The sequence below is a fragment of the Rhinatrema bivittatum genome, chromosome 2, assembly GCF_901001135.1.
Source record: "Rhinatrema bivittatum chromosome 2, aRhiBiv1.1, whole genome shotgun sequence".
NCBI lineage: Eukaryota > Metazoa > Chordata > Amphibia > Gymnophiona > Rhinatrematidae > Rhinatrema > Rhinatrema bivittatum.
The window spans coordinates 28,874,867-28,946,546 of record NC_042616.1 but is presented as its reverse complement, the minus strand read 5'-3'; the positions used below and the strand labels follow the sequence as shown (position 1 = coordinate 28,946,546).

The window sequence follows — 71,680 nt, the reverse complement described above, 5'->3', positions numbered from 1 at the left end:
AGCCCTGGCTCCCTCCCTGCACGGTCCCTGGGGTAGAGGGATGGGATCAGTCTCAGGCTGCATCCCCTGCCCGTCTCTTACCTGCTGAGCAGAAGACCCTGCAGCCATTCTCCTGCCCCTTCTCCCTCCCTGCACGGTCCCTGGGGTGGGGGATGGGATCAGTCTCAGGCTGCATCCCCTGCCCGTCTCTTACCTGCTGAGCAGAAGACCCTGCAGCCATTCTCCCGCCCCCTTCTCCCCAGCAGGATTTCCAGCCCCGGCTCCCACCCTGCGCGGTCCCTGGGGTAGGGGGATGGGGTGAGCAGTCCCAGGCTGCATCCCCTGCCCGTCTCTTACCTGCTGAGCAGAAGACCCTGCAGCCATTCTCCTGCCCCTTCTCCCTCCCTGCACGGTCCCTGGGGTGGGGGATGGGATCAGTCTCAGGCTGCATCCCCTGCCCGTCTCTTACCTGCTGAGCAGAAGACCCTGCAGCCATTCTCCCGCCCCCTTCTCCCCAGCAGGATTTCCAGCCCCGGCTCCCACCCTGCGCGGTCCCTCCAGGCAGGGTGGGGAGCGCAGCTTCGGGCTGCGCTGGGTGCACCGGATGGGTTTCTCTCCCAGTCCTATAATGGCAGCAGAGGGAACAGAAGGGAGGAGAGAGTTTGGGACAGAGAAGGGCGAGAGGCTGTGGAAGCGCCGCCTCTGACTGCCGCCACCTCCTGCCCCCGCCCAGCACTGACAGCAGAGGGGCTGATCCTGCTCACGGCTGCCCATGCACGTTTAGAAAGTCATTTTTCTGTGCATCGAGGTTGATCAGGCGGATGGATGCCCGTGTTGAGGCGCCTGGCCAAAGAGGGACCCGGTCTGAATGCACAGATGCAGCTCCAAGAAGCTGGACATTTAAGCGCTGTAAAAGCTGAAAAGATATTCCCCCCTACAGACACAGAAGTGTGGCAATCCCTAAATGCCAAGCCCTTACAGTACCTAGGCACTCATGGCTTCCCGTGCATGCTAAACCAGGAGACAGGATGAAACGGAAGCACAACCGCGCTGTCACATTTAAATCAGCTTTCAGCAGGCACACACGGGATAGCGCGCTAATACTTTCCTCCCCGTGCCAGCTTAGTCCCGAAATTTTAACGCCTGCCCCAGAATCAGCTGGTAACTCTTTTTTGTTTTTTTCCAGCATGCACGCTGCCTCGCTCAGGGCATGAGGCGCCCTAGGCAAACCTTACAAGCCTTGCCCTCCCCTCCAGGGTTTTGTCCTTTTTTTTTTCCTTCTTCAGCCGCCAGCAGATGGGCTCTGCCGCCAGGCCTCTCCCCTCTCTTCTTCAGCCACCAGAGGCTCTCACTGGCAAGTTTGATGCCTCCCCCCCCCCGTGGTTGGTGCCCTAGGCCAGCGTTTCCCAACCGCTGTGCCCTGGCCGAAGTCTCATTTCCTGTTTCCCTTTAGGCTTGCAGGGAGTCCTCCCGCCAGCAGGGGGCGTGGGGGAGTAGGGGGGTAGAGGAGCTCCAGAGGCTTGTGGGACCCGCTGGCCCCCTGCAGTTCAGATTGCAGAGGGAGGCTGGCAAAGGAGGAAGAAGCTGCGCCCCTTCTCAGACTTCTGCTGTTCAGGGATTGGGGGTGGAGTGGGGAAAGGGACAGATTAATGTGCCCGGGGGGGGGGGGGGGGGAAGGAGAGGGAATGTGATAACGATGCTAAGGAGTGAGGGAAGGTGATGCCAGGGAGTGGAGGGAATTGGGAAGAGAAGGTGGTGCCAGGGGGTGGGGGAGGAGGAGTGGAGAAGGAAGGAAGGTAATGATGCAAGAAAGTGAGGGAAGAGGGCAAGTGATGCCAGAGGGAGAAGAGAAAGGGAAGATAAGGGAAGATAACAACAAAAAATCCTCCCACATCACACCCACTCTCAAAGAACTCCACTGGCTACCCATTACACAAAGAATCCAGCATAAAACCCTCACACACAAAAAAACAAACAACAACAATATGAACTGGCTAAACAACGGAATACATCCTTACCCCACACAAAGAACTCTCAGATCCACCAACACTGGCCTCCTAACCGTCCCCAATCTCAAATCTGCACACCTCAACGTCACCCGCAAACGAGCCATAACAATAGCGGGTCCCACCTTATGGAACTCCCTCCCCGCCTGCCTCAGAAATGAACCTTCATTGCAAGTCTTCAAAAAACACCTCAAAACATGGCTGTTCTTAAAAGCTTTCCCACCTGACACGTAACCTGCCCAAATGCAACACACCACGCCCCCTACACAAACATCTCGCGGCACCATCTTCCCTCCCTTGCACTACCTTCCTCCCACCTATCCCCCCCCCTCCTTCCCCCTTTCAACCCTCCCTGCTATCCTTAACCATAAATTATCCTCATCAACAAGTCATTTATGTACATATGTTATATACTATAATCAAATGTTCCATGTAATCCTGTTATTACTGTTATAATTCGTTATATTTATTACAATGTTATAATTTATTATATTTATTACAATGTTATTATGTAAAATAGGGCTGTTACTACCCTATTCTTTTAGTTATCTGGAAACCGATGTGATATCTCGATCGAACGTCGGTATATAAAAGAAATAAATAAATAAGGTGATTGGCATGGGGAGTGGAGGGAGAGGGAAGAGAAAGCCAGGGGATGGAAAGAGAGGGACTTTGAGGATTCCAGAGGGAGAGGGGTGGAGGAAGAGGTAAGGAGATGGATGCTAGGGGGGAGAGGGAAGGTGATGAAGATGTGAGGGGGTGAGGAAGAGATGGTGGAAGGTGGTGATGATGCCTGGGGATGGGAGGGGGAGAGGGAAGGTGATGATGAGGCAAGGGGGTGATGCCAGTGGGTGGGGGAGAGAAAGATAGAAGGAAAGGTGGTGATGATTGTTCCAGGGGTGAGGAGGTGGAGCCAGAAGGTGATGTTGATGCCAGGAAGCGAGGGAGGGGGAAGAGATGGTTGGGAGAGGGAAGAAGATGATACCAGGGGAGGGATAGGGAAGAGGAAGATGATACCAGGGGAGAGGTATGATAATGATGCTGGGGGAAGAGAGAAGAGAACGTAATGATGGGGGAAGTGGATGGTGTGCCCCGAAACAAAAAAGGCTGGGAACCACTGCTCTTAAGCCACCGCCTAAATTCACCTAACGGAAGCTGGGGCCCCTGGCCTTGCTGAATCCGCCCTTTGCTAGGTGGCGGGAGGGTCACAAATCAGTCGGGACCGCGCAGAACATGCGGGCAAACTGCATGTGGGCGCTTTAACCCCAGCCCCCTGTCTCAGGCGGGTGATAAAAGGCAGCACCTCTGCCGTTAAGTGGTCCAGTTCCTTTCCCAGGTGCGTGAGGAAACAGGTTGGGCTGGGAGGGCCCAGTGTTTCTGTTTATAATTCCTAGCGTCGCTGTAAACCCACTTTCCCTACAAACCATTTGTGTTATTTCACCCTAGGGGTGTCTGAAGACGTTTCTGAGTGTCCCCCTCCTCTCTCTCTCTCTCTGACTCCATCACGCTGACTCATTCTTCCCTTCCCAGGAAGCCGCTGCCTCCTCCTCCTCTTCCAGACCCACGTGGCCATGAGACTCCTCCTGTCTCCCCCCATCCAGTTCCCACCTCTGCTGCTTGGGCTGTGAAAGCAGGCCCAGGAACGAGGACACTCCTCTTTCTTTTTCTGGCACGCTAGCAGACACCACCACCACCACCTTCCTTCCTTCCTTCCCCGTGAACGCCCCAGGAGGCCACAAGATTTCCTCTTCTGCTGCCCACAAGGGCACTTCACTGCTGCAAGCCAGGTTTTCCTACGCGTGGCCCCCTGATTGCTCCTTAAGAGGGTTACTTTTAAAACGAGAGAGCGCCCGCACGCCCACCTATGCGCATATCTGCGTCCAGTCGTGCACACACGCTGCATCCACACAATGCGCGCACGCATAAGAGAAAGTACGCCTAACGCGCGTTCCTAAATTTTAAGTAGTTATGCAAGGAAATGTCATTCGCGTATCTTTCCTTAGAACTCGTCGGCTTTTTTTACACGCACAAGTGAGCGTATTTTAAAACATGCGCGCGTGAAGGAAATAACCAGTTTCAGCACCTAGGCCACCAGTTTGCCCAGCCTATCTCAAGGTCGACAGGACCCCTCTAGGCTGTTCAGCCTGCTCTCCTCCCCCTCCCCCTCCCCCCCAGGTTTACCCAGACCCCTCACCTACAGGCCGATACAGTACAGTGCGCTCCGGCAGAGTGCACGATTAACGCGCGTTTGACGCGCTAGCTTTACCCCTTATTCAGTAAGGGGTAATAGCGCGTCAAAAACGCGCGTCCAACCCCCCTGAAACTAATAACACCCGCAACATGCAAATACACGTTGATGGCCCTATTAGTTATTCCCGTGCAATACAGAAAGTAAAACGTGCAGCCAAGCCGCACATTTTACTTTCAAAAATTCCTTCTATGTTAATGTTCTTAGCGATTTTACTTCACTTTGTTCCTTCTAAACCGATCTGATATGATCGAGATCATGAAGGTCGGTATAGAAAACAGTTAAATAAATAAAATAAATAAATTAGCGCCTACCCAAAGGTAGGTGTTAATTTCTGCCAGCACCGGGAAAGTGCACAGAAAAGCAGTAAAAACTGCTTTTCTGTTCACCCTCCAACTTAATATCATGGCGATATTAAGTCGGAGGTCCCAAAAGTTAAAAATAATTAAAAAAAAAAAAAATTAAATCGGCTCGCGAGTTGAAAACCGGATGCTCAATTTTGCCGGCGTCCGGTTTCTGAACCTGTGGCTGTCAGCGGGTTTGAGAACCGACGCCGGCAAAATTGAGCATCGGCTGTCAAACTCGCTGACAGCTGCAGCTCCTGTCAAAAAAGAGGCGCTAGGGATGCGCTAGTGTCCCTAGCGCCTCTTTTTACCGCGGGCCGTAATTTGAATAATTTTTTTTTCTGGCTCGCCCGCTCTCACGCGATTTTTACTGTATCGGCCTGATAGGTTTTGGCTATAACGAGTTTTATTCAGACTTACTACCTGAGAAAGAGCAGAAGTAAGTATACGCGGGTAACAACCCGACGCGTGCTGCGTGCGCCGGTTTTAAAATTGGGATCTACGTGCGTAAATATTGGCCCCTCTGTGGATGCTCCGATCTGCCCCTAACATTCCCCTTTTGTGTGTGCATTCTGTTGCTTGCGCATACTCACATACCTTGCCACTTTTAAAATAAGAGCTGCTTACGCTCAACCCCTGTGCTCACGTATATGGGACGTTTTACATGGGCACCTCGTTTCAGATGTACCCCTAAGCGTGCCAGAGTGATATCAACGCATATGTTAATAATATGAAGATTTTTTCAAGCCTGGAAGGTTCACAAGGAGTTTTAAAGGGTGGATGTATTTGCTAACTCGGAGATTCTTCCAGCGGTGGAGGGTTCACTAATAGTTGAGAAGTGGCATGGAGGGTTTTCCGGCAAAGGAGATTCAGAGGAAGTTCAAGGGATGTATATGTAATTTAACAGAATGACAGGGTGGTTCTTCCCCTTAGAGGATGGACGAATACAGGGGGGGTAAAATATGCCCCCCACAAGGCACCGCAGATCTGCAAGGTGTTCTGTCAAGAGTTTGGTGTTGATCTGAGCTGCGTGAAGTCTACATAGTAACATAGTAATGATGGCAGAAAAAGACTAAATGATCCATCCAGTCTGCCCAGTAAGTGGTTTATGGTAATAACTACCGCTCGGTGCAGGTTACCCCCATGCATTCTGTTAGGGGCAGTAACTTTTGCTCCGTGAGGGTTACCCCCATGCATTCTGTTAGGGGCAGTAACTTTTGCTCCGTGAGGGTTACCCCCATGCATTCTGTTAGGGGCAGTAACTTTTGCTCCGTGAAGGTTACCCCCATGCATTCTGTTAGGGGTAGTAACTTTTGCTCCGTGAAGGTTACCCCCATGCATTCTGTTAGGGGTAGTAACTTTTGCTCCGTGAAGGTTACCCCCATGCATTCTGTTAGGGGTAGTAACTTTTGCTCCGTGAAGGTTACCCCCATGCATTCTGTTAGGGTTAGTAACTTTTGCTCCGTGAAGGTTACCCCATGCATTCTGTTAAGGGCAGTAACTGCTGCTTCATGCAGCTTAGCCCTATGCCTATGGGATCTTCTTAGTGTTTGGGTACTTGCCAGGTTCTTGTGGCCTGGTTTGGTCTCTTTTGGAAACAGGATGCTGGGCTTGATGGACCCTTGGTCTGACCCAGCATGGCATGTTCTTATGTTCTTCTGTTAAGGGTAGTAACTGCTTCTCCGTGCAAGTTACCTCCATGTATTGTGTTAAGGGTAGTAACTTCCGCTCTATGCAAGTTACCCCCATGCTTTCTGTTATGGGTAGTAACTGTTGCTCCATTCACATTACCTCCATGCTTTCTGTAACTGTTGTTTTGTGCTGGTTACCGCCATGCCTTCTGTTAAGGATAGTAACTGCCTCTCTGTGCAGGTTACCCCCATGCTGTTATGGATAATAACTGTTGCACCGGGCAAATTACCCCCATGCTATTTGGGGTAGTAATTGCTGCTCTGTGCCGGTTACCCCCATGTTTCTGCTAAGGGTAGTAACTGCCGCTCCGTGCAGATTATCCTCATGTTTCTGTTAAGGATAGTTAGCTGCCGCTCCGTGCAGATTATCCTCATGTTTCTGTTAAGGATAGTTAGCTGCCGCTCCGTGCAGATTATCCTCATGTTTCTGTTAAGGATAGTTAGCTGCCGCTCCGTGCAGATTGCCCCCATGTTTCTGTTAAGGATAGTAGCTGCCGCTCCGTGCAGATTACCCCCATGTTTCTGTTAAGAGTAATAACTGCTGCTCCGTGCAGATTATCCCCAGGTTTCTGTTAAGGGTAATAACTGCCGCTCCGTGCAGGTTACCCCCATGATTCTCTTAAGGGTAGTAACTGCCGCTCCATGCAGGTTACCTCCATGTTTCTGTAAGGGTAATAACTGCCGCTCCATGCAGGTTATCCCCATGTTTCTGTAAGGGTAGTAACTGCCGCTCCATGCAGGTTACCTCCATGTTTCTCTTAAGGGTAGTAACTGCTGCTCTGTGCAGGTTACCTCCATGTTTCTGTTAAGGGTAGTAACTGCCACTCCATACAGGTTACCTCCATGTTTCTGTAAGGGTAATAACTGCCACTCCGTGCAGGTTACCCCCAGGTTTCTCTTAAGGGCAGTAACTGCCGCTCCGTGCAGGTTACCCCCATGTTTCTCTTAAGGGTAGTAACTGCCGCTCCGTGCAGGTTACCCCCAGGTTTCTCTTAAGGGTAGTAACTGCCGCTCCGTGCAGGTTACCCCCAGGTTTCTCTTAAGGGTAGTAACTGCCGCTCCGTGCAGGTTACCCCCAGGTTTCTCTTAAGGGTAGTAACTGCCGCTCCGTGTAGGTTACCCCCAGGTTTCTCTTAAGGGCAGTAACTGCCGCTCCATGCAGGTTACCCCCAGGTTTCTATTAAGGGTAGTAACTGCCGCTCCGTGTAGGTTACCCCCAGGTTTCTCTTAAGGGCAGTAACTGCCGCTCCATGCAGGTTACCCCCAGGTTTCTCTTAAAGGTAGAAACTGCCGCTTCGTGCAGGTTACCTCCATGTTTCTGTAAGGGTAATAACTGCCGCTCCATGCAGGTTATCCCCAGGTTTCTCTTAAGGGCAGTAACTGCCGCTCCGTGCAGGTTATCCCCAAGTTTCTCTTAAAGGTAATAACTGCCGCTCTGTGCAGGTTACCCCCTTGCTTTCTGGAACTGGGAGAAAGGGGGGGAGGGGGGGGGGGAAAGATCAAAAGAAGCATTTCTGGCCTGCTTCTCCAGTCCTTTGGAGAGTTTCTGGAAAGGGCTAGAACCTTTTCCTTGGGATATTCTGGAAGTAAGAGCTGGAGCATCTGTCCACCAGAGACAAGGGGAGGATTCTGCTGGGCCAGCTAAGTCTTAGTACTGGGAGCAAGAACTAGAGAGAACAACATACTTTGGACGGTGTAATTTTTGGGACTGGAATTCCTACCGTTTTGCTCCGTACTCTTATTTCTTGCCTACTTGTGAACTGGTTCTTTTTTCAACATCAGCTCCTCACCAACCTCTATGTGGTCTGTGTATTTTTTTTTTTTTATTGGAGGTGACCTCTGCCTAGTTCAGCCTCACAGGAGAGCCTTCCCCCAGTTCAGGGAACCCAGAGACTCCCCCCCCCCCACCTGTGGTCTTCAGGGCTGGAAAAGGGGGGGGGGGGGGGGTTAACACGTGTTTGCCTGGAGATCTGGCAAAGCCCTTAAGAATTCCGTGGGACCCTGAATGCAAAACGTAGGCAGAAATAAAAGTAAAACTTAGCAGCCACCTTTTTGGTTGCCGGCCCGTTCGCTGCTGTGGCAAACTGGATAAAGCCTTCCCTGCAAGTAGGTTACCTTTCTGCTAACAAGAATGCGGGATGTGTTGACGATGTTTATAAAGGGTAGGATCCCTATTTTGTTTTGTTTTTTGGCTCAGTAGTATCCTCCCCTCCTCATCCTCCCCTCTTTCCTTCCGCCCCCCTCCCCCCCGGATTCTCTCTCTTCTTTTGAATCTTGGCTATCAAATACAGCCGTCTTTATTTTAGGCTTGTCTGTTATCTTATAAACAGGCCAATAAGGTAAAAATCGCGGGAGAGCGGGCGAGCTCTCCTGTGCGGGCGATTCAGTAACAATTTATTTAAATTAGGGCCGGAGGTAAAAAGAGGCACTAGGGACACTAGCGCGTCCCTATCGCCTCCTTTTGGACCGGAGCGGCGGCTGTCAGCAGGTTTGACAGCCGACACTCAATTTTGACGGCATCGGTTCTCAAGCCTGCTGACAGCCACGGGTTTGGAAACCGGACGCCGGCAAAATTGAGTATCCAGTTTTCAAGCCGCGGGCCGACCTCAATTTTTTTTTTTTTTACTTAATTTTCGGGACCTCCGACTTAATAATGCCATGATATTAAGTTGGAGGGTGCACATTAAAGCAGTTTTTACTGCTTTTCTGTGCACTTTTCCGGTGTCCGGAGAAATTAAGGGCAGGCGCTAACTTCTGAAAGTAAAATGTGCGGCTTGGCTGCACATTTTACTTTCTGTATCGCGCGGGAATGACTAATAGAGCCATCAACATGCATTTGCATGTTGCGGGCACTATTAGGTTCGGGGGGGTTGGACGCACGTTTTCAAAGCGCTATTACCCCTTACTGAATAAGGGATAAAGCTAGCGTGTCCAAAACGCGCGTCCAATCGCGGGTTAACAGCGCGCTCCACTGGAGCGCACTGTACTATATCAGCCTGAAAGTGACGATGTGGAGTGTTAGGAGAGAAAAACATATTCTGTAAAACGACGATCTGACCACCCCCCCCCCCCCCCCAAAAAAAAAAAGGTTGCAAGAGGCTTCTGAAACAGCCTGGAATATGGAAAAGTGAAGGGATAGAGGGCAACACAGCCTGGCTCCCAAGATTTTCTGTGGGAGAAAAAGGAAAAAAAACATTTCACATGGGAAGATATTTTATTTAGACATTTTATATACCGTTGTTCTGTGTACAGATCACAACGGTTTACAAAGGTAACATTCATAGCTATAAATCAACAAATAATGACAGGTTACAGAGGTAGTGTTCATAAACAGGCGTTTACATCTACCAAAATGAGCTAACTAAGGATCTAAAACATGGGCAAGAAGTTCAGAGAATAAAATAAAACACATGGAGAAATTACTTACCTGATGATTTTGTTTTTCTTGGTGTAGACAGATGGACTCAGCACCAGTGGGTTTATGCTCTCCTGCCAGCAGATGGAGACAGAGTAAGCTGACGTCACAGTTTATATAACCCTGCAGTGACCCAGGGGCAGATTGACCTATCGGGGGATCGGGCATCCCCCGGTGGGCCGATCGCTCCAGTCATGTGTCTGCTGTGCGCGGCTGTGACAGATCCACGCTCGACAGACCACGTGATGTGTCCTGGGCCGGCCAATACCCGGGCCTGTCCGACATCGTGAATCCATCGCTGCAGTGACCCCAGCCTGCCAGTATTCTCTTCAAAAGCAACTGTGGATAGACCAGCAAAAAACTTAATTATAAACAGATAACCATTACTGTTCTCAACCAAACAAACACTGAACTCATGTAAGATTCTAGGTACTCCAAGCTAGGGACTGGATGAACACTTACCAGTAATCCCTTGGGACCCGTAGCCTCACAGGAGGACTGCTGACACAAGCATTCAGCAGCCGAGGGCGGGAAGCTGAGTCCATCTGTCTACACTAAGGAAAACAAAATTATCAGTTAAGTAATTTCTCCATTTCCTAACGTGTAGACAGATGGTCTCAGGACCAGTGGGATGTACCAAAACTACTCCCCAACAGGGTGGCAGGCTGCCCACACATGCAAAAGCTGTATTTTCCCAGGCCTGCACATCCAGACGATAAAACCTGGAAAAAGTGTGTAAGGAGGATCATGACACAGCTCAGCGGATATCGACGGGCGGCAATAGACTAATCTCCGCCCATGACACCGCCTGAGCCCTAGTGGAATGAGCCCTAAGCTGAGTAGGCTACAGCTTTCCAGCATCCACAGATGTGGCCGTGACCACCTCCTTAATTCAATAAGCTATGGTAGCCTGGTTGTTGGAAACAAACAGGAGATCCGTCTTTCAAAAAGACTCAAGAATCCTCCAAATACCACACGACAAGACGCTTAACATCCAAGGAGCGCAAAAGGCGAAACTCCTCCGCATTCCTGACCTTATCCAGGGATGGCAAGGAGATGGACTGATTCAAATGAAAGTCCGAGACTACCTTGGGCAAGAAGGATGGAACAGAGCGCAGCTGTAACGCCCCCCAGAGTCACCTGAAGGAACGGATCCTGGCAAGACAAGGCCTGCAGCTCAGAAATCCGACGTGCAAAACATATAACCACCAGGAACACAGTCTTCAAAGTCAACATCCGTAAGGAAGGCTACGCAGTGGTCAGAACGTAGGGTGCAGCACCAAATTAAGACTCCACAATGGAACCGGTAACCTCAAGGGAGGCCTAAGGTGCTTTACTTCCTCAAAAAGTGGGCCACATCAGGATGAAACGACAAAGAAACACCATTCACCAGACCTCTGAAACAAGCAAAAGCCACAACCCGCACCTTCAAGGAATTAAGGGCCAAGCCTTTATTCAATCCATCCTGCAAAAAATCTAGAATGAGAGGAATCTTAACTGAACGAGGAAGAACATCCCGCTCCTCACACCAGGCCTCAGAAACTCTCCAAACCCACACTTAACCCAAGGAAGTGGAGAACTCGCGAGCGCAGAGTAAAGAGGCAATCACTGCAGAGGAATAACCACGCTTAAACAGGCAAGCCCTCTCAAGGGCCAATCCATAAGACAGAATAGAATCTGATCCTCGTGAAGAGCCAGTCCCTGCTGAAGCAGATCCATGTGCAGTGGAAGATGAAGGGGAGGCCTCCACCAGGAGTAGTCACAAATCCACATCTCACGGATACCTGGGCCAGTGGTCGCCACCAGGAGTACTAGCTCCCTGTAGCTTTCAATCTTGCGAATTATGCTGTCCAGCAATGGCCATGGAGGAAAAGCATAAAGCAATCTGTATTCCGGCCAGATCTGTACAAGAGCATCTATTCCCAGGGACCTCGGATCTCTCCTGTGACTGTAGAAGTGAGGAACCTTCACATTTTGAGAAGTCGCCAGCAGGTCTAGGAACGGAAGGCCCCAGCGATCCTCAATCGGCTGAAATGCCTCAGCTGACAACACCCACTCTCCCGAGTCCAGACTCTCTCTACTGAGAAAGTTCGCTCTTATGTTGTCTTTTCCTACAATGTGAAAGGCCAAAATCATCTGCAGATGACCTTCCGCCTTCCATCAGTTGGTCTATTTCCTGCGACACTTGCTGGCTCTTGGTTCCTTCCCTGGCGATTGATATAGGTCACCGTCATGTTGTCAGATAGCACACGAACCGCTTGATTCTGCAGCCTGTGTCTGATCTGCAAGCATGCCAGCCGTACCGCCTAGGCCTCCAGGCGATTGATTTTCCAGCGGGACTCATCAGCATTCCAGCGCACCTGGCCATTAATGCCAGTGAGTCCTCAAACCATGGAGACTAGCATCTGTCATGAGTACCAACCAGGCTGGAGAGGACAAAGGAACTCCCTTTCTCAGATGATCCTCCTGCAACCAACACTGGATGTGGGAGCAGATTTCAATCAGCAAGTGGAGCTGAACTGCATAATCCTAAGACTGTGAGTTCCAACGAGATAGCAGAAAGTGCTGAAGAGGACACATATGCGCCCTTACCCACTGCACCACTTCCAGGGTAGCTGCCATCAAGCCGAGTACCTGTAGGTAGGACCACACCGTCGGCATATGGTGTTCATCAACTGACGCACTTGCGACATCAATCTCTGGATCTGAACTTCCGGTAGGAAAACTCTGTCTTGTCCCATGTCAAACCAGACCCCCAGATACTCTGACGACTAGGATGGCTGAAGATTGCTCTTGGTCAGGTTCACCATCCAACCAAGCCCCTGCAATATGGAGATCACCTTATGTGTCACCAGGCGGCTGTCTTCCTGAGACTTGGCTTGAATCAGCCAGTCGTCCAAATTACAGTGCACAAGGATCCCTATTTTTCACAAGGCCGCCGCTACCACCACCATGATTTTGGAAAATGTTCTGGGAGCGGTGGCTAGACCAAAAGGCAGCGTACGAAACTCATAATGGTGCCCCAACACCGCAAAGCATAGTAAGTTTTGGTGTTCCAATTGGATGGGAATATGAAGGTAATTCTCTGACAAATCCAAGGAGGTCAGAAATTCTCCCAACTACACCGCCATTATTACAGAGCGTAAGATTTCCATTTGAAAATGAGTCAGCTTCAACTAACGGTTGACCGTCTTGAGATCCAAGATGGGACGAAAGGAGCCTTCCTTCTTGGAAACAACAAAATAAATGGAATATCGCCACATACATTCTTGAGACGTGGGCACCAGAACCACAGCCCTCAGTCTGAGGAGCCTTTGAAGCTTGAACTCCACTGCCTGCTTCTTCTGCGGGGAGTGGCAAGGGTACACCATAAACATGTTCCAAGGAATACTGCGAAATTCCAGTGCACACCCTTCATGTTTCACCTCCAGGACCCACTGGTCCGATGTGATCTTCACCCACCTTCGATAAATGAGATAGAGAAGTCCTCCTATTTCCTGTTCTGGAAGGTGGGTCGGCAAAACTTCATTGGGAAGCTCAGGAAGGTCCAGCACACCCAAGCCTGCTCCTCTCTTGGGCTGCCGGGGATAAATGGACTGAGACCTACTAAAAGGCTGAATCCACTGAAAGGTCGTTCCTCTGTAGGGACGAAAACCTTGGAACCCCGGAAACGAACCCTCATATCAAAAGGGCGTTGTAACTGTTTGTTATCCTCCAACAACCAAGGCATCGTAGACTCGCCCCACTTACTGGCCAGTTTCTCCAACTCACTTCCAAACAAGAGTGAGCCTTTAAAAGGCATCTTGGTAAGACTGGCTTTGGAAGCTGTGTCAACTGGCCAATTTCGCAACCAGAGTTGATGTCTGGCCACTGTCACTGAAGCCACTCCTCTGGCTGAGGTCTGGACCAAATCACAGTCTGCTCTGGAATTCCCTCCAGACTCAGTCTCCTGAGAGAGAAGCAGACAAGATCTTGCCACTAGGGCGCAACAGGAGGCAATCTGTAAATTCATTGCCACCCTCTCAAAGGCTTGCTTAAGAACAGCCTCAGTCCTATCATGTACATCCTTCAAGGCCACTCCTCCCTCTACAGGAATAGTCATCCACTTAGACATGGCACATACCAGGGCATTCACTTTGGGAAAACGCAAACGCTCTCTCACAGCTGGATTCAGGGGATACAGGCCTTCCAATGTCCAACCCCCTTTAAAATTTGCCTCTGGGGTGTCCCATTCCAGATCAATCAATTCCTGAATGGCATCCATCACCAGGAAAAAAACAAGAGGCTTTATGTAAGGAAACCAAAACGGGATTCTTCCTCTGCTCTGACACAGCATCCGAACCAGGGACACCCAGCTGTTTCAAGGTCTGGGAAATCAGGGCCAGCAGTTCATCTCTATGAAAGACCCGCAACATGGTTCAATACGGTTCCAGCCCTGGAGGAATTTCCTCATCTTCCAGGGAATCGGGATCAACCTCATCATCAGTGCCATCCGGATTCCTGTCGGGAACACCCGCAGGGAGCAGAGGCGAGCCCTGGTGCTTAAGCATAGGACTGGAAGAGGGAGGAAATGGAGGAAGCGGAGGACTGGACAGAGATCACGAACAACTATGCCTCTACTGCCAATCCCTGTTTCCTGCCAAAAACCCTGAAGAAAGGCTTGTAAGCCTTGAAAAAATTCCACCCAAGAAAAAGCAGCCGGGTCCAGACCAAGCCCAGAAGGAACTGGAGCTGGTCCCACAGAACTGCCTTCGCCTGCAGAGGAGCAAATCAAGGGAGAACCAAGATCTGGGGTCCCTCCAGTCAAGGCCGTGACCAACCCATCATCAGAACGTGAGGATCCAGGCTTAGCAAAATTCGAGGAAGACAACTTTCCCTGAGCGTCTGAGCAGCGCTGACACAGGTTAGAAGCCAAGTCAGGCTGAGAAGCCCTAATATGAGGCAACACAAATAGGAAGATGGTTAGGCTTCTTGCTTACCGGGCCATTGCTGCGGTAAACATGTGTCGGAACGGCTCTCGCTCAAAAATGAAATGCACCCAAGAAAAATGCTCCCAAAAAATGAAGCGCCTAGAATGTGAGTATGCCTTGCTGTGCTATCTGTGCGCCAAGTTAAGCACGTAAAATGTTTGAATGTAAAAAGCGCGCCCAAAATCCTAGCGCACAACGCGTGTGCAGAGCCGACACACTGCGCACACGACAACCTATAGAGTGCAGCAGAACACACACAAGAGTGCGAAAACGGCCACCACGGCGTGCAAGAAAAAAAAGCCCAAGTGCGGGGCCTATCCTACCGGTGGCTGCTCAACCCACCAGGCTGCTCAGTTCCCCAACCCCAACGGGAGCGGGAATGAACGTGGGAGCAGGAACGAACGTCGGCACGGTGCACCAAGAACGGAGACCGGAGGAAGTCCTGAAACCCCTCTAACTGTCTCTGATTTAGGTAAGACTTTTTTTTTTTAAACCCTACCTGAGCTTAGCGCTTACCGGCAGAGTACAGAGACGGTGTCTGGCTGTGAGGGAAGAGGGCATCTGCTGTCAACTCCGCACTCGGCCTCCTGCACCCACTGCCTTTCAGCTGAATTAGCAGCTAAGTCCATGCTAGGAAACTCAGCTACCGGACCAAGGCACAGCTCTCTGAGGGACCATGGAAATCACCTCAGGAATTCTCAACTGAGGGAGGGACCTTTAGGTATCACTCAGGAGAGCAGGGCTTTCTTTTCCTTAATTTACATAAGAAAATGCCATACTGGGTCAGACCAAGGGTCCATCAAGCCCAGCATCCTGTTTCCAACAGTGGCCAATCCAGGCCATAAGAACCTGGCAAGTACCCAAAAACTAAGTCTATTCCATGTTACTGTTGCTAGTAATAGCGGTGGTTATTATCTAAGTCAACTTAATTAATAGCAGGTAATGGACTTCTCCTCCAAGAACTTATCCAATCCTTATTTAAACACAGCTACACTAACTGCTCTAACCACATCCTCTGGCAACAAATTCCAGAGTTTAATTGTGCGTTGAGTGAAAAAGAATTTTCTCAGATTAGTTTTAAATGTGCCACATGCTAACTTCATGGAGTGCCCCCTAGTCTTTCTATTATCCGAAAGAGTAAAAAACCGATTCACATCTACCCGTTCTGGACCTCTCATGATTTTAAACACCTCTCTCATATCCTCCCTCAGCTGTCTCTTTTCCAAGCTGAAAAGTCCTAACCTCTTTAGTCTTTCCTCATAGGAGAATTTCTACTCTCTGTTTCTCCTTTCAAAAAGCTGAAAGCAATCCCCATAGGGAGATGCAAGTCCACGATCTGCTGGAGACAGAGAATTCTGGCAGGCTGGGGTCACTGCAGGGTTATGTATACTGTGATGTCAGCTTGCTCAGTCTCTATCTGCTGGCAGGGGAGCATAAACCCACTGGTCCTGAGTCCATCTCTCTACACGCTAGGAAATTTCACATTTTAGTTAATACGTTGTATTGATTCTTACATTCTCTTGTTAAATGTATTCTTCACACTTCAATTAGTATCTCTTGTCCTTCTTGTTATTGTAGCTCTAATGGGAGCTACACAACAATTAGGGAGCTCCAATAAGTTACTCCTGCTCCAAGCTGGAGTAAATGCCTTCGGGATCGAGGACTCTGGGAGATGAATAAACCCTGCCTATATGTGAGGGTTAAAAACCCCTGAAGAGTGGAGTGTGTTAATCGAAAAGCCTAATCAGCAGCGGTGCGACTGCATCTTTTTTCCCAAGAAGGCTGGGTTGACTTGTATGAAAGGGTCAGGATTAAAAACCAAACTTGAATGGGCATGGGGAAGGTGGACTTTTGTTTTACAGCTTCATTAACCTTGGAGGCTTGTGGGGCCTATTACAACGCTTGATAGTAAGACATAGAACGGGGCCTGGGTGTTGAATTAAATACCGGCCTTGTAAGAAGCAATGCTGAAGATGGCAAGGCCTGAAATGGCCAACTACCGGAGGTGGTGAAGGGCATTACTCTAATGGGTTTGAGAATGCTTGGAATGAATAGGGAGGGCAGCAACAGCAGAAAGTTTGAGAGAGCAGATAAAAACAAAACAGGGGCGTAACTGCAGGATGCTGGAGTCAGGATGGCACCCTCAGATTAGCTTCAGGGATGGTACGGTAAAGGAGTTCTCAGTGGGGGAAATGAAGGTCTGAGGGCAAAACAAGGAATCACGATGGGTGGGGGGCAAAACAAGGAATCACGATGGGTGGGGGCACACGGATCCTGATTCTTGACCCAGTGGTGGCATATTCAAAGCGCGCTCAGTGCTCATTAGTTATCTAGGGGGGGGGGGGGGCCACTGAATATGCGGATATATTCAGCGGCCACTAGATAACCGAATAAGTGACTTATCTGCTACCTTTTAGCCGCATAAAAAGTGGATGGGCAGTGGGCGGATCACGGCAGCGCTATTTATCCGGTTAACTTAACCGGATAAGTAGCGATATTGGCTCTTATCCAGTCAAGTTAATCGGATAAGTTAGAGCTGGTCTGACTTAGCTGGATATGACTTATCCGGCTCAGTAGCTATTTGTGCGCAGATATTCAGCAGCATAACCGTGCCGCTGAATATCCCTGGCAACTTAGCCGGATACGGCTGAAGAAGGGGCCCGAGGTTCGTAGTGCACAAGAAGTGAACCTGTTTCCAGGGAGAGAGAGAGTTCTAGAATGAGGTGACTTGATATTATGCACCAAGGCGCCTCGTCAGGAAGCGTGGTTTCATGGCAAAGGGGAGGTGGATGAGTGGAACGCCCTCCTGGGATAGATGGTGGAAAGTGAAAACAATAAATGGAGTTTAATAGGGTCTGGAATAAGCACAGAGGGATCCCTGGCTGCTGAATGTGAAGGGATTACAGAAAGCACAACCTAGGGGCACACGTCTACATGTTTATAACACCTTGTTTGCCTGATTCAGCAGGCAGGCCTGGGGATGCCAGCAGGAATGTGCACAGCGGATGAACCCTATGGCTACATTTGTCCTGCAGGCTACAAGCTTTTTTTGTTGTTGTTGTTGTTTAATAATGAGAAGTCACATAGCCAGGTCTGCCTGCCAGACTTTGAAGGGGACCTAGTAGGCTGGGTGGTGGTTGGGGCAATGAGCACGCTAATACTGTTGGCCATTTAGATTTTTAGAGCTTCGCGATTAGAGAGAAGAATGGTGGGTGCTGGAGAAACTTAAGATGGGAATCTTTTACGCTCATCTTTCCACGACAGTGGCGAACCCAGGTAGAAGACAAAAGGACCGTCATCGATAAGCAACAATCTTGCCCTCTATGGACCCACTCTATGGCTGGCAGCAGGGATGGACAGAATAACTCAGCAGCCTGCATGTTTTCCTGCCGGTCATCTGCTCTTCCGATGCACTGGGTTGCATATGGGAATTTATATGCATGCCTAGCCAAAGAAAATGAATTACAGCTGGGCCAATATGGTCATTTACTGTGTTGCTATGAAAATATGCTAAGGTGGCTGCACCTTCCCGTGTGCTCCGAATATCTTTTTCCAAATCCACGTTGAATTGTGCAACCTATCCTGCATATCCCCTGCATAAACCCTTTCGTGACTATTAATATTCAACAAGCTCAATATTTGCTACTGTTTGCCACCTGTCAAATGTGACCAATGTGAGCCCATCATGAAAAGTCAGAAAGAGCTTTGGTTCATTTAATAAAATCTGTCGAATCTCCAGTAAAAGATGACATGTCACTGGCAAAAGGATGGAGAAAAAAAATTAACATTTTGATAAGAGGTGTGAGCAAAGGGTCATTGTTGAAAGCAGTGGGATATCTTTGATGGGTTCGTTAAAACCCGGTGAACCTTAGGAAAAGGAGAGAGAGAACAGGGACAATCGCACGCCCCGTGTATGAAAAATTAATTCTCTGGGATATATCCTGAGGCCAGCACCTCAAATGGACAGAACCTCACTCTGCGTTCAAGCTCGTCTGTAAGACGTTCTGTCATTGAGTTGACGTTTCGTGGATGACGCAGATGCCCCCCCCTTGCCTTATGGTTTAGTTATAGTGACCTTGGGCGGATGTTTCTCACTTGCTAGTGGCTTGGCCTCTAGAAAGGTTTTGAAATGGGAGGGGGGGGGGGGGTGCTGTTTCTGGAATGGGCCCCCGTTAGGGAGCAGACGATATGGAGTAGTGGCGTGAATTCATTTTTAAATGAAATGAAAAGGGTAACAACAACAACAACAAAAAAAATACCCCTGAAATTTTTTTCTTCAATTTTCATTTCAGAAAGACAATGAAAAAAACCAAAACAAAAAAAACACACACAACAGAAGTGCAAGTAACCTTCCTTTCATCATCCCTGGTCTTCCCCTAAGCCTCCCCGTCTCCCATCCAGCCCTCACCCTCTGGATCAGACTTACCACTTCCATGGGGGGAGGGGGGGGGCAGGAGCGATCCCCAGTCGCTCCCTCACTGGCCCTGCTTGAGAAACAATGCGGGCTGGTACAGAGGCCGGCACCATTTTGTTGTGTGGCTGCCATTTTATTATTGTAAGGCTGCAGATCAAAATGGCGTCAGCCCATACCATTTTCGAACTGGAAGCCAGTGAGGCCGGAGTGACTTGGGGGGGGGGTCCCCCCGCCCCTTTCTGCATGGAAGACACCCACAGAAGAGATAAATGTGGCCCAGGCAAGAGGGGAAAGGATCATTTCTTTGTATTTTTTTTGGGGGGGTGGGGGTAATTTAATATTTATTTCCGATCACCGCCTGAAATAAACATTAAATGAACTGAAACCCAAATTAAGCCCCAGCCCCCTCCCGAAACGAATGAACAATAAGAGAAATAGCAACAGCGTGAATGGGCGGAACTGCACAGAAACCAATAAGAAAAAGCATGATTGGATTCGAAAGGCATGAAATTTACTGACTCAGCAGCAGCACAGGCTGCGGCTTAAATTACAACCCCTAGCAAGTCACCCCACATCAATCACTTAACATACGCACGTCTATATATTCCTGTGAGGTAAGAAAGTGAAGGGAACAGGAAGAGCAGGGAGCTGGGTTCCATGATATAAATTATTCTGGATTGCAACAATAAAAAAATGTATTTGCATAAATTTTCATGAAAAAAAGAATTATCCGGGCTTTAAAAAAAACATCTTTCCTCTGGTGAGATTTTTGGAAGCTGGACCCACTTTCAGCCGGCCCTGGTGACCGCTCGTGGGCCGCCAGCCCGGCTTGAGGTCCCTGTCCGAGTCGGTCGTCCGCAGCTCCTCGCCGGAGAGAAAGCGGTTCCGGTCTGTAGGGCCAGAAACAAAGTGAGGAGGATACCCCAAGTCAAACTCGGGTTGGGAGGGTTCCCGGCGGATGCAGATTTTTTTTTTTTTAATTTTCTTGCCGGATCCATCGTGGAAACCCCAAATATAAAGACTGCAGTGGGTGGGGGTGGGGATGGTTGCTCCACCCCCTACTGGGGATTTCCTGCCGGTCTGGGGTTGACTTTGCTGCAAATTCATTTAAGTTAATCCTAATGGCTGGCTACCACCCGAAAACATCTTCCACTGTGGCGCAGCCACACAAACGTCGCCCAACCGAATGCTCACAGGATTTGGCAAAGTCCGGGTGCTTGGTATCAAGAAACGAAAGAAACGTGCTAAAAACCGTCGAGGCCAAAGCAAACCGATGTACATTCGTTGCGCTCATGGTTAACAGTGGTCGACGTAAGCTGGCAGTGACATCGGTCCAAACAGCTTCAGAATTTGATAATCATAGTTTTTAAATTTCCTGAATAATCCACACACACACACATACACATGAGTGAAGAAAATTACACTAGTGATCCCCCCCCCCTTTAGAAATAAATCCAAAACTAGGGTACAAGTCCAACAGGGCTCCGTTTCGATGGGCAGACTGTAGCAAGTGGAAAGCTCCGCTTTGAAGCAGTGTGAGGGAGGGTGGGGTTTTTGTTTCTTTTTGAAAGACTCCATTTCTTTCTGCAGCTTCAGCGTTGCCGGTCCCGGGCTGCACTTAACAGTCTCTCATCTTTAGGTTCACGTTCCACCTCTCCTTCGTCACTCCCGAGTCAGGCTCGGACAGGGCCGGTGCCCTAGGCAAACCCTGTGTGTTCATGCACCCTTTTTCTCCCAGCTTTACCTGCTGGCAGCAGCTCTGGCACAGTGCCTTCTTTCCTACTGGCAGCAGCGGCTCCAACAACAGTGTTCCCTTCTTTGCCAGTATGGTCCTCGCACTGGTGGGGATCTTGCCGCCCCAAACATTTTGCCGCTCCAGGCAGCTGCCTAATTTGCCTAATGGAAGCACCAGCCCTGGGCTCTGATCCACACGGGGCTGTTGAAGTTTGCTTTCTCGAATACCCAACGCTGTCTATGATCTGCCCCCGCTCTTTTTTTTTTTTTTTCTCTTTAAATAGCAATAGTGTGGAGGAAGCCCTATCGGGAATCCAGGATCCGCGGGGGGGGAACAGAGGAACTAGGCACGGCTGGAGTCCATTAGCAGGGAAGAGGTGGCTCAGCAGGACCGTCGCCACCCAGCCAGCCCTCTCCTGCACCTGTTTCAAGCTGAGGAAGGGAGACTGGGAGTAACAGTCGTGAGTCACAAATGGAAGGGGAATATGATAAACACAGTGTTCTCATACAATCCCGGCCGGGCCTTCGGCGAGACCTTCCTTGCCAGAACTGCCTGCTGTACGGAGATCAGGAACAGCGATGTCTCTACTGCCAATCCCCGTTTCCTGCCAAAAAACCCCTGCCTCACCTCCTGGCTTTTTACTATGGGGATAATCTCGCAGAGGGGGGGCTCTGGTGACCCATCCTGGGTATTAGGTGAAGACAAAATGCTTGGGGGGGTGCCTCGTTCTTAAGATGTTTTCCAGTGACTTAAGCAAGCAGGCGTAATGAAGTTTTGTGCTATCTTAATGTGAAGTCTGGGTAATTGCTCCTTCACAGCATTTACACAGAGAGGGATGAGCCAGCTGTAAACAGGGACAGGAGAGACAGAGAAGCAGGATTACAGAGGACTGCAGAACCCTCTTTTTACGATGCACAGCCGAGGATTTACAGGCACACACACACACGGATGGGCTGGAGCTGGTTTAGAGAAGGGCTATTAAAATGATACAAGGTCTGCCACGCGGAGCAAGCCCTCTACAGCAAGGCTCGAGACACCTAAAATGTACTCAACAGGATGAGCTAAAGGGCGAGCAGGACAGAACCACACAAATATTTGGCAGGCTTCATTCAGGTACAGTTTTGCGTAGAAAAGAAGCTTCCAAGGAGAAGAGTTCATGCTACGAAGCTGGAGGGAGGCAGGGGGCCTCAGGATAAATTCCTCTTTATTCGGAAAGTGGTTGATGCCTGCAGTAACCTCCTCCCCCCTCCCCCAGGTGTCGGAAACCAGTGCAGTGGCAGAATTCAAGTGCACGCGGGTCAGAGTGGGGAAGGATTCATGGCAGAAACCTGCAGGCAATGGAACATTAAAAGGGGGGAAAAAGACAAGTTGACTTGCACAGAGTGGTGAGATGAGGGTAAGGTCAACGCCCATGATCTGGCAGCAGGACTCTGATTTCTTCTCAGATATAATCAGGAGGAAGGGGGGTTAAGGAGTGGGAGACATCAGTTTACGAACACAGCTGACTTGATTACTTTCCAGACAGAGAAAGGGGAGCGATATCCTTCCAAGCTTGCATGACCGATAGCTAGGACACACTCTCAGCTTGAGTGGCATAGGGGCAAAAAATGCTCCTTTATCTGCGGACACGCCGGCTACGTCACGATGTAGGTTATGATGTTGTGGATCCTCAGATGCCGCGTCAGGCTCTCCTTCTGCCCGAAGCTTCTCCCGCACTCCGAGCAGGGGAACGGCCTCTCCCCCGTGTGCGTCCTCTGGTGCTTCATCAGGTAGCGCTTCTGGCTGAAGCTCTTCCCGCAGTCGGCGCAGGAGAACGGCTTCTCGCCCGTGTGGTAGCGCAGGTGCACGGTGAGGTCCCTCTTCTTGATGAAGGTCTTCCCGCACTCGGTGCACAGGAAGGGCCTCTCGCCCGTGTGGGTCCTGTTGTGGATGGTCAGGTGGGTCTTGTCGATGAAGCTTTTGCCGCACTCGGTGCAGAGGTAGGGCCTCTCCCCCGTGTGGTTCCTCTGGTGGATGGTCAGGTGGGTCTTGTCGATGAAGCACTTCCCGCAGTCGGCGCAGGGAAAGGGCTTGTCCCCCGTGTGGGTCCGCTGGTGGATGGTCAGGTGGGTCTTGTCGATGAAGCACTTCCCGCACTCCGGGCAGGCAAAGGGCTTCTCGCCCGTGTGGGTTTTCACGTGCTTTATGAGGATCCCCCTCCGGCTGAAGCTCTTCCCGCACTCGTTGCAGGAGTAAGGCCTCTCCCCCGTGTGCATCCGCTGGTGTCTGATCAAGTCCCCCTTCCGCCTGAAGTACTTGCCACATTCGGTGCAGAGGAAGGGCCTCTCTTCTGGGTGGTTTTTCTGATGCAACAGCAAATGGTATTTCTTAGCAAAGCTCCTGCCGCACAAGTCACAGAGAAAGGATCCCTTCCCTTTCCCATCGATCTGCTGGAGCTCAGAGGTCCTTTGGTTACTATGATTACCCGGGAAGGGTCTCTCTTCTCTCAGGTGGCTCTCTTGGATTACAAAGGTTATTTGGTCACTGGTATCACTCTGGAAGGCTGTCTCTTCTTTCAAGTGTGTCTGGAGGAGGTCAAACGTCGTGTGATCACTGTGATGACTTTGGAAAGGTGTTTCTGCTTTCAGGTGGAGATCAGATTTAATGAGATCACTGTTAGTACTTTGGAAGGGTCTCTCTGCTCTCGGGTCTCTCTGGTGGAGGTTAGAAGTCACGTGAGCACTGTTATTACTTTGGAAGGGTCTCTCTGCTCTCGGATGTCTCTGGTGGAGTTTAGAAGACGTGTGAGCACTGTTAGTACTTTGGAAGGGCCTCTCTGCTCTCGGGTGTCTCTGGTGCTCAGGGATATTTGGGAGCTCCCTGTCACTTCGCTCACATGCAGGGACTCCATCCGGAGAGTCTTCTGCAGAGCCTTGCTGCTTCTTCTCTGCTCTCGGCTGCCTTTTCCTGATATTTCCCTTCTCCGTCTTCTGGTAAACCTTCTCACGACCGTTTCCTGACTGTCGTGGCATTAGTCCTAGTCTCCTAGGGCATTGTTCTCGATTCTCCTCCCTCTTCTCTTCCTGTGTGACCTCCACGTGTCCTGCAAATCAAAAGAAAAAAAAAGAAATGTTAAATCTTGTAGCAATGGCCAGAGGTCAGGCTCAGTGGCCCATGGAGTCGTGATTCTAATGCTTGTGGCTCTTGCAGAAATCTTACACTTGCTGTGCAAAAAGCTCTAAAGAGATTCTGTGCATCTCTGTGGGAGTTAACTTTACCATGTAAGACTCTAGGAACTGCAACCCGGTTTAGCTCCCTGATAAGTTCCTTTCAGGAATGCAGGGCATTTCCCCAGTAGTGCTCCAATTTCACTTTTTTGTGGGCCATGCATAGGGGAGCCCTGCAAATGACCACTCTTTGCCAATTAAAAGAAAAACTACTATTTTCCTAGCGTGCAGCCAGATGGACTCAGGACCAATGGGTTGTGCTCCCCTGCCAGCAGATGGAGACAGAGTCAGGTTTCAGAGCTGACGTCACCCTAGATACATCCCTGCAGTGACCTCAGCCATTCAGTATCTCTCCATCTCCCAGCAGATGTGGACGTGCTTTCCCTATGGGGGATCGCTGTACCTTTGGGAAGAAATTCTTTTAAATAGGAGAAAAGATTGAGCCCCGCTCTCCTGCGGTGATACCTGAAGGTCCCTCCCCCAGTTGAGATTTCCTGAGGTGATTTCCCAGATCCCTCAGAGGTTGCCTTGGTCCGGAAGCCGGTTCCCGGCGTTGACTTTGCTGCTCGAGCAGCTGAAAGGCAGCGGGTGCAGGAAGCCGAGCGTGGTAGTGACAGCCACCACCCTCTCTCCCCGCAGCCGGAGACAGTCTCTGTACTCAGCCGGTATACAGGGGTATATCTAGGGTGATGTCAGCTTTGAAACCTGACTCTGTCTCCATCTGCTGGCAGGGGAGCATATAACCCACTAGTCCTGAGTCCATCTGGCTACACTAAGGAAAATGAAATTATCAGGTAATTTCTCCATTACCTGATAATTTCCTTTTCATTAATAAGGATAGGTGGATTCAGAACCAGTGGGTTATGCACCTCTACCAGCAGATGGAGACAGAGCAAAACTGACATCACGGTATCTCTCTCTCTCTTTATATATCAGTCCGCCAGTATTCGCCGCAAAATCCAACTGTGGACAAACTAACAAAACTTGATTATTAACAGACAACCACTGAGCTTAGACAAGGCGTGTAGTAATACTAGTCTAGGGACTAGACTGACACTTACCAGTAATCCCTGGAACACACAGCCACGAAGGAGGACAATGGCATAAACATCTGGCAACAGAGGACGAGAAGAAGGATCCACCTATCCTTATTAAAGAAAAGGAAATTATCAGGTAAATAATAATTTCTCCTCTCTTAGCATTCGGATGGATGGATCCAGAACCAGTGGGATGTACCAGGACAGGAGGCTACCCATGGTCCAATCAATACTGCTTGTGCGAAGGCTGCATCCTCCCAGGCTCGCACATCCAGGCGGTAATACCTGGAAAAGGTATGTAAGGAGGACCACGTCGCAGCTTGGCAAATCTCGATGGAAGACAGCAATCTAACCTCTGCCCATGAACCGCCTGAGCCCTAGTGAAATGAGCTCTACCTGACTAGGCAACGGCTACTCAGCAACCACCTACACAGCCATGACCACCACCTTAATCAAGCGGGTTACTAAAGGCCAAGAGTAACGGATAAATATGAGAGAAAAAAAAAGTGCGAAGCTTGCTGGGCAGACTGGATGGGCCGTTTGATCTTCTTCTGCCGTCATTTCTATGTTTCTAAGCTATTGTAGCCCATGACATCGGCTCACTCTATTTACTCCCATCATGTCATATAAACAGCTGAGTCCATCTTCCTGAGATGTTCAGAAACCTCAATTCTTCAAGATACAGCTCTTGACATCCAAGGACCGTAACAGGCGATATTCATCCACATCTCTCTCCCTGTCCAGAGTTGGCAGGGAATTGATTGATTCAAGTGAAAAACGGAGACCACCTTGGCAAAAAAGATGGAACAGTACGCAACTGTATCACCCCCAGAGTCACTCGCAGAAATAGTTCCCGGCAAGACAAGGCCCACAGTTTGAAGAGTCTACGTGCCAAACAATTGCCCAAAGAAATATTGTTTTCAACAGAAGTAACCTTAAGGAAAAAGTTGTGCGGCAATTGAAAAGTGGAACAAGCCAGGAAATCCAAAAACCAGTTTAAGATTCCACAATGGTACTGGCAACCACAGGGAAGGACGAAGATGCTTCACTGCATTTAAGAAAGGAGCCACATCTGGATGAGCCAACAAGAGTCCACCATTCACCTGACCTCGGAAACAGGCAAGAGCTATCACCTGTACCTTTAATGAATTAAAAGTCAACCTTTTTCACAATCCATCCTGCAAAAAAATCCAAAATGAGTGGGATCTTAACCTAATAAGGGGGAATTCCTTGATCCTCACACCAAGGTTCAAACACTCGCCAAATCCACACATAGGTTAAGGAAATGGAGAACTTTCTCGCTCGTAGCAAAGTGGCAATCACCACATTGGAATATCCACACTTCAGTATTCAAGCCCTCTCAAGGGTCAAACCATAAGACAAAATAGAGTCTGATCTTCGTGAAGACCCCCCCTGCCATAGCAGATTCCTGTGAACAGATATTCGGATAGGAGGATCCACAAGGAGCCTTTGAAAAATCTGCATACTACTGCCTCCTGGGTCCCAGAAGCATTATCCCTGCGTGACTCACAAGCCTCCAAATCATTCTGCCTTACATGAGCCATGGGGGAAAGGCATATAGGAGAGCTTGCCCACGGCCACTCCTGCTCAAGGGTAATGATGTGCAAAGACTTTTGATCTCTCATTCAACTGAAGAAGCGAAGAACCTTCGCATTGTGAGATATTGCCAACAGGTCTAGAAACGCTAGATCCCAGCAGTCCACTATGAACTGGAACACCTCCTTTGACAATTTCCATTCTCCTGGGTCCAGATTCTCTCTGGTGAGAAATTCGGCTCTAACATTGTCTTTTCCCCAATGTGGGAGGCTGAGATCTGAAGATGCACTTCTGCCCATTCCATGACTTGGGCTATTTCCTGAAAAACGTGCTGGCTCTTGGTTCCTCCATGGTGATTGATCTAAGCCAAGGATGTTGTTACATTGCATTGTTTTGCCTCCCCTCCAGCAGATGAAGATGGAGAAGTTTTGGCGGACTCTGTCCTAAACCCTGAGGTGCCACCTACAGTCTGTCTGTCAGTATTTAATGTATCCAAGCAGAATGATTCAAAATCCTATATAACTAATCTGCTATAACTGGGGTTCAAACCCATAGAAACCAGGCTAACTAACCCAAATGGTAGCAGAGCCCGTAACAAGATTGGAAAACATAATAAAAAAGTTCAAATAATGTAATCACTTATCTGCAGAGCAAAGTAACCAAGCACTGAATAAGCGGACTCTCCGTTATCCCTACGCTGAAAAGGGCGGGACTCTGGACTGATCCATGGTACTACAGGAACGAAAATTATCAGGTAAGAACTAATTTTCCTTTCCCTGTACGTACCCGGATCAGTCCAGAATCCTGGGATGTACCAGAGCTCTTCTACCCAGGGTGGGACCTTGAGTCTCCCGCTTGGATCACACCTTCACCAAAACTCCCAGAGCCTGGAGCTCGCACATCCAACTGGTAATGACGAGTAAAGTTGTGCAGCGATTTCCAAGTGGTGCTCTACAAATCTCCTACGGAGAAACCTGTTGGCACTCAGCCCATGAGGCTGCCTGAGAACATGTAGAATGCGCATGGAGACCCTTCGGGAGAAGACGACCCTGAAGGAGGTAAGCCGATCCAATGGCCTCTTTCAACCAACAGGCTATAGTAGCCCTTGATGCTTCATGACCTCTCCTGGGACCACTCCAGAGGACAAATAAATGTCCGACATGCGAAAACTATTTGTAACCTCCAAATAATGCAGCAAGGCTCATCGGACATCTAATCTTCTTATAATCAGTGGAATGAGGATCAGAAGGATCCAAACCAGAGAAGGATGGCAGTTCCACAGACTGATTCAAGTGGAAAGAAGAGACCATCTTCGGAAAGAAGGAACTGGCCGCAAGGAAACTTCTGAATCCATAATCCTCAAAAAGGGCTCCCTGCAAGACAATGCTTGAAGTTCCGACACTCTGCGAGCCAAAGAAATAGCCACGAGGAACACCACCTTTAAGGTAAGATCCTTCAAAGTAGCCTTTTTTATGGGCTCGAACTTCTGCCCATTCCATGAGTTGGGCTATTTCCTGTAAAACTTGCTGGCTTTTGGTTCCTCCATGGTGATTGATGTAAGCCAGGGATGTTGTTGCATTGTCTGACATTATCTGAACTGCTCAACTCTGCAATTGGTCGAAAAATCGTAAGCAAGCCAACCTGACAGCCCGGGCTTTCTGCTGATTGAAGCTCCAGAGTGACTCTTCTGTATGCCAGTGTCGTTGCACTGTCAACTCCTGACAGTGGGCTCCCAATCCAGGAGGCTCACATGCGTCGTGAGTATTAGTCAGTCTGGTGATCATAGGGAAACCCCCTTCCTTAGATGGTCCGCTTGCAACCACCACTGCAGCTGTATGCAAGTGAAGCCGTATCGAATAGTCTTGAGATTGTAGATTCCATCAAGCCAGCAGAGCGTGCTGAAGAGATCATATATCCACCCTTGCCCACGAAAGCACCTATAGGGTGGCTGTCGTCAAAACAAGCACCTGTAGATAAGACCACACTGTCGAGTGTACTGTTTGTCAATAGTCGCACCTGCACCATCAGCTTCTGAATGCGGCCTTCCGGCAGAAACACCATGCCTTGCTTCATGTCAAATGAACACAGAGATGATCCAGAGTCTGGATGGCTATAGATTGCTCTTGGCCAAGTTCATCACCCATCCTAGTTTCTGTAGCAAGGAGATCACCTTCTGTGAGACTCAAAGGCTCTCTTGAAGACTCTTGGCCCGAATCAGCCAATCATCTAAGTACGGGTGAACCTGAATGCCATCAACCACCACCATAACTTTGGAAAAGGTTCTGGGCGAGGTGGCCAGCCCAAAAGGCAGCGCACAAAAATAACAATGTCGCCCCAAAACAGCGAAATTTAGAAACCATTGATGCTCCAGACTCAGGGACGTCAGAAACTCTCCCAACTGTACTGCCATAATCACTGAGCTTAAGGTTTCCATGCAAAAACGAGTCACCTGCAAATGTCAGTTGACTCCCTTGAGATCTAGGATGAGGCGAAAAGAGCACTCATTCTTGGCACAGTGAAATAAATGGAATACCAGCCTGTATTTTGTGACATGGGCACTGGAGCTACAGCCCACAGGCTGAGGAGCCTTGGCAGCAAACACTTCACTGCTTGTCTCTTCTGTGGAGAGCTGCAGGGATACACCATAAAAACGTCCCAAAGGGACACTGAGAACTCCAGAGCTTAACCATCTCTTATCACCTGTAGAACTCACTGGTTCTATTTGTAACCTATTTGTAGCATTGAGAGGCTCAAGGGGGGGGGGGGAGGAGGTGCACCACTATCTAAGCCTGCGCCCCTTCTGGGCTGCCTGGGACAAACAGACTGAGACCTGCCAAAAGGCCGAGTCCTCTGAGAAGCTACTCCTCTGTAGGCTCGAAAGCGTCCAAAACTCCTAGCACGACCTGTCATGCCAAAGGAGCACAGCACCTGCTTCTTACCCTCTCGTAACAGAGGAATCTGGGACTCACTCCACTTATTGGCCATTTTTTTTTTCCGCTCACTTGAAAACAAGTGTGGTCCTTTAAAAGGGCGATTTCCTAAAGACTGTATCAGCCAACCAATTCCTGAGCCACAGCTGCCGAAGTGCGGACCAGATCGCAGACCTCATCTGCTCAAAAGGCGTCTGCCAGTGCCATCGCTACTCGAATTCACACCAAATTTATTGTCTTCTTGAAACAAGAGCGAGCCACCAGGGAGCAAAAGAAGCTACCTGCACATTCATCGCCAGCCTTTCAAGGCCCGCTCAAAAGGGACAGCCGGTGGGAACAGTCGTTCGCACGGTGACAGCACACACAAGCGCGTCCACTTTCGGTAGCACAATTGCTCCCTCACAGCCGGATCCAGGGGGATACAGTCCTTCCAAGGCTCATTCCCCTTAAAATTAGCTTCCGGGGCGCCCCACTCAAGATCAATTCTTGAAAAGCCTCCGAAATAGGGAAAAAGCACGAGGTTTTATGCCAAGGAATCAAATTGAGACCTTTCTTTGGCTCAGACATGGAATCAGGCCCAGGTACGCCCAAGCACCTTCAACGTCTAGGACTTCAGAGCCAGTAACTCGACTCCATGAAAGAAAAGCAACCATTGTTCTATACGGCTCCAGCCCCGGAGGGAGTTTCCCCCCCCCCCCCCCCCGGGGAGCAAGGATCGGCTTCATCAATCCGGGTCAGCATCGGCGTGACCCCACAGCAGGTCTAGACATGCTCCAACGCTTACCCACTGCGCCGGATGGACCGGGAAACCGCAGCCAGCGATCCTAATCCGTTAAGATTCTTCGGGTGCGATCACTGGCACTGGCCAAAAGGGACTGCAGCCCTTGAAAAATTCCACCCAAGCAAAAGGCAGAGGGGGTCCATGCCAAAACCAGGAGGCGTCTGTCCTGCGCCCACTGCACTACCTTCCTCTGCTGAAGAGCCAATTAGGGGAGCCCCCAAAGCAGGTAAACCTCTGGCAGCTCTTTTTTTTTTTTTTTTTTAATTATTATTCCCGCATCATGCTGGGAAGGACCGGGCTTTGCAAAATAAGACGGAGGCAATCCTCCCTGAGCTTCCAAACAGCGCTGACACACGTTAGAGGGAACGCCAGGTTGAGATGCGCCGGAATATGGCAAACAGCACAAAACGTTAAGGCACTTAGGTTTCTTTGCCGTCAGCGTTCAGTTCGCTCCAACCCACAGCTGTGCTCAAAATAGGCACTTGAAAAATTAGATGCTCAAAAATTAGGCACCTGATATATCATTTCAGGTACACACTCAACTGAATGCCTACTCAAGCACTCACTCTACTTGAGCGCCCTCCTAGGCGACCTTAAGCGCACCACTGTGCCCCCGGTCAGGTGCCCCTATGCACATAACCGAGCACCCAGCTAGGCACATAAACTAGATGCACAGTCAGGCGCGTAAGCGCAAACCAACATTTCTTAAGAGGGCAGCCTTGTGCGCAGAGAAAAGGCGCGCGAACACTGCCGCAGCCTGCCATGTGGTGAAAAATCTAAGCCTGAGAGCAGGGCCTAGCCCAGAAGGCTACTTAACCCGCCAAGCTGCCCGAGTCCCCCAAGCTCCCCCGGAGCTGGGAACGGATGTCAGATTGGCGCGCCGAGCACGGAGACCAGAGGGGAGAGGAATCTCTAAAATCAATGTCCCCCTCTTTTTATTTAATCTTTAAATACTCTACCTGAGCTCAGCCTGTTCCAGCCGAGTACACAGTCAGTCTCCTGCTGTGAGGTGGGAGAGGGCATATACCTTCATCGCCGTGCTTGGCTTCCTGTAACCACTTGCCTTTCAGCTGCTTTTTTTTAACAGCTAAGTCCACGCCAGCAAAACCAGGTACTGAGGGAAAAATCTGAAGGAATCACCTCAGGATACTGGACTGAGGGAGGGAACATAGAGTATCACCACAGGAGAGCGGGCCAATAAACTTCTTTCATCTCCTACTAGATGGCATACATGTGCACGTGCTGCCCGGCGCGCGCACGCGGTCGCCCGAATTTATAACAGGTGCGTGTACATTATAAAAATCGGGGGTCGGCACGCGGAAAGGGGGTGCACACTAGTGCATCCCCTTGTGCGCGCCGACACCCACGGCCTTCACCCGTTCTCTCCCAGGCCGCTCCAATATAGAAGCAGCCTGTGAGGGAACTTCCCTTCCCCCTACTCTATGCTTCCTACCCCTTCCCCTAACCTTCCCACCCCCTAGCCCTATTCTAACCCCCCACCCCTAACCTCTCTCTCTCTCTCACCTCTTGGGCCTTCCTTTGGGCAGGCGCAAGGTGCACATGCCGGCACAGCAACAAATGGCCGCTGTGCCGGAGGCCTCTAGCCCCGCCCTGCCCCTTTTTTCGAAGCCCTGGGGATTTAGACGCGTCCCGGGGCTTTACGCACGTCGCCGGGTCTTTATAAAATAGGCCCGGGCGACGCACGTAGGGCTTTGAAAATCCGGCCCACGTTTTGAACATCAAGGTGCATAAATGCACTCTGAAAACTGGTGCGCAACGTAGGTGTCCCTTGGGAGTAAATTTATAGCAGGCCACATGAGTTAGAAGGCCCAACCGCTGCTTGAGTTACCCCCAATTTTGAAAAGGAAAAGTACACGCATTTTCCCTTTTTGAAAACGACAGCGCACACTCCGCGCACACACGATTACACCCGCTAAGTTGTGCCGATGGGAGCAGTGGCCTGGGAGTGAAGACTGCCTGCCGGGCGATGGTTTCCTCGTGTCCCTGTTAAAACCAGCGATCCCTATCATGGGCATCAAGGCCCCCCCGCCCCACAGAGAAAACAGCCGAGGAGGACGCCCTGTACGAAGTCTGAGAAATTCTGGATTCAAAGAGGATCAGAAACAAAAGCAGAAGATCTTATGTCCTGGAAGGGCTTTGGCCCCCAAAAAAGTTCCTGGGAGCCCACCTGGAACCTCCCAAGCCCCTCATCTGCTGAAATAATTATACAGCCAGTCCCCCCCCCCTCAGAAACGGAGACCTTGAAGTCTGGGGAGAGGCTTCGGGGGGGGGGGGGGGGGGGGGGGTAGGTCCACGACCGGCCACACCCACCGGCAGGCCCAAACGTTCCTCACAGCTCCACCGCTGCCATCTCATCCCCACCGGCATTCCCCCTTGGCGCATGCATCCTGAATAAGCGTCGTGGCAGGAAACCCCCAGGGGCCTTCGTGCTCCGGTGACATCACGCAGCTTGAGTATTTAAACTCATCCATGACCTCATTAAGGCGCCTCCAGCAACGGGTCTCCCGCCTTCTCAGTAGAGCGTGTTGCTGTGTTCCTGGTTCCTCTGTTCCTGCCTGCCTCATCCAGCCTCGCCAGTCCTGTTCTTCTAACCTCCCCCCCGCCATCTGTCTCGTCTTTCCTCAGACTGCCCCACCTGGTACGGACCTCAGCCTTGGACCTTGCCCACGCTTGCCTGCCACGTGGACCTGACCTCAGCCTGGTTGGACCCGGACCACGCTTGCTTGCCGCCCGCTTAGACCCTTGGCCTGTCTCCGGTCTCTCTTGACCCCTTGCCTGCCCAGACCCCCGGCTTCTTCCTGGACGCTCACCTGCCCGCTCTGCCAGCTACCAGAGCCCAAAGGCCTGAACCTGGGGGGGGGGGGGGAGCGGCTGGCATAGGCGAAGCTCCAGCCTGCCCCGCTCCGGGATGCGTTCGCCAGCTGGCGGCGTGGATCTCGTAGGTTCACTTACGAGGCCGCATCAACCACGCCACGGCACTAAAGGCTCACAGTCGCCACCGCTCATCGCATGCCCGCACCTGATGTACGCACGCATTAGACGGACGAGTTTGTAAAAGGCGACTTCTGCACACAAAGCACCGTTTTGCCTGCAGACGTCCCTCTGATGATGACCCTCTTAAAAGTTCTCTTTCTTTGTTATCCTTCTGCTGATATCTACAGGTAAATACTTTTCATGCCTTTGAGTACCCTGTAGCCCCTGAAGCAGACAGAATCAGTGCTGCGCAACCTTACTGGAGCAGGACACCGCGCCGGTTGGAACTTTTATAGAGCACACTGCTGCCGTCGGAGCCTATTTCACGTAGGTCCTGCCAAGGGTTTGGATTAAGAGGGTCTCTCATTTGATTAAAACCATAATTTGATAAAGTACTTGAGAAGAAATATTTACACATTTGGAACCTTTTATTAGCATAAAAAAAAAACAAAACAAAAAACTGCAAAACAGAAGATTTGCATTTCCCACATGAAAAAGATGAAAAAGAAAAATATATCATTATGGTGGCACCACAGCTGAGCTATAGGTGGAGCTAATTCTGTGGCTATAACCTTCTGTTCACTGCACCGGACAAATTACCTCGGTCATTAAAAAAAGCAAGTGCCCCCAGACATTTTGTTCCAGATCATTCTGCTCAAACTATTTTGTTTTGGGTTTTTTTTTTAATCTCCACAGAGCTCGAGCCTGATCGTTCCTTTTTTCCACCCCTCTCGCCTTGGCTTCCTATACCTCCAACTTTTCTTTTTTTCCCTTTGGATTCTACTGCATCTGTTTTCCTGAAAAGCAAGCCCCGGGGGCTTCAAGACGTGCTCGGAGCACCAAAAGCAGAAGCCTCTCATTCGCCCGTGTAAAGATGCTGGGGAGAGTGGTCTGGTTACTTGTACTAAAAAGCACAGTAAAAGGTCCAGGGAACTGACCAAAATGGCACTGGTTTCCAGGCCTCACCGAAGAGGTCATCAGCTCTCTCTCTCTCTCTCTCACTTTCAAGACAGACCTAAGATCTGAGAAAAACACAGAGCTCAGATCTAGCCTGAATCATACTCGACTCCCAAGGGGGATCCACCATTAAGGCTTTAAGAAACCACCCCGACCTTTACGTTCCAGGGTACGCAGACATTTAGGGAAGAAAAAAAAAAAAAAAGCACTGGAGCGTTTCCATGGCCCAGTCCAAAAGCAAAGGGCATTTAAGCAACGTTGTGTGAATTACTAAGAAGGCCGCTCAACCGTAAAAATGTTGCTAGCAGTCATTTTGTTATGGGTTTGTCAAACTGCTTGGTTTCAATTGTAAATATTACTACACTTTATATAAGGCTTCGGGGGGTAACCTGCATGGAGCGGCAGTTACTACCGTAAGAAACTAAAAGAGCAGACTGGTTGGACCACTTGGTCTTTTCCTGCCATTTTTACCATGTCGCATGGCCTACCATTATGCTGTCCCTAGCGATGCTCAGAGTGGAGAGAGAGAGACTGGTTTCTGAGGCCTTCAATTAAATGTTCTAGTTGTCCTCTCTCCTTTTCATCCTTTGAGCTTGGCCAGATATTGACATTGAAGAGCTGTGGGCACCACAGCCTCATGTCTGAGAAGAATTTACTGGTCTGGAGGCCCGCTCTGGGTCGGTTTACGTTAACCCGTCTGCGTAACTCACTCCCTTGCCATCAAAGCACAATCATTATAGGTCGGTCATTCCACTTTCTTCACAAGCCATGATATCTTTCCTCAGACCCAACATTAGAATTTTTCGAGGCTTAGGCTGTACATGAGACTCCTGAAAGTGACTGGATCCCTTCCAAATGGTGTTGTTAACACGTCCAGCGTTATAGTCATCCTACTCAGCCCAGCAGCTTTGGTAGCACCGCTCCCCATTGCCAGAGCATCACATCTATCTGCTACAGGGGTCATGAGCATTACCTACCCATTCTTCATCCCATTGCATAGATTTGGAGTTATTATTACTCACCTGTGTATGAGGGGATCAAAATCTCTTTCTCCCATGCTCTCCTGACCCATGGCTCTTCTCCTCGATCCATCCTGCAAAGGATATCAGGTCTTTGGATGCCGTAACCTGATTATAGAACAGGAGGATGGCATCAATTGTAATACTAATACTACTATGAATAACAATAATGATATAATAGTGTAGTAAGATGCAATGTTTTGAAAGCATCAGGGGTCCAGTTCTATATATATTGCTGAATCTTTATGAATCTGATGGTACCTTGCCAATGGAGGGTTTGGCTAATTGTATGTCAACTACTGAGACCTGGAAGGAGGGATAATATGATGAAGTTGAATAGTCAAAAGGCAACATTTTTGCCCCTGTTGAAGTTCTGCTAAAGTCAGCCAATGTTAAAATGCCCATTAAGGATGAAGGCCTTTTGTGTTTATTTAGATGCTGCTTTAACATTACAAAAGCAAATTAGAATAGTAGCCAAGACATTGTTCTACTTAAAGCTGATGAGACCTATGAGGAATTATATTAATAGGAGGGATTTGCGCACTGCTTATGCATTGGTGTCGAGTATGTCAACTCCCTTTATCTTGGTATTCCTAAAAAAAGAAATGGGTAGGAGCCTTAGAATTAGTACCAAATATGGCAGCCAGAGTTATAATTGGGGCTAAACAGGGGGAACATACAACCCCCTTATTTGAAACAACTTCCTTGGCTCCCTATCCAACAGAGAGTTAAGGTCAACGTTTTACCTCTCATTCTTACGGCTGCACCTGGCAAGGTGGCAAATGGCTTTATTGGAGCCATTCGTTATCCCCAGGGTTGTATGTGCTAAGTTTTAGACGTTAGGTTACAGAAAACGAGAGAGACCATTTCATTTTCTGATCCACTTTTGTGGAATTCTTTGTCCAATAGATTACACAGTGAAAAAGGATTATCTAAAATTCAGAAGACAATTAAAGGCAGTGTTGTTTTGTCATGCCTTCGTTTGAGAGCCTGTTTTAAATCGATTTTTACGAGGAGGTGCACATTTTTATTGTCTGGCTGTCTGTCCCCGTATGTCCTTTGAATTACCTATGAAATACTGTAATCCGCCTTGGACAAGTGGACTGAAAATATGTGGAAATAAATTAACAAAATAACCCTGACCCCCTTGCTATTGCCCATGAGGACTCATATTACCCAGTAAGTGGATGGGAAATTGTGAAGGTTAGAGAGAGAGAGCAGTGAATTGCCCTGATGAGAAAAAATTGGCCCTGATGAAGGCCCATTTTAGCAATCTCTCAGGCACTCAGACTTCCTCCTTTCTGTCCGATTGACACCAGAGAGTCGAGATGGGTAAAGACGCCTCTCGTTGGGAGTCTCCCGGGGGAACATCACTCTCTCTACTGCTGTTTGACATTTGCCTAGCTCCTCCTGCTCAGATAATAAGGATGTATGCAGTCCAATACTACATCTATACGGATGACGTGAAGCTGCTGTTTCCCATCAATTTGTTCAATTTGTCTTTTGAAAAATTGTTCTCCATTTGAGACGCCTTAAAACTTCCATCGTATATCTCCTAAACAAATCTAGAAGTGCAAACAGAGATATTTTAGGAAACTGAATAGATCTTAAGGTGAGACGCCTAACCACAGTATCCAATCTCTCTCTCTTATCATGAAGCGAAGCGTTGTCTCTAATTAAACAGTCTTCTTTATCTTGTACTTTCCTTAAAGTAACTTCAAATGTATCAGTCTGCTCGATATTCGTTTCCAGTTTGGTTTTGGATACAGTCAGCTTTTCCATGGGGACTTGCAACTCCTTAGAGACTCCTATCATATCATTCACACCAACAGAACTCATGGGCATCACCTATGAATTCTATGGGTATCTCCCTCCTATACATGTAATTCACTTCCAGAATCGTCAATGATCTTCTCCTCCTAACCATAGGCATCACCTAGTTAGGTTAGGTTAGGGCTTTTCAGCTTGGAGAAGAGACGGCTGAGGGGGTATATAATAGAGGTCTTTAAGATCATGAGAGGTCTTGAACAAGTAGATGTGACTCAGTTATTTACACTTTCGAATAATAGAAGGACTAGGGGGCATTCCATGAAGTTAGCAAGTAGCACATTTAAGACTAATCGGAGAAAATTCTTTTTCACTCAACGCACAATAAAGCTCTGGAATTTGTTGCCAGAGGATGTGGTTAGTGCAGTTAGTGTAGTTGGGTTCAAAAAAGGTTTGGATAAGTTCTTGGAGGAGAAGTCCATTAATGGCTATTAATCAAGTTTACTTAGGGAATAGCCACTGCTATTAATTGCATCAGTAGCATGGGATCTTCTTGGTGTTTGGGTAATTGCCAGGTTCTTGTGACCTGGATTGGCCTCTGTTGGAAACAGGATGCTGGGCTTGATGGACCCTTGGTCTGACCCAGCATGGCAATTTCTTATGTTCTTATTCTATGGGTATCTCCCTCCTATACATGTAATTCACTTCCAGAATCGTCAATGATATTCTCCTCTTAACCATGTCATTCACCTCCATTAAAGAAGTTTAAGAAAGACTTAAAAACATGGTGCTTTTTACAAGCTTACGGAACTAACACCCAGATTGATATTTAAGTCCGCAGTTTTTTAATTGATTGTTCTTATCTTTATTAATGCTAATTTTATGTTTAATATTCTACTATTTTATTATTTTTAATTGATCTTTATTGTATTTTTCTGTTCTTAATTAATTGTAAACCGTAAAGATGGAACCTTGTGTTCCGGGTAACGGTACATAAAAATTGCATAAATAAAAAATAAATACATTTCAATGTTAGCACCCTCTAGTCCTAACCACATTACTCACCTCTATAGAAACTCAGTGGCACCATCCTCCTAATCATGCCCCTGACCTCTATAGACATCAATTGAATCAAATTCCCAAATACCAGAACTACCGCGTTATAACTAAGGAAAGTCACAAAACCCTTTGATGGGTGACTCTATAATTTTAAATGTGTTTCTTCAGCGATGCTCAAAATTACAGAACAAAATGTAATTAGCCAAGGGAGACGAATTAAAAATTTCCCATCCCAGTTGTAGTTCATATGATAAGTCTGTATCTCCCTTACCCAGCGATCTGAGGGTCTGATAATTCTCCTTCATCACCTCCTTGTAAAGCTCCTTCTGCCATTCTTCTAAATATCCCCATTCCTTCTGGGAGAAATAGACAGCGATGTCCTCAAATGTAACCGGCACCTGAAAAACAAACCAGAAACACTCAGCCCCTTCTGCATCAGGAGACCTCCCAGTGTTGGAGATCAGCAGGGCAGGAAGGGGCGGAGGACTTGGGAAGGAGGAAGGAGGAAAACAGGAGGAGACTGCACACTGCCCTAGCCACTGGAGTGCAGGAATAGCTTAGTGGTTACAGCAACTGGATGCAAACAAGGGAAGCCAAAATTTCAACTCCTCCTGCTACTTCTTACGACCTTCACCTTCCATTGCCTCAGGTACAAAAACTTATAGGGAGATTTACTACGCTGCGATATGCCATGAATGCATAATAAAAACATTGTATATTGTGCAGTACCAGCATATCGCACATTAGTTTGGCCCAAAACATGCCCCCATTACAAAAGAACTGCTTTGCATGAGATTTGTATGCATACATTTTGCAAATGCACGCCAAGAGGTTAATGCATAAGTAATCCTACTCTAATAAAATAATGTGGCTTTCCAAAAACCTGGCAAGCCGCATTCATTGTATCTACAGCTCGGGATTGTAGATCATTTCCCAAGGGAGCATCGGGACAGTAGCGCATGCCCTGATGCGCCCGTGATGATATATAAAGCTCCACAAGACCCATACAAGCCTTCCCTCCAAATCCTAAAAATCCTCTGGGGGGAGGGGGGGGTTTGTAGACCCCTACCCACCCCTCCACCCTCTATCAAGGCAGCTCTGCAGGGCCCAAAGCTGAAAAAAAATGTGACTGGCCGAAATCATCATGGCAACGGCAGCTGCCGCGCTGGTTGAAAGTGATGTCGCAGAGATAATCAGAGAAGGGACTGCGGGGGTTATTGAAGCACGAATGGTAAACTTGATAAATGGAGAAATTACTTACCTGATAATTTCATTTTCCTTAGTGTAGACAGATGGACTCAGGACCAATGGGTATAGTTTACTCCTCATAGCAGTTGGAGACAGATCAGATTTCAATCTGACCTCAGCCCTAGTACATATACCCCAGCAGAAAGTGCTGCTCTTCAGTATTCTCTTCGAAAAGCATTGTGGATATATGTGTCTTTGAATAACTTAATTAACGTGATTAAATTGAACTGGTTGACGTGAATTTTAGCTGGAGACAGCCAGTGCACTCAACCGAGAAACGCCGACACCCGGTAACTATGGGTGTCCTAACTAGAGATAAAGCGTGGCTTACCCGTGCTTGTCTTGCTCTCGGGGATTGGGATTGTCACCCGAGGTTTCCGTATTATGAGGCAGCCGTGGGCGGGATACTGAGTCCATCTGTCTACACTAAGGAAAACGAAATTATCAGGTAAGTAATTTCTCCATTTCCTAGTGTGTAGCAGTTGGACTCAGGACCAATGGGATGTACAAAAGCTACTCCCGAACCGGGTGGGAGGCTGCCCATGGCCCACTTAGTACTGCACTAGCAAATGCTGTGTCCTCACTGGCCTGAACATCCAGGCGGTAGAACCTCGAGAAGGTGCGAATGGAGGACCAAGTCGCTGCCCGACAGATCTCGGCGGGTGACAGCATCTTGGTTTCTGCCCAGGACACTGCCTGGGCCCTTGTCGAATGGGCCTTGACTTGCAGAGGTGGAAGCTTGCCGGCCTCTATGTATGCCGCCTTGATTACTTCTTTGATCCAGCGGGCTATGGTTACCCACGAGGCAGCTTCCCCTTGTTTCTTCCCGCTGTGAAGGACGATTAGGTAGTCCGTCTTTCGTACGGATTCTGATCTTTCTAGGTATCGGACTAGGAGTCTGCCAACGTTAAGATGGCGTAGGCGGTGTGAGTCTTCCAAGTCCTTATTCTCGTCTGGAGATGGCAGCGAGATGGTTTGGTTTAGATGGAAATGAGAAACCACCTTTGGAAGGAAGGAGGGGACAGTGCGTAGCTGTATGGATCCCGGTGTGAATCCGAGGAACGGTTCCCGGCCGGATAGAGCTTGAAGTTTGAGATGCGACGGGCTGAACATATTGCCACTAGGATTGCAGTCTTCAAGGTCAGGAGCCATAGGGACAGACCGTGTGTAGGTTTGAAGGAAGCTCCCGCTAGGAAGTCGAGTACTAGATTGAGATTCCAAGGGGTACCAGCCACTTTAGTGATGGTCAGATTTGCTTGACCCCTCTCAGGAAGCGGGAGAGGTCTGGATGGGAAGATAGATTGATGCTGTCCACTTTGGCTCTGAAGCAGGCAAGCGGCCAGTTGAATCTTGATGGAGTTGAGACACAACCCCTTCTTCAGGCCGTCCTGCAGGAATTCCAGGATCATGGGAATTTTGACTGTCCGAGGAAGGATGTCGTGGTCTTCACACCAGGCTTCGAATATTCTCCATATTCGTATATAAAAGTTAAGGATGTGGAAAACTTGCGTACTCGGAGCAAGATGTCAATTACTGCCCTCGAGTATCCGCTCTTCTTCAGGCAAGCCTCTCAATGGCCACACCATAAGAGAGAATCGAGTTGGGTCTTCGTGGAGGATCGCTCCTTGCTGGAGCAGGTCCCTTTGTGGAGGTAGACACAGTGGGTTCCCCACCTGAAGTCTTCGCATGTCTGCATACCACAGCCTTCTTGGCCAGTCCGGGGCCACTAGAAGTACTAGCCCCCTGTGGTATTCAATCTTGCGGATGATCCCGCCCAGTAGTGGCCATGGAGGAAAGGCTTACAGCAGGTCTTCTTGTGGCCAGTTTTGGATGAGGGCGTCGATCCTCTGGGATTGAGGGTCTCGTCTGCGACTGAAGAACTTGGGCGTTGGACCGGGTTGCCAGAAGATCCATGGCTGGAGTTCCCCAGCAGTTTATTATCAACTGGAAGGCTGTGGATGACAGCCTCCATTCCCCTGGGTCTAGACTTTCTCTGCTGAAGTAATCCACAGTGACGTTGTCTTTTCCCGCGATGTGGGCGGCCGAGATCCCTTGCAGGTTTGCTTCCTGGGACATCGGGTTCCATCGTGACAGTAGGGAGCGTTGTAGTGGTTGCATGTGGGCCCTTGCCCATGGTATGACTTCTAGGGTTGAAGTCATGAGTCCGAGGACTTGTAGGTAGTCCCGTACCGTGGGGCAAGCACTGTTCAACAGTTTTCTCAACTGGTCCATCAATTTCCTTCTCCTTGTAGGGGGAAAAATAACCTTGTCCTGTTGGGTGTCGACCCGGACTCTCAGGTATTCCAGAGATTGGTTGAGTTGACGACCCATCTGAGGTTCTCCAAGAAGTTCTTGACTCTGGTGGTCATCTGATGACTTTCCTCTGGGGATTTTGACTGATCAGCCAATTGTCCAGATATGGGTGAATGAGGAATCCTTCTTTCCTCAGTGTCACCGCCACTACGACCATGATTTTGGTGAACGTCCTGGGGCTGTAGCTAGCCCAAAGGGTAGTGCTCGGAACTGGTAGAGATGGTCCAGGATCGCGAAGCGTAGGAAGCGCTGATGATCGTGATGGACTGGGATGTGCAGACAGGCTTCTGACAGGTCCAGGGAAGTCAGAAATTCTCCCAGCTGTACCGCCCTTATGACCGAGCGTAAGGTTTCCATGCGGAAGTGTGGTACCCTCAGGTAGCGGTTGTCAGACTTGAGGTCCAGTATGAGCGGTACGTTCCCTCTTTCTTGGGGATGATAAAATAGATGGAATAGTGTCCACTATTTCGCTGGTGCGTGGGCACTGGTGTTATAGCCTTTAAAGGTGAGCAATTTGGTTAATATGGTTTCCACTGCTGTCCTCTTGGCAGGGAGATTTCACAAATTTGTCTGGAAGGATGCTGTGAAGTCCAGAAAGTATCCCTCTCGAATGATGTTTAGGACCCACTTGTCCAACATTATCTCGATCCATCTTTGGTAGAATTGGGCAAATCTGCCCCCTATGGCTTCTTCCCTTGGATGGGTCGGCTGAATCTCATTGTGGGGTGCGGCTGGGGCCTGGACCCGAGCTGGTTCCCCTCTTGTTGTGTTTGTTCCGAAAGGACTGGTTCCTGCCCGTAGGGCGGGGCGCTTGATAGTTGTTCTTGTAAGGGTTGAAGCGCTGTGAGTTTCTGCCTCTGGTGGACCTGGGAAAAGGACGCTGGTTTCTCTTCGTCTTGTCTTCCGGCAGGCGAGGTAATGGGGAGTCGCCCCATTTGTTAGCCAGTTTCTCTAGTTCGCTGCCGAACAGGAGGGATCCTTTGAAGGGCATTCTCGTGAGGCGTGTTTTGGAGGAGGCATCAGCCGGCCAATTTCGAAGCCAGAGTTGTCTCCTGGCTGCCACTGTGGATGACACTCTTCTGGCTGCTGTGCGCACTAGATCGGAAACCGTGTCAGTGAGGAATGATAGTGCTGATTCCATGTCTTCTCCTGGAGTGTTGTTCCTGGCTTGGGATAAACAGGAACGTGTCACCACGGTGCAGCAGGTCACAATCTGCAGGGACATGGCTGCCACCTCAAATGATTGTTTTAGTATGGCTTCCAGGCGCCGGTCGTGTGCATTCTTGAGCGCCGCTCCTCCCTCCACTGGGATGGTAGTGCGCTTAGCGACCGCGCAGACTATGGCGTCCACTCTAGGGCACGCCAGAAGCTCCTTGGTTGCTGGGTCCAGGGGGTACATGGCCGATAAGGCTCAACCCCCTTTGAATGAGGACTCCAGCGCGTTCCACTCCAGGTCAATTAGCTGTTGTGCCGCCTGTAAGAGAGGAAAATGGCGAGACGTCTGTCGAAGGCCCTCCAGCAAGGGGTTCATTCTAGGTTCCCCCGGGGTGCCTTGGCCCGGGATAGCGAGTTCCAATAGGCACTGGGATACCAGGTCCGGAAGCTCATCCTTTGAGAAGAAGAAGCGTCTCATGGTTCGGTGAGGCTCTGTCCCTGAGGGAAGTTCTCCCTCCTCAAGGGGCTCGACTTCTTCTTCGGAGAAATCCGTGTCCCCGTAGGTGGGGCTTCTGGGTGGTGGGAGCCTGTACCTAGGCCTCGAGGGTCCTGGGGCATGAGGGTCTTCCGGTGTCACATATAGCTGGTCCGCCCGGGGTTCAGTTTGCATTTTGACAAAGGTGTGAATCCCCTTAAATAACTCCACCCAGGAGATCGATGCTGGGTCTAAGTTGAGGGGCGCCGGTTCCCTGGGGGTCCCCGTCTGTGGGATGGACTCACTGGGGCCTGCTAAGTCCGGGGTGCCCCCTGAGGAGCTAGCACTGGGCCCTGGGGGGACTGGCCCTGGCCTGGATCTCCCAGGGCCTCCTCACAGTGTGCGCATAGGGCATCTGCTTCCTCGCTCTGTGCGGCTCTGATGTGGCATGCTGGGCAGAGGCCTTGGGCTTTTATTCCTGTTTCTGGCGGTGCCATTTCTGTGGACGCGTAAGCTCTTATGCGCTCCATTGCGTCTGATCTGTGCGTGCAGATTTGCGCCTAGCCGTAGATGTGCACCTTGTACTGTGTGCGTAACTTATGCGCGTAAGGTTTTATGTGTGCCTAAGATTATGTGCACATAAATAATTATGTGCACACAAATTAAGCTTAGCTTAATTTGTGTGCTCGGATCGGACGGCGGGCGGCGCAGCGAACAAGGCCAAGATGGCGACGGCAAGCATGCGGGCAATATGGCGACCTCCTTGGAGGGTCTCCACGTGGGCAGACCCTGGAACAGCCGGGGCCAAGCCCTGCTAGGGCGGATCAACCCGGTGGCACAGATTCCAATCGCCGACCTGTGCTCCTCCTCGATCTTCGGAGACCGGATTAAGTAGAAGATTTCCACCTTACCTCGTCTTCGGCACTCCCAGTTTTGCTCCGGGCGGTCTCCGGCTGCAGGGGGAGAGGGCAAATCCTTCACCGCCGCGCTCGAGGGGGTGCACTCGCTGCCTCTCAGCCGTGCCCGAGATCGGGGGCTAAGTCCTCGCCGCGATTCGGCCGCTGGACCGAGGCTACCTCTACGCCGCACCCGAGGATTCGGGGGCTAGGTCCCTGCCGCGAATCGGCCACCGGACCGAGGCTCACCTCCGCGGGACCACGGAAATCACCTCGGGAAACTCAACTGGGGGAGGGACCCGAGGGTATCACCGCAGGAGTGCGGGGCTCGTCTTCAGGTAGGTTTCTTCTTTAAATTTCGGTTTTGTTCTTTAATTTTGGTCTAACGCTCTGAGAGCATGCCGATAGTCCCTAACTGCTATGGAGACGGAAAATACTGAGGAGCTGCACTTCCTGCAGGGGTATATGTACTAGGGACTGACGTCAGATTGAAATCTGATCCGTCTCCAACTGCTAACAGGAGTACACTATACCCATTGGTCCTGAGTCCAACTGCTACACGCTAGGAAATGGACAATTTTCACAGTAGAAAAATGTAACCAGTGGAGTGCCTCAGGGATCTGTACTGGGACCTGTGCTTTTCAATATATTTATAAATGATCTGGAAAAGGGTACAATGAGTGAGATGATCAGATTTGCAGATGATACAAAATTATTCAGAGTAGTTAAATCTCAAGCAGATTGTGATGAATTGCAAGAGGACCTTGTGAGACTGATCTATTAGTTAAAATTTGTAACCTATCATTAAAATCATCCATTGTATCTGAAGACTGAAGGGTGGCCAATGTAACCCCAATATTTAAAAAAGGCTCCAGGGGCGATCCGGGTAACTATAGACCAGTGAGCCTGACTTCAGTGCTGGGAAAAATAGTGGAAACTATTCTCAAGATCAAAATTGTAGAGCATATAGAAAGACATGGTTTAATGGAACACAGTCAACATGGATTTACCCAAGGGAAATCTTGCCGAACAAATCTGCTTCATTTTTTTGAAGGGGTTAATAAACAAGTGGATAAAGGTGAACCAGTAGCTGTAGTGTATTTGGATTTTCAGAAGGCGTTTGACAAAGTCCCTCATGAGAGGCTTCTACGAAAACTAAAAAGTTATGGGATAGGAGGCGATGTCCTTTCGTGGATTACAAACTGGCTAAAAGACAGGAAACAGAGAGTAGGATTAAATGGTCAATTTTCTCAGTGGAAAAGGGTAAACAGTGGAGTGCCTCAGGGATCTGTACTTGGACTGGTGCTTTTTAATATATATATAAATGATCTGGAAAGGAATACGACAAGTGAGGTTATCAAATTTGCGGACAATACAAAATTATTCAGAGTGGTTAAATCACACAAGCGGATTGTGATACATTACAGGAGGACCTTGCAAGACTGGAAGATTGGGCATCCAAATGGCAGATGAAATTTAATGTGGACAAGTGCAAGGTGTTGCATATAGGAAAAAATAACCCTTGCTGTAGTTACACAGTCTTAGGTTCCATATTAGGAGCTACCACCCAGGAAAAAGATCTAGGCTTTAAAATTGTCGGCTCAGTGTGCTGCAGCAGTCTAAAAATAAACAGAATGTTGGGAATTAATAGGAAGGGAATGGTTAATAGAACGGAAAATGTCATAATGCCTCTGTATCGCTCCATGGTGAGACCGCACCTTGAATACTGTGTACAATTCTGGTCGCCGCATCTCAAAAAAGATATAGTTGTGATGGAGAAGGTACAGAGAAGGGCAACCAAAATGATAAAGGGGATGGAACAGCTCCCCTATGAGGAAAGGCTGAAGAGGTTAGGGCTGTTCAGCTTGGAGAAGAGACGGCTGAGGGGGCATAGGATAGAGGTCTACAAAATCATGAGTGGCGGGAAACGGTTATTTGCCCTTCCAAACTGTACTAAAAAGTAAGGGACATGTCATGAAACTAACTGGCAGCAGATTTAAAGCAAATTTAAGAATTTTTGTTTTGTTTTTTTAAGTTAACACAAACTGCAGAATTTGTTGCTGGAGGATGCAGTCAAGGCCATTCAATAAAGTTTCGGGCAAGCTTCAGGAGGACGGCACCTTTAAAAAAATGAATTAGCCAGGCAAGCAATGGGGGGACTGCCGTTGCCTGTTTCTGGGAGAGCCACGAGGAATGGACCTGCCAGGTACTTATTTAGTGACCCGCACCGGCCCGCTTGTTGGCTTGATGGGCCCCTCTGGCCCAACCAGCCCAGCACTTCCTGTGTTATCCTATCTTACGCCAAGGCTCAGAATCCTCCTACTTAAACGGTCTCCATTCGAGGATCCTGCTGGGAAAAAAAAAAAAACGGAGCCGTGTTGGGTTTCCGGCTCTCTGAACGCCCTCATGATCCCTCGGGTGCTCTTACTTATGGGGGGGGGCCTTCTCTGCGCCGTCCAGGAAACTCTAAAGGGGGTTCTTGTTACCCCGCCCCCACCACTGGACCAAAACACAGCGCCTCACAACGGGAGCGGACAGATCAGAACCACGTCCCCGAGCTAAGGCGATGGATTCAGTTAAGCGGAGGCAAAGGGTACGTTGGTGGAGCAGCAGCAACTGGGGACCAGATCCTCCACAGCACGGAGCCCCGAAAAACATTTCAGAGGAACCCGGAGCAGGAAGAAGCAACTCTTGCTGGGGGGGGGGGGACTCCACACAGAGGGAAGTAAAGTGAGAAAAGATTCAGGAGGAAGAGCGAGGTCCACCGCCTTCTGGCTGCCGCTGCTGCAGCAATGCTGAAAGGCTCAGTTGACGACTTGAGCAGGTAAAAATCAGGGGCGGTCATAGCTAAATCTGCTGAAGGGAATCTTCCAGTACTGCAACACTCGTGCTTTTTAGCTGTGATAAATAAAACGAAGAGGCGTTCCCCAGGAGCGTAACTACGCCGTGTGTGTGTATATCACGGTTTCCAGAACGCGAGCGGCGGGCTCCCTCAGCTTACGCCCTCATCTCCGAGGGCGTCGGGAGTGTCGACTCGTAGTTTCAGCTGCTCGACAAAGAAGATATCGAAACGCGGTGGGGGGGGGGGGGTGGGTGCCTGGTGTTTTGGGTACCGGCGTAGATTAGTGAGTGAGACGCCCAGCGTACCAGGCGGGCGCACGGCTGAAAACGGTGGAAAGGGGGGGGCGAAAGCTGTGCTTCCGAGCAGCAAAGTAGAAATTCATCAGCCGCTTATCGGTTAGGATTGCCCCAAGAGCTGGTAACTGTTAAACAGGAGAGAAAACGCGCCATGGCGGCCCTCCAACACGCCTCCCCCCCCCCAAAAAAAAATATGTTAAGTCCGTCGGGGCCATCGTTCAAGGCGCTCTGAACCTCGGAAGGGTGCGAGAGATAAATCCTTTAAACAAATATAAAATTTATATAACAAAGAGAAAAATCAGCCACGCAGCAACGCTTTGCCTCCCCCTGGACTAACCCCCTCCCCGTTCAATTCCAGTACCTCCTTCCTCTATAATCAGTTCCCCATGCCCCCCTTTCCATAAAATTTAAAGGGATAAAGGATCCCATGAACCAGGGAAGCCAGGGTTCAAATCCCGCCGACACTCCTCGTGATCTTGGGCAAGTCACTGCGCCTTCCGTTAGACTGTAAGACTTCTGGGGACAAAGAACACCTGCAATACCCTAAATGTAATTTGCTTTGAAGTGGGTGATCAGTCACAAAAGGTAGAATATAAATCAAAATAATAATACAGAAAAGCAATGTAAAAAATCATTTTTTAATTATTAGAAAGGGAATGGTGAATAAAACGGAAAATGTCATAATGCCTCTATAATCACTCCATGGTGAGACCGCACCTTGAATACTGTGTACAATTCTGGTCGCCGAATCTCAAAAAAGATATAATTGCGATGGAGAAGATACAGAGAAGGGCGACCAAAATGATAAAGGGGATGGAACAGCTCCCCTATGAGGAAAGACTAAAGAGGTTAGGGCTGTTCAGCTTGGAGAAGAGACGACTGAGGGGGGATATGATAGAGGTCTACAAAATCATGAGAGGTCTAGAACGGGTAGATGTGAATCAGTTATTTACTCTTTCAGATAATAGAAGGACTACTTAAGAACATAAGATTTGCCATACTGGGTCAGACCAAGGGTCCATCAAGCCCAGTATCCTGTTTCCAACAGTGGCCCATCCAAGCCACAAGTACCCATACATTAGATAGATCACATGCTGCTATTGCTTATTAATTACCATCATAATTTATGGCTTTATCCTCTAGGAACTTATCCAAACTTTTTTTTAAATCCAGTAACACTAACTGCTGTAACCACATCCTCTGGCAATGAATTCCAGAGCTTAACTATGCGCTGAGTGAAAAATAATTTTCTTTGATTTGTTTTAAATGTGCTGCTTGCTAACTTCAGTTTGTGTATATGGGTTTAAAAAAAAAGGTTTGGATAAGTTCTTGGAGGAGAAGTCCATTAACGGCTATTAATCAGGTTGACTTATGGAATAGCCACTGCTATTAATTGCATCAGTAGCATGGGATCTTCTTGGTGTTTGGGTATTTGCCAGGTTCTTGTGGCCTGGATCGGCCTCTTTTGGAAACAGGATGCTGGGCTTGATGGACCCTTGGTCTGACCCAGTATGGCAATTTCTTATGTTCTTAGTGAGCTAGTGCCCCCGACTCTCCTACCTTTAAAAATGACACTAGTGGAACAGTTGGAGGGCCCAAGCCTTGAGCCAGGTCGGCACCATTTGCCGACCTGGTAGACCCTTGCCATGTGGGAGGGGCCAAAGGCCAGTCTGTGCCCATTTTGGAAAACCGCACTAAATCAGGCCCTCCGACTGTCCACTGATGTCATCATTAAACATGAGGAGGGAGGGAGCGCTACCCTACCAGGCTCTATTACGGGGCTTAGGGGAAGGGATAGCCCTACTTGCCTTGAGAAATTTTATGGCGACGACTCACAGTGCCGGAGCTCTGCAAAACTGCAACGTGGGAATTTCTCCACATATTCACAGCGCACCCCTGTTTTGTCAGGGGTACCCGACGCAGAGCTGAATTTTTAGCACTCTGTCCTACGGAGTTCTCTTTGAGGTGTAGAACCCAACCCCATTCCTCCTAGGGCCCGTTATTCTGGTTCAGGCTGCCTCAAAAAAAACCCCAAGAAAACAAACAAACCCAGAGGGTCAAAATAAATCGACAGATTTATAGAAAACTACTTGGTTCGGAAAGCCTTTAATAAAGTAATTTCAAAAGGGACTGTACATGGTTATTTTGACCCTTCTTGGCTTTGGGGGGGGGGGGGGGGATTTAATGTTTTCTGACTACAACCTTTAATTTTGACCTGAGCTCCTTATAATTTAAGGGCGCCCTCCCGACGCAGTCTTTTCGAAACCCGGCCCGTGTCGGGGGGGACGGACCATTGATTCACCGATATAAACTATTTGGCTGGATGCTGCCACTTTGAACCTCTCTGCTTGCTTGATTACAGTAAAACTGTTTTGGAACTTGATGGACGTTGTGGAGTCTTTGATGACCTTCCCACTCTCATTGGTTCGTCATCTTTGATGGCTGGACCATCGCCTATCATCATCATCAGCAGCAGCTGCTCACGGTTTAGTTTTTCCTTTTTTTTGTTTGAGGCGGCCTGCCGGTTCGTATTCCCCCCCACACGCGAGGGCCGCGCCATCCTGCTTGCCCCCAGAGAGAGTGAAGTTACTTACCTGTGACGTTGGTTCTCCGATAGCATGATGGCCAGCTCTCTCACCACACCCTCCCGCCTCACCTTTGGAGTTGGTTTGTCCAAGTCTTAACTTTATCCTGGATGGAGGGGGGGGGGGGGGGTGCTCCCTGCCTGGGAGGTGGCCTGGGCTGCACCAAGCTTTGAAATCAGACGTTCTGCACCAGGCGCCCGTCTGACGGCGTCACCCCCTGCGTGAGGACCGACATCCTGCTGTCCATCGAAGAACTAACGTTACAGGTGTAACAACTTCATTATGTGACCGATCTGCTGCACCCACCGCCACGGGTTTATGAATCCAGCAGTAAAATACCATGGGGGGTGGGGGGGGGGGAAGGTACCACAGCCATGCGGTATTGCACGACAGTGGCCTCAGCCCTTAGCGCTGAAACTCCTGACGGTCTAAAGAGACATCCACTCACTCCCAAGCCAGCGAAAGTTTAAAAAGTTAAAGCAAAGTGGTTCTGGCCCTGGCCGTATGATCCCATTCTTAAACCACGCCCTGGTTGGTGTTCGCTTCCCTCCTGGGCCCCCCCTTCTTTTCCTCTGCCCCTTACGTTTTAATACCCTGACTGCCCCCCCCCCCCAAAAAAAAAGGGTCTGGCAGCTCCAATTCGATAATAGCACCCTCCAGCCTCAGGTGCAGCCCTGCTCCTGTTGGAGTAAAGCCTTAATGACCCCTCCCCCGTGTGCATTATTTTCTCATCCCCCCCCCCTCCCAGGGAAGGTCCCTCCCTCTAAAAGTGGCACACAGACTACACGCACTGTAAAAGGGTGCACGGATTTTTAACTGAATGGAGGGGTCGAGGTAGGGCGTGCAAAACAGGCCTTTGAAAAATCCTTTCAACCCGAACTCACTGGCGGGGAGAAGGAAAAAGGGGGGGACAGGGTAAAAGCAGTCAAATATTTATCAGGGCTTCGGCAAAGCCTTCCAGAGGAAAGGAAACTGGGGGGGAAACAATGGAGGGAGGATGCCTGGCAGGAAATACTTCTCTGGTCCCGGCGGAGGTGCTGGGAGCTGAAACCAAGGCAGGAGCCCAGCCTGCTCGGGAAAGCAGCCGGGCGGGCAGAGGGGAGAAGAAGGGGCGTCGCACTACAAGTGTTGAGCCCTATGTGCGCGATCACACGGAACGGCAGGCGGCCACAAAAAAAAGGGGAGCAGACAAAGGCCACCGTGCGGCCAGGGGAAGGGCAGAATGGCTGCATCGGGCCAGGAAACCGCGGCAGGCTCGGGTTATGATCTTAACCGGGGGGGGGGCGGGGCGAACAGGCCTTTAGCTGCCCGCGTTTACGGTGCTCTCCAGGCAGAGGGCCTTGGGTACAGAGACGGACAGACAGACAGACACGATGCACGCAGCTCTCACAGCAAAAGGGCCCGAGATCCCGGGCTTTCTACGCTGCAGGAAGCCCGAGCAATGCCCCCCCCCCCCCCAGGGAGCCGCTCCCGGGTTTATTTATGGAGAGCAGGCTGCAGAGGGCTGGGGCTGGCACTGCCAGAGAGACCCTACCGGGATCGGGGGGGGGGGGGGATTTATTTTATTTATTTATTTTTACCGGCCCCGGGCTGCTTTCCGTTTTAGTCGGAAGAGCTTGCTCCTAAGCAGAGGGCACCGAGAGCCGATCCTGCCCCCAAAGGGAGAAAAAGAGAACGGAACTCAAGTCTGAGCGGAAAGCCCTGCGGCCACCATTCTCCGGGCCCTTTCCTCCAGAGCAGGATTTCCAGCCCCGGCTCCCGGGGGCTGGGGAGCGAGCGGACCCGAGCCGCATGCCCTGCCGGTCTCCTACCTGCTGAGCAGAAAGCCTGGCTGCAGCCATTTCCCTGGCCCTTTCCCAGAGCAGGACGTCCGAGGTTGCAGATTCAGTCCCGGCTGCTTCCTTGCACATCTCCCCGGGTGGGAGATCGGGGCGTTTGCTGGGTGCCCGGCAGCTCAGCTTCTCGCCTAATGGCATCAGAGGGAGGAGGGGGAATAAAGGAGGGATAGAGAGAGAGAGCGAGAGGAGGAGGGAGCTGCCATCTATCGGATCCTTCCCTGCACCCGCACCCTGGGCTCTGTGTGGAGGAGGAGGAGCTGTAAGGGTGAAACCCCTTTTGGTGCCTGAGGGGGGTAGCCATGCTAGTCTGCAGCAGCGAAAAGGACAAAGAGCCTGCTGGCACCTGATTCATTATAGAAACAACAAAGGGGGTTCCTTCCGCCCACTGCGGGTGGTTATTAACTAAACGATGCTGATTATTAGCAATTCCTTGCCATTAGGAGTGGGCCCAGACTTTTTTTTTTTCCATTTTGTTTGTTTGTTTTTTTTTTTTTTATTTAACACAAAAAATTAAAATAAAAAAAAAAAATGAAGTGAGGCAGGGAGTGACCAGGGATCTCTCCTGCCCCAGGAAGAAAGTTTGCAGAAGGGAGGCCAAGGAGGGTGTTGTGTATTTTTTCTTTTTTCTTTCGTTTGCTAGTGGCATCGGGAAAAGATTTTTTTTAGAAAATGAAACATCGGAAAACAAATTCAATTGTTTGACTTCTTTCAAACAAAGAATAGGAGGAATAGAAAATAGAAAAGAGAGGAGGAATACCCTAGTGGTTAGAGCAGTGGACTATGAACCAGGAGACCAAGGTTCAAGTCCCCCTGTCACTCCTTGTGACCTTGGGCAAGTCACTTTACCCTACATTGCCTCAGGTACAAAAAAACTTACGGCTCGATCCAGTAAGGCCGCGGTAAAAACAGTGAGGTAGTGTCAGGCGCACCCTTCCTCCCCGCACGCACAGTTCTCTTCACTAACTCCCCGATACTCTCCTCTAATCGCATGCAAATGCATGCCGCGGCTGTGAAGCGTTAGGGAAGGGTTATGCCCGCGCAACCCATTTTACTGTATAGGCGCTGTAACAGCGCCTATACAGTAACCTGGGTGCGCTGGTACCTGTCATTTCAAATGACATTTGAAATGACAGGCACCAGGAAGTGTAAAAAAGTTTAAAAAGTGTAAAAAACAAAAAACCTGTGTGTTATATAAAAAAATAAAACAATTTTAAATACCTGTCGGAGGGCCGTGGGTCCAGGCGGCCGGTGGGCGGCGGGCAGCCATCAGCGGCATCCGGTAGTCCCTTCTCCCTCCCTCCCTCCCCTGCCTGGATGAGCGCCAAAATCGCACGGGCGGGTCGGCAGCGGGGGGGGGGGGGGCGGCAGCAGGATCCGGGAGCGGCGGGTAGGCAGCAGCGGGGTCCGGGGGGTCCGGGGCAGCGGGGGGGCGGCAGCAGGATCCGGGAGCGGCGGGTAGGCAGCAGCGGGGTCCGGGGGTGGCAGCGAGATCCGGGGAGCCAGCAGCGGCAGCATGTTCGAGCGCGCAGGCAGGTAGGTGGCAAAGTAAAGATGGCCGCCAGCACGGGAAAATCGTGCAATTGGCAATTGGCCAATCGTGCAATTGGCCGCTGAAGACGTGACGTGACGTCACGTCTTCAGCGGCCAATTGCACGATTTTCCCGTGCTGGCGGCCATCTTTACTTTGCCACCTACCTGCCTGCGCGATCGAACATGCTGCCGCTGCTGGCTCCCCGGATCTCGCTGCCACCCCCGGACCCCGCTGCTGCCTACCCGCCGCTCCCGGATCCTGCTGCCGCCCCGCCCGTGCGATTTTGGCGCTCATCCAGGCAGGGGAGGAAGGGAGAAGGGACTACCGGATGCCGCTGATGGCTGCCCGCCGCCCACCGGCCGCCTGGACCCACGGCCCTCCGACAGGTATTTAAAATTGTTTTATTTTTTTATATAACACACAGGTTTTTTGTTTTTTACACTTTTTACACTTACCATAGCAGGCCCGAGCCTTGCTACTTTTGTTTGTTTTTTTTTGCCCTGGTCCCGTCCGGTCTCCTGCAGCCCCGTCCGGTCCGGACGGGGCTGCAGGAGACCGGACGGGACCAGGGCGGGTAAGCAATGTTTTTACCCTACACTACACTACACTAACTCCTACTAGGGGGAGGCGGTAAACTAGCAGGTTAAGGCCGCGGCAGAACAGCGGGTTACGGAGGAGATAATATCAGCGCCCGTTACAGTATCGCAGGGGAATAGCTAATTCCTTCATTATACAGCTTTTTCGTTCATTTACATGCCGGGTGCGGAAAGGGTTAATCGTCTGTTTTCAGAAGCGATACGGACGCGTGAAACTGGACACTGTATCGCCGAACTGCCTTGCGCGCCCGAATTGTGCGCTACGAGCACGTTACAGACGGGCAATCCTCGAGCGGACGATACTGGATCGAGCTGATAGATTGTAAGCCCTCTGGGGATAGGGAAATACCTACAGTACCTGAATGTAAACCGGTGTGATATCTCAATTGAGATGAATGTCGGTATATAAAAATAATAAATAAATAAATAAATAAAATTTGAAAAAGGAATTCAACCAATGTAAATTTTGTTTCAAACAAATGCACAGCCGTGGTTTCCTTACTCTGTCTGCTCTGCACTCCTTAGCGTCCAACCCCCATTAGCACCAGCAACTCCATCTTCATAGCTATATGAACTGGGTGGTAGATGTGAGTACTCCCCGGGGGGGGGGGAGTCTATGTGACTGCGCAGCGCAGAGTTTTAATATTTTGCACATAATTTGGCAAGAGGCCCAGTAGGCCATGAACGGGGCCCCGCCTTGCGCGCAGCTAGGCTTCCCAAGATCCATACGGATTTTTTCCCAGACACTACTTTGAATTTCTGGATATGCATTGAAAGTGATACTTCACTTTCAATGCATATCCAGCATAGCTCTCTGCTTCCACAGCAGGGGGAATGAAGAAAAGTGGATCTATATACAGACAACCAACAAGGACTGAATTATATAGTCAGGGTAAACAAATAAGCATGGGTGTAGCTTGCTTATTGCGGGGGTTACTACCCTAACTAATTAAGCTAGATATTACACTTAGATGCAGTTCCAACACTGCTCGCTGCATTAATGGTGGGGGTAGAAGGGAAATAGAACCAAAAGGTTACTAAGAACAAAGAGAAATAGATAAGTATGAGGAAAAAAATGCAAAGCTTGCTGGGCGCACTGGATGGGCCATTTGGTCTTCTTCTGCTGTCATTTCTATGTTTCTGCTTCATGCCCGGAAGATTTTGGGAGTTGCTAAAATGACCGGATTTTAGCCCTTCGACGCCAAGAACTGAATGCCTCAGCCAGCCGGCCAATCCGAACGCAGGATACTACAGCGGCGGAATGGGATTGGCCGGCTGGCTGAGGGCCTTGCCCATGCACTGCAACCAAGCCCTGGCGGCTCCATCTCGAAGGAAATCTCCCCAGCGTGTTGCTGGCGCGGCAGTGTGCGTCCCGCCAGCCCGGCCAGGGCTGACCTGCTGCTGCCTCCTCCTCCTCCAGAGCTTATTGCCCGCATCGCTGCCTAACTCCTCTATATAAACCAGTACTTGTGGAACATCTCAAAACAGGTGCAGGAGGGGGCTAAGCAGCTGCCGCAACAGCAGCAACACATCCTCGTGTCGCTGGTGCACAAGGGTCTGGAATGTGGGAAACACAAGGTCCATGTGACCTACGATGTGTTTGAATGTCTCTGCAATGAGAATCGGTGCCCACAGAATGGCATGGCTGCAGGCCTCAGATCTCCAACCAGAGGTACAGGAACGACTTGCTGACGTGCCATGTACTGGAGAGAATCTCTTCGGAGATAGGGTGAGGGATGCTGTAGCCCAACTTCAGGACCACCATGAGATCCTCCAACAACTCTCCGCCAGTACTCCAAACCAGTCTTCCTCATCCAGGTCACCATCAAGACTGGGGCCAAGGAAGTCTTTCCTTCACCAGAGGAAGTACTATCCTCTGCCTCTTCACTCCCGTCAACACCATCAGGGCTCCTTCAGCCATCCCAGGCAGCAGAGAGCCCCTAAACCCCAGGCAGCTCCTCAATCAACTCCGGAGACAGGGTTTTGACTGGGCCGTAGGGAGCATAAGCCAGTTGCCCATACTCAGGACAATGAACCTTTCAGCCAGGGGCAGGCTGTGGCTCTTTGTGAACTAGCCCAGTGTAACCTCAGACCAATGTGTTTTGTCCATCGTCTGCCAAGGGTACCAATTGAATCTATTGGGTGTCCGGCCAAATTGCCGTCCGTGCCCACACTGGAAGTTGGTAGCACATCAGGAGGTACTACAGACAGAGCTTTCCTCCCTCTTAATGGCCAGAGCGGTTGAGCCCATACCACCTGGGCAAAGAGGGCGGGGATTCTACTCCAGGTACTTCCTGATTCCAAAGAGAACAGGAGGGCTCCATTCCATCCTAGATCTAAGGACCTTGAACAAGATTCTAAAAAGAGAAAAGTTCAAGATGGTTTCCCTGGGCACTTTGATCCCCCTTTTGCAAAAGGTGACTGGCTATGCTCCCTAGACCTAAAGGACGCATACACTCATATTGAGATCTTCCCAGGTCACAGGAAATATCTCCTATTTGTGATGGAAACACAGCACTTCCAGTTCCGAGTGTTGCCATTCGGGCTCACATCCTCCCGATAGATCTTCACAAAATGCCTGGCCATGGTGGCAGCACCCCTGTGCAGACTGGGGGTGCATGTCTTCCCATATCTGGACAATTTGCTAGTCAAGATCACGTCTCAGGCAGGGACCATCACCGTGGAAACCATTGGATCAGTGACTCTACCATCAAATGCAGCATTACTGATCATTTCCTATTAAACTGAAACAGTCTCTATCTACCAATCATTACAATGTTTTACTTCTCGTTAAACTGTTTATCTTTCCTCTAACTCTAATCCCAGTTAGAATGACCCCGTTTTATTGTAACTTTTTTCTTCCATGCACTTGTTTTACCTTTTAATGTATACTCTTATATTATTAGTTATTTACGTTATAATGTATTTCTCACCCCTTGTTTTATGTAAACCGACATGATACGAACTCCGTGAATGCCGGTATAGAAAAATACAAATAAATAAAATAAATAAATAAATTCAACAGAGCCAGCAGGTTTCAGCCAGGTACATGTTGAGACTGTTGGACTATATGGCCGCAACTGTCCATGTTACTCCCTTGGCACGTTTACACATATGTGCAGAGCCCAATGAACCCTGAGGTCACAGTGATATCAGGCCACTCAGAGTCTCCAGGATTACATCCAAGTCACCCCATCTCTCCAGGACTCTGTCCTGGTGGCGGGTACTTTCAGATCTGGAACAGGGGATCTTCTTTTCGAGTCTCCCCACTCAAATTGTCCCAACCATGGATGCATCTACCATGGGGTGGGGAGCTCATGTAGATGGGCTTAGTACCCAGGGTCTTTGGTCCACTCAGGAATGTTCTTGTCAAATCAACTTCCTGGAGCCTCAGGTAATCAGGTACGCACTATGGTCTTTTAGAGATCATTGTCCAAAAAAGTTGTCCTGATCCAGATTGACAACCAGATAGACATATGGTATGTCAACAAGCAGGGAGGTACGGGTTCATACCTCCTGTGTCAGGAAGCAGTCCAGATCTGGTCGTGGGCCCTGTCCCACGGGATGGTGCTCAGAGCCATGTACTTGACCAGGACAGAGAAGGTGGCAGCAGTTGTGGGGTCTGAGTCGAGCCTTCAGACCCCACAACTGGTCCCTGGACCAGAGGGTAGTGAATTGTATAGTCTGCCTCTGGGGGAGCCCAGACGTAGATTTGTTCACGTCTTCCTGCAACAGGAAGGTGCCTTGGTTCTGCTCCCTGTTCAGGTCAGATGGCAAACCATCCTCGGTTTCCCTTGCCCATCATTGGGGCAAGGTTCTTCTGTATGCATATCCTCTGATTCCCTTAGTGCGAAAGACTCTCTTGAAGCTTCACGAAGACCAAGGGATTATGATCCTCATTGCCCCTGGTTTCCACTCCTGCGGAAAATATCCATCCGGAAACTGATCAGTCTAGAGACTTCCCCAGATCTCATTACACAAGATCAGAGGAGGCTGCAGCTTCCCAACCTCCAGGCCCTGTCACTCACAGCCTGGATGTTGAGAGGTTGATTCTGTAGCCGCTTGAACTTTCAGAAGATGTGTCTGGGTCCTGGTGGCTTCTAGAAAGCCTTCCACTAGAAAGTCCTATGCACTGAAGTGAAGGAGATTTTCCATGTGTTGTGAGCAGAAGGCCCTAGATCCATTCTCCTGCTCCACACACATACTGCTTGATTACCTTCTGCACCTATCGGAGGCTGGCTTGGATACCAACTTCATAAGAGTTTATCTGACTGCAATTGGCACATACTACAAGGTGTAGATAGTATGCCTCTCTCTGTACAGCCTATAGTTGTATGTTTCATGTGGGGCCTGCTTCAACTGAAGCCTCCCTTAAGACCTCCTGCTGTGTCTTGGAACCTTAACGTGGTGTTAGTTCAGCTGACGAAAGCTCCTTTTGAGTCGCCACACTCCTTTGACCTGAACTACCTGACCTGGAATGCCATATTTTTGGAGGTGGTCACTTCAGCTCGCAAGGTCAGCGAGCTTATCCACCTTATACTAAATTTTATCAAAACAGGGTGGTCTTGCATATACAGCCTGACTTCCTGCCCAAAGTGGTGATGGACTTCCATATTAACTAGTCAATCATCCTGCCAATATTCTTTCCCAGGCCCCATTCACACCAAGATACGAGCACTTCACAGTTTGGACATTTACATTTTATTGAATTTATGAATTGCTTAACACACAAGTGGTCTAGGCGATATATAAAAGTAACAAACATAAATAATACACACAAACGCAGTAAAAAACCCAATATAAAATCATAATACAACATAAGACAAATGCAATAAAAATAAGCTTCAAATTAAGATTAAAAATAAGCAAGTTTAAATACAAAAGTTTTTAGGAGAGTTCTGAAATTCTTTATACAATCACATTGCCGCATTTCAAAAGGGAGTGAGTTCCAAAACTCAGGACTTGCAAGCGAACCTTAGCCTTCTTCTATCTGGAGTGGAGAGAAGCCCATAGACAGTCCACCCAACTTTTTGTTTCTTTTGGTAAGAATAGGTTGGGTGTTGCCGTTGCCAGTCAATATCCAATTGGCTAGCAGATTGCATCTCCTGTAAGCCCAGGCGGGACTGCATCTTGGGTCATGTCAAGGCTCATTCTGTCAGAGCCGTTGCAGCGCTGGTGGCCCACTTGCAAGCAGTTCCTGTGGAGGAGATCTGAAAGGCTGTGACGTGGAGTTCTTTCCACACATTCACATCAGTGTCTGAATAGGGATGGCGAACACATAGTAGGTTCGGCCAGTCTGTCCTTTGGAACCTATTTGAGGTGTAGAACCCAACCAGCGGGAGCACTGAGAGGAGAGGATCACCTTGCTGGTGGCTGAAAGGAATCAGTTGGGAAATTTTCTTTTTTAAAAGTACTGGGACAAAGTTAACCGACCTGATTTGATATTTGTATCGAGAATGTCGGTATATAAAAATGCTAAATAAATAAATATTGGGGAATATTATTTAGTAGGGATGAGCATTTGTTTTTCACAAATTAGACAATGTCAATGATATTGTCTAATTTGTCATGGGTCAGAAGCACCGATATACGAAGCAAATTTTGCTGAAATTTCAGCAAAATTCGTATTTCGTGTTAGTGCACACTAACAGAGTTACTGCGCACTATATATCTCTTAGTGCGCAGTAATACCGAATAGTTCGCACTGTTTCATAAGTGCATAGTGCGCAGTAATGTCTATTAGTGCGCACTGATCTGGATATTACTGCACACTGACGAGAATTAGTGCGCAGTATGCTTATGAAATATACTGCAACTAACTCTGTGGTAGTGCGCACTAATAGCTGCTAGTGCACAGTAACACCGATTAGTGCGCATTATTTTGTAGGTGCATAATGCACAGTAATGTCCTTAAGTGCGCACTGATTCAGCCATTACCGCGCACTAACAGGAATTAACGCGCAGTATGCTTAGGAAATATACTGCACACTAACTCTGTGGCAGTGCGCACTAACAGCTGTTAGTGCGCAGTAAGAGAAAATGATACTAAATTGACACATTTTAATCAATTTAGAAATTAATATGTATTCCTATTGGCTGTCTTATTATTTATTCATGTTACCAAGGTTCCTACAGAGTGTGTTTTATATGGGGGGATAGCTTGACAAAAAGTTGTAGTCCTACTGTGAATCTCTGATTATGTCGTTAGTCATGTGACTAGAATTTGTTCGTTTATTCTTGTGTTACTAGGCACTGGCAGATGAAATGCTAGTGCATGTTTTGAATTTGCCAATCCCTGTGCATTTTAGAAAGGGGGTCTTGGCATTATATATGCATTATGCACACACTGATTAATTTTCCAGTCCTGTTATGCTCAGGCTTGTGAACCCTTGGGCCGACGGGAGGATGGAATACCTTAGGAGGAAGATCCGTAGGTTCTCCCGTCGGGTGGCGAGGCAGGAACAGAAGACATTGAAGAACGGAAGTGTGTCTTCGCCACTGGAAGTCCACGGTCCCCACAGGAGGAGTCCGTAGGGACCCAGACCGCTGGGACTTAGGTGGACCTTTGGGAGGTCAAGATGTTCGGTGCAAGGGCTGACTGGAGCTTCACCCCTGGAAGCCCGCGGTCCCCCCGGGAGGAGCCCGTAGGGACCCGGGCTGCTGGGACTTAGGCAGGTCCTTGGAGACAATGGTCAAGAAGAGGTCGCTTTCCCGGAGGCCTGAGCTTAGACAGATGGTCCCTGTGGAATTGGTCAAGCAAGCCCTGGTCTAAGATGTTGGTCAATGGCTCCCAGGTGTTTTCTTCGGGGCTGAACCCCTCCCACGCTAATAGGTACTCCAATTTCTTCATATGCTTCTTCACGTCCAAGACCTCTCGGACTTGATAGGTGAGGTCATCTTCGGAGGCAATAGGTTGGGGAGTCGGAGGCGTGCTGGAAGGCCACGATAATACCAAGGGTTTCAAGAGGGACACATGGAACGTGTTGTATATCTTGAGGGAAGGCGGCAGACGAAGTTGATACGATATGGCACCCACCTGTCGAATGATGGGAAAAGGCCCAATAAATCGTGGGGCCAGTCGCGCTGATGGCAGCTTCAGGCGGATGAACTGTGTGCTCAGCCATACTTTTTGGCCCGGCCTGAGAGGCGGGTATGGCCTTCTTCGCTGATCGGCATACCTCTTTGCCGCTTGACGGGCTTTGATCAGCGCACGCCGCGTGGAGATCCACAGGCGGTGTAAGTCATCTGCAGAGAGTTGGGCTACTGGGGACGTAACTGGAATGGGAACTGGCAGCGGTGGACGTGGCTGCTTCCCATACACTATCTGAAATGGCGAGGATCCAGTAGCCGTGGAGAGATGAGAATTAAGTGCAAATTCTGCCCAGGGTAGCAGGCTAGCCCAGTCATCCTGTTTCTCGTTGATGTAGATACGGAGGAACTGCTTTAAGGTCTGGTTTGTTCTTTCCGCAAGACCATTAGACTGTGGGTGGTAAGCAGACGTATAGTCTAGGGTAACGTCAAACTTCTGGCAAAGGGCCCTCCAAAACCTGGCAGTAAATTGAGGTCCTCTATCCGAAAGGATGCTTCTTGGTAGGCCATGTAGCCTGAAGATGTGCTGGACGAACAGCTGGGCCAGCTGTGGAGTGGACGGCAATCCTGGCAACGGCACAAAGTGCGCCATTTTACTAAAACGGTCGACGACCACCCATATCACCGTGTTGCCACTGGATTAGTGGCAGATCAACCACGAAGTCGGTTGCCACATGGGTCCATGGTTCTGAAGGTGCTGGTAAGGGCTGAAGTAAGCCTGGGGTCGAACCGGGGATCCTTTTGTGGTGGGCACATGTCTGGCAGGACTCCACATACGCCCGGACATCTTTGTTAACTTTTGGCCACCAGTAGTACCGGCGCAGGGTCTGTAACATCCGGGATTGTCCTGGGTGACCGGAACAGCGGGAATCATGAGCCCATGCCAGGGCTTGTTTCCGCAAATGCGGCGGAACTAGAGTTTTCCCGGGCAGGATGGTCGTAGTGGCAGACAGCAGAATGCATGACGGCTTAATGATGAACTGCGGTTCATCTGAATCTTCCGTAGACTCAAACACCCGCGATAGGGTGTCAGCCTTGACATTCTTCCCAGCCAGTCTGTACCGGAGGATAAAATTGAAATGGGTGAAGAATAGAGCCCAACGTGCCTGCCATGGGTTGAGTCGCTGCGCCCGGTGCAGGTACTTGAGGTTCTTATGGCCAATTATAGGTTTATTTTCCCCTCCTACTTAAAATAAAAACTCCCCTCTGTCCTGCCACCTCCCTCTATGAGACCACCACTCAGGATCCGATTTCTTGGAGAAATTAACAATATCACCTTCATTGCAATAAACCAAACCCCATCCCCCCACCCTCCCCCTCCGTCAAACCCAGAAGCCCAAACCCTGTGCTCCAAATAAGCATGGAGGAAGTCTTCGTCGCTCCTCATGGCACCTAAACGGGTGGCAATTGAAACATAAAGTAACCGCCAGTGTTTCTACTACCAAGCAGAAAAAAGTTCCAGCACATGTATAAACCAAAACTCAGTCAATCCATGTTGTCAGTCGTGTGATCATTCTCAGGAGTCCTCTGAAGCCTTCTTCGTCCCTTAGGGACTCGCTGCCAGTGAGGCTGAGAATTGATTGTAGTCGCAATGTTGGTCAGGGAAGGGCCGGTTCCTTTCGCCGCAGGTGGGACTTCGATAACAATATCTGCCTCCTTCAAAATCGCGCTGGCCTCCATAACTGTCTTAACTCTGTGGGTAGCTCCCTGAAGCATAAAAGACACACCTCCTGGATAAAGCCAGCGGTACCGGATGTTAGCCTCCTGAAGCTTAGTGGTAACACAGCGGAATTCCTGACGTTTTTTTAAAGTGGCTGAGGACAAATCAGCAAAGATGGCGATATCATGGCCCTCCCAAAGCTACATGCGCTTGCTCCTGGAGATATTAAAGAGCTTTTCTTTCAAAGTGAAGGAATGAAAACATACCACTATGTCTCTAGGTCTATTTGCAATTTTGGGTCCCAGAGCTCTGTGTGCCCTATCAAGGAGAATATTAGGCATGGTGGTATCCTTCAGGGTTTCTTCATTTTCCCAAAGAAAAATAGCAATTTTTTCCACCACAGCAAAGCAATCCCCATACTCCTCTGTTTCCGGCACCCCTCTGATCCGAAGGTTACTTCTCCGGCTCCGATTTTCCATATCTTCCACTTTGTCAGCTAAAGCTTGGCAGGTAGCTTGTAAGTTCTGATGGCAAAGTTGCATCTGAGTCCAGCCTTCCCCTAGCCGGATCTCAGCTTCATCCACCCTTCTGCCCAGCTCAGCAGTCTCCTCTCGCATTTCAGCGATTAAATTAGTGATTTCTGCCTTATAGTTTTTAATATCCTGCCTCAGCTCAATAAACCAACCTCTTAGTTCCTCCCGAAATGGTTCTGCAATCTCAGGGGTCGGGAGGACAGTCGCTCCCTCCTCGCTCTCCGAGAGCGGGTTCTCCGGCGCCATTTTGGAATTTTCGCCGCCGATATCGCCGGGTGTCCCGTGTCCCTGGCGTATGAAAACTTTTAAAGATCGCTTATTTTGCGTTTAGCCATCATGCCCCGATGTTCAGGAGCCCTTCTACTCGTGATTGCTCCGATTTAAATGAAAAAAAACCGCGCGGTTTAAGCTCTTGAAGCCCGCGGTGCTCACGGAGCAGCAGAGTTAAGCTGCTCGCATGAGGGGTGACGTCACTTCCTCCCCAATGGACCATTTTGAAGCTTTTTCAGCATTGACAGTCGACAGGATAGCTGGACACTGCTGTTGTTGAGTACACAAAACCAGATTTATCACTCTGCAACCATTATCTGACACTAATCTGGCTGGGACAAACTGTGTTTGATCTTGATGTATGAGTTCCAGTATATAGACCCCCAATCTCAGACAAAACTTTTGCCAATATCTTCAAATCTAAATTGATTAGAGAAATAGGTTGATAGGACCTGCATAATGTTGTGTCCCTCCCTGGCTTGGCCAGCACCGTAATTCCTAGCAGAGAATTAAACATAGCTGCCAGTGGAGCTGCCATTATTGATGACATTGATTTATAAAAACCTGCAAAGAATCCATCTATGCCGGGTGATTTCCCCTTGTTCAGATTCCTAATCACTTGCTGCACTTCCCGTACAGACACCTCTTTATTTAGACTCATGCACAGGACCTCTGTAGTGCGAGGGAGTACAACCCTTTCCAGATACCCCGCTATATCCGCCAACTGAACATCTTTCTGTCCTGCTCCTGGAAGAATTAGGAAAAGCGCTCGCTAATATCCTCACTCTCAAAAATCATCTTCCCAGACCTGTCCTTAATTTTCAAAATCTGATTTTGAAATTAGCGATCCTTCAGTTTCCTAGCTAGCATACGGCCATCCTTATTACCTCCTTCAAAAATACTCTTGCGTAGCTCTGTCCAACTGAAACAATATATCCCCCATATTCAGATCCCTCAGTTCAGATCTCAGAGACTCCCAACTGCGAAACTATAGTAGCAGACCCTCCGCTACTATGTACAACTTCCAACTTGCCTATTTCCTGCAATAACTTGACACGATTATACTCTTTCTGCTTCACCTGAGTTGCTCTTGCAATCAGTTTTCCCCTAGCCACAGCTTTTAGACAGTCCTACAGGGTCCCTTTGGAAACCTCCCCATTATCATTAACCCTCAAATACTCCTCAAGTTCAGATTGTAACTGCTTGCAATATTCTGGATCCTCTAGCAAGCTTTCATTAATCTTCCAAAAATGTCTCCCCGTTGTTCCCCCACACCCTTTATATTCACCCAGACTGAGGCATGATCCGACCACGACATGAAATCTGTGTCTGTCTCCTCTAATTTAGAAATCAAAGTTTTATCTACAAAAAATAATCGATTCTAAAATAAACCTTATGTGATTTAGAGTAGAAGGTATAATTGTGCTCTTATGGGATGCATCAATCACCAAACATCAATCAACCCTCCCATCCCTCATTAATGCCTTTAAACACGTTCTATATGAGCTTCTAGGAAGTTGGTGCCCTCCACTATTATCTAAATATGGGTAATGAGTTTAATTAAGATCCCCCCCCAAGAATGAAATATCCCTCAGCCCACTGAGACAGAACCTTGGATAGGCCCCCCAGAAAAGACCCCTGTTGCATATTTGGGGCATATACATTCACTAATGTATACAAATCTTTATGCATCCTGAATTTTACTATAATATATTGTTCCTCCGTACCTCTAACCTTGGCTAGAATATCCACTACTACATTCTTTGAGAATAAAACACCCACCCCACCATATTTTATTCTTCACTGTGAAATATGCAAAAAACTGCTGTGGAAAATGCTGCATTGCCAGTAAATGTTCATGTTTTCAGATGTGTTCAGTTTTTGTTTTTTTTTTTACATAGCACAATATAGAAACATAGAAATGACGGCAGAAGAAGACCAAACGGCCCATCCAGTCTGCCCAGCAAGCTTTGCACTTTTTTTTTTCTCATACTTATCTGTTACTCTTGGCTCTTAGTAATCTTTTGGTTCTATTTCCCTTCCACCCCCACCATTAATGCAGAGAGCAGTGTTGGAGCTGCATCTATGTAAAATATTTAGCTTAATTAGTTAGGGGTACTAACCGCCACAATAAGCAAGCTACACCCATGCTTATTTGTTTTTGGTTGTTGTCTGTATATAGATCCACTTTTCTTCATTCCCCCTGCCGTTGAAGCACACAGCTATGCTGGATATGCATTGAAAGTGAAGTATCAGGCTTATTTGGTTTGGGGTAGTAACCGCCGTAATAAGCAAGCTACTCCCTGCTTTTTTGTGAATGCAAATTCTTTTTTCCACATTCATTCACATCCTTTAGACTTTATGGATCCACAGTGTTTATCCCATGCCCCTTTGAAGTCCTTCACAGTTCTGGTCTTCACCACTTCCACCTACCCAATCTTTCAATAAAAGCTTTCTCTTGCCAAAAGTGTTCAACCCCTTCACATTCCGGGAAACAATCTTTATAGACCCCATTGCCAAAATAATATGAAACTCGGTTTCTTCCCTCCATCCCCATATTGAGATGGGAATACCCCCATACTCTCATCATATCCGAACTATAAATCTCCTCTCGTATCATACCACCCTCCACAAACACACTCCATAAGAACATAAGAAATTGCCCTGCTGGGTCAGACCAAGGGTCCATCAAGCCCAGCATCCTGTTTCCAACAGAGGCAAAACCAGGCCAAAAGAACCTGGCAATTATCCAAACACTAAGAAGATCCCTTGCTACTGATGCAATTCATAGCAGTGGCTATTCCCTAAGTAAACTTGATTAATAGCCGTTAATGGACTTCTCCTCCAAGAACTTATCCAAACTTTTTTGAACCCAGCTACACTAACTGCACTAACCACATCCTCTGGCAACAAATTCCAGAGCTTCATTGTGCAGTGAGTGAAAAAGAATTTTCTCAGATTAGTCTTAAATGTGCTACTTGCTAACTTCATGGAATGCCCCCTAGTCCTTCTATTATTCAAAAGTGTAAATAACCGAGTCACATCTACTCGTTCAAGACCTCTCATGATCTTAAAGACCTCTATCATATCCCCCCTCAGCCGTCTCTTCTCCAAGCTGAACAGTCCTAACCTCTTCAGCCTTTCCTCATAGGGGAGATGTTCCATCCCCTTTATCATTTTGGTTGCCCTTCTCTGTACCTTCTCCATCGCAAGACTCTTTATTATGAAGGACTTATTGAATATTTCATAAAGGATTAATAAACCTTCATTATTAGACTGACAATTAACCAGAAAGTAGGACTGTTGACTAACTAGAAACCAGAACTCTTCAATTTGATTTTTGCATTGTTTGCATTTTATCTATATGCGGCGTGGGTCTGTGAGGACATCCCCCCACGATTTTATTATATGATGTGATTTGAATATTCATGAATAAAACAATGAATAAATTATTTTTGTATAAAATATTGTTTTACAATCCAGTCCACCATGCTACAGTATTCTATGCTCGCAGTGTTTTCGCTCTCCGCATACCTTGCTACTCTGCCTCCTCGGACTTTACCAGGGGTACCCGCTCCTCGGGGGCCTCGCTCGCTCTCTTGCTTTTCTGGTCGCAGTCTGGAACCGGTACTCGCTCGAGGGCCCACGTTCCTGGACCTGCTACTGAATATAACTTCTGCCAGGAAGTCACCACTGCCTACAACACCAGTGAGTTACCTTCTCTCTCTCTGAGCTTTCCCTGGAACCAGGTACTCGCTCCTCGAGGGCCTACTCCATTCCAGCTCCTGGGCTGTTCTAAGAGGATATCGTGTGAGTGTTACCATCAAGGTTCTGTTCCTGAACTCTGCATACCCTGCCTACTCACTATCTCAGTTTCTCTACAGCTCAGCCATCCTGGGATCGCTGTTCCAGTGCCTGAGGGACTACAGCCCACCTGGGCTCTTCCAGCTCACTACTGCCACCTCTGGTGGTTCAGTATACTGTCTAATAAAAGAACTAGTGTGTGTCTGTCTCCTAACTCTGAGCCTGACCGGTGGTCCCTCTCGGGATCTTCCCCCGTGGGCGTGGTCATCTGCCACTGGCCCAAGGATCCACCCACAATTATCACAAATAATAACAGGGCTCCACTCCCTGTACAGATAGTGTCAGCCTCTTCTTTGGCTCCAAGAAGGATGGCTCCAAAGCCATTCCCCCATGCCACTTTGGTGCTTTTCTTGGCACCTGCTCTGTTGGCCTCCGTACAACACTCAGTCCCTGACCTGAGGTTAAGCTGGAGGCCAACATCAAGACAAGAGTTACCCCCACGCTTGCAGGATTGAAAGGACGACAGTTCTCACCTCAGCTTCTTATGCTGGAAGCCTGAAGATGCTTCTCAGGGCCTCCATTTTCCAGGCATGCTACTGATGGGCCCGAGAGACCCTACAGCGACAGCAGTCTGAAGTGCTGTGGTCAGGGCTCTACTAATGGCACCCACAGATACAGGCACTGAACCCACTGACCACAGGCTTTTTTTGGCCTTGCGCTTTCCATGCTTTGCAACATTTTAAGTTTTCTTTTTAAAATTAAAAGGGACTACAGCGGAAGCAATAGAAAAAAACAATCAAGCAATGAGCAGTTCAAGGCACTAAGCCACAAAAAGTAGAAAATTATATCAAGAGAGACGGGGACATGTCCTTGTGGTAGCTAGGATGAAAAAAAGGCAGAGAGGATGATGAGGTAAGTGTGCGCAAATCGGAACTTCTCATGCATGCGCGATAAAGACTGTACTGAGTTCTGAGAGCTGGCTACATCTTGGCACCATCATATATCTGCATACACAATGGCTAATTTTTATTTTTTCAATTTTCCAAGATACATCAAGAAAACAATCTTGTGTAGCTAGCAGTTTTAAACTATCAAACATTTTACAGCTTAACACAGTAACGTCTTTTCCCTAAACAATCTGCTTTAACGTCCTCGTCAACGGGGAGAGATAAGAACATAAGAACATACCATACTGGGTCAGCCCAAGGGTCCATCAAGCCCAGCATCCTGTTTCCAACAGGGGCCAATCCAGGCCATAAGAACCTGGCAAGTGCCCAAAAACTAAGTCTATTCCATGTAAACATTGCTAATGGCAGTGGCTATTCTCTAAGTGAACTTAATAGCAGCTAATGGACTTCTCCTCCAAGAACTTATCCAATCCTTTTTTAAACCCAGCTACACTAACTGCACTAACCACTCTACCTCAGGAATATAACATAGCAATTACTGAAATTAACGGGTCCTATGCAGGAGATTTCCATTATTACGGATCCAACTGTAGACTAATAGTACTTAGCCTTCCAATACAGGAGAGGAAGTTGTTATCGCTAATGAATACTTTTTTAGGAAATTCTCCAACTGCTCAGGTTGAAAAAATATATATGAAACATTTTTGTATTTTATGCAACATTTGCACGGATATTTAAGAATATACATAGCTCCCATTTTTTGTACTTGGGGGTCTCAGAAATAATTTTCTTCTAAGCTGGGTGCTTCTCGCCAGATCTGGAAATATTCCAACCTTTAAACCAAGAAAAGACTCAGTCCTGTTACGAAAGTATGATCTTAAAATCCAATCTCTATCTGATTCAGGCAAGAACTTCACAATAAGAGTACCTGGCTTCACTTGCTCGCTCTGAATTGTTTCTAACAGTTTTGTTACATCCAAAGCTGGAGTTTCCATTATATTGATGTCAAGATTTGAAATTCTTTTTCTACTTCCTTCTCAACTTTTTTTTAAGAGTTGGTATATAATACAGCTTAGATGTAGGAGGGATCATTTCCTCTGAAATCTTCGATGTCTGGAACAGATATTGCCTCCACATGTCACGTGGGGGTCACCATAGGGTCTCTGGGAAAATTTGTTAACCGTAAGTTTCTCCCTTTTATTTGGTTTTTCATGTGTTCTAGGCGATTCATTAATATAGAATTTTCTTTTATAATGTTACATTGAAGATTTCTCATCTCTTTCAATGCTGTCTCAACCTTTTCATATTTATCCATTTGCTTATTCATATCTTCCTATAATTTTCCCATTCTCTCCATGGTTGTATTTAACACTAAAGCCAGAGGATTTATCTGATTAAAAAGATTATCATTTACTGTTTGTATTGCTTCCCAAACCTTCTCTAAAGAGAAAGTATCTGGTTTTGTTAATTCTTTCTTTTTAGGTAAAGTTAAAAGTACTTTCCTTTCCGTTGGAGGCTGTGTTGTACGGCCTACAGCCTCTCCCAGGCCGGTCTCCTCCGCGAGGTGTGGCCTCTATTGTTCCTCCCCACCGCCTTCATCATGCAGCCACGATTCTCCGGCGGTTTCACTCTCGCTTTCGCGGTTGAGATCACTCCCGTTTGCCCCCCTCGCAGGGCTTCCTGGGCGCATCCGCATTACCGGGGATAAGGTGGTCTGGAGCTCACGTGGGGAGGCGGTTTCTTCTTCCACCTGCTCTCCTCGCTGCGAGCTTTCCCACCGGCTTCTGCTCCCGTATTACATGAGAGTCCATAGGGCCCTGGATCCAACCCTCAGTAAGTTCTCCCACACTTTCTCTCTTTCGCTCTTCTTTTTCTGCCGGTATGAGGCATTTTTCTTCACAAACAAACGTTACTCCTCAGAGCCCTGGTTACCCATGTCCGGACACGTCGGCCATCTTGGCTCTCTAATTTATGTATGTTTGTTGGTGAAGAAATGAACATTCTCCCACATTTAATATATGTATTTTTTAGGTTACTAATTCAAGTCCCAGACTTGTTGATTACAGATCTAAACAAATATGTGTTTTGATTTATAGACAAGAAACAGTAGCTAGGAATGTCTTCATACAAAACAAAAAACAGAGGGCTCGCAAAACCTGATTCTAAGCTGTACCACTGGGCAACTGTACTAAAAGGGTTATTTAATTGCTTTAAGAACTCGATGGATAACTACTGATTTAGCATTGATCAGTACTAAAAGAGGGGAATCCCCATCAAACAATTTAAATGCCCTATTATAGAAACATTATAAATTGAAAGAGGACCTTACAAGACTGGAAGATTGGGTGTCCATATGACAGATGAAATATAATGTGGACAAGGGCAAGGTGATGCATATAGGGAAAAATAACCCTTGCTGTAGTTACAAAATCTTAGGTTCCATTTTAGGAGTTACCAGCTAGGAAAAAGATCTGGGCATCATAGTTGATATTAAATTGAAATCATCTGCTCAGTGCGCTGTGGTAGTCAAAAAACCAAACAATGTTAGGAATTACTAGGAAGGAAATGGCAAATAAAATGGAGAATGTCATAATGACTCTGTATTGCTCCATGGTGAGACCGCACCTTGAATAATGTGTGCAATTCTGGTCGCCGCATCTCAAAAAAGATATAGTTGCGATGGAGAAGGTACAGAGAAGGGCAACTAAAATGATGAAAGGCATGCAACGGCTCCTCTATGAGAAAATGTTAAAAAATGCTGAATGCTGTTCAGCTTGGAGAAGAGATGGCTGAGGGGAGAATATCATAGAGGTCTACAAAATCATGAAAGGACTTGAACAGGTAAATATGAAATGGTTTTTTACTTGTTCTAATAATATAAGGACTAGGGTGCACTTCATAAAGTTAGCAAGTAGCACATTTAAAACAAATCAGAGAAAATTGTTTTTCACTCACACACAATTAAGCTCTGGCATTCCTCACCAAAGGATGTGGTTAAAGCAGTTAGTGTAGCTGGGTTAAAAAAAAAGGCTTGGATAAGTTCCTAGAGGAGAAGTCCATAAACTGCTATTAATCAATAGGAAATAGCCACTGCTTGTTGCCGGATTAGTAGCACGGGATCTATTTAATGTTTGGGTACTTGCAGGTACTCGTGACTTGGTGGGCCACTGTTGGAAACAGGATACTGGGCTTGATGGACCCTTGGTCTGACCTAGTATGGCATATCTTATGTTCTTATGACTGCAGAAAAAGACCCGAATGGGCCATCCAGGCTGCCCATCTGTCCAATTAATTTAGCATTATTTCATCATTTGCTTAGAGATCCCCTGTCTTTATCCCATTCTCTCTTGTATCCAGATACTATTTTTTGTCTGCCTCACTTCCACTGGGAGGCCCTTCCATGCATCCACCACCTTCTTTATAAGAAATATTTCTTAAGATTACTCCCGAGTCTACCCCCTTTCAACCTCATTGCTTGAGCCTTCATTCTAGAGCATCCTTTCTATTGAAAAATTCTCACTTTCGGTGCATG

At 48.7% G+C, this 71,680-nt stretch overlaps 1 protein-coding gene across 1 annotated transcript; it reads right to left on the bottom strand.

Annotated features, from left to right (window-relative positions):
• Positions 1-18,873: 18,873 nt before the first annotated feature.
• On the bottom strand, positions 18,874-52,033 carry LOC115085878 (zinc finger protein 25-like). The gene is made up of 4 exons (XM_029592413.1): positions 51,731-52,033; positions 38,381-38,507; positions 35,287-35,391; positions 18,874-23,884 (listed from the first exon to the last, which is right to left on the bottom strand). Exons 1-4 carry the CDS (start codon positions 51,893-51,895, stop codon positions 22,437-22,439), a joined length of 1,845 nt encoding a protein of 614 aa, XP_029448273.1. The 5' UTR covers positions 51,896-52,033; the 3' UTR covers positions 18,874-22,436.
• Positions 52,034-71,680: the final 19,647 nt, after the last annotated feature.

Coding starts and splice junctions, on each gene's coding strand:
- LOC115085878 (XM_029592413.1), bottom strand. CDS start 51,895: ATGCCATTAGGCGAGAAGCTGAGCTGCCGGGCACCCAGCAAACGCCCC. Junction 38,508..51,730: donor CCAGGCTTTCTGCTCAGCAG/GTAGGAGACCGG, acceptor TTTGTTTTTCAG/GTGCCGGTTACATTTGAGGA. Junction 35,392..38,380: donor TCAGACCCTCAGATCGCTGG/GTAAGGGAGATA, acceptor TTCTATAATCAG/GTTACGGCATCCAAAGACCT.